This window comes from Pinus tabuliformis, chromosome 5_1, assembly GCF_031772625.1.
Source record: "Pinus tabuliformis cultivar Carrire ecotype Pingquan chromosome 5_1, CPIR1, whole genome shotgun sequence".
In the NCBI taxonomy this organism is placed as follows: domain Eukaryota; kingdom Viridiplantae; phylum Streptophyta; class Pinopsida; order Pinales; family Pinaceae; genus Pinus; species Pinus tabuliformis.
This window is the reverse complement of record NC_142305.1, coordinates 892417007-892479146: the sequence shown is the minus strand read 5'-3', so window position 1 is coordinate 892479146 and position 62140 is coordinate 892417007. Positions and strand designations below refer to the sequence as shown.

Sequence of the window (62140 nt, the reverse complement as noted above, 5' to 3'; positions counted from 1 at the left end):
TTGTATCTGGTTAAGGCTTATCCTTCCATTTATGCCTGCCCGACACTTTTCTTATCCAACATAATCTCAAGGACTCTGTAAAAATTAAACATTTTGTAGAGTCCAAGAACAGAGCAGCAACTGAATGTCTTTAATATAAAATTTCAGGCACATTTATCTCATACACCTTCACTTTTGAACTTTGAAAATGGTGGAGGCTCTCTCACAAGTTTTTGAGTTTCCAGACTATTTGATTGAAGAGATGTTGACATGTGTACCAACAGAATATATTTGGAAACTGGGCACCCTCCACGAGGAATGGAACAAAATTCCATGGTTGATCGCAGGTGATGTGGACAACAATCGGGATTGTTGGGCATACTCCACCCACTCAGGAAAATCGGAGAGCACCCGTCTATCCCTTCCCTTCATGAAATTTTATCAAGAAGATGCAAAGCAAATTCCTACTCCCTTTAGTTACCTGGCATCAACCACAGGCTTGTTCTTGTTTCAAAGAAATGTCAGCCGCTCCAAATATAGTTTTAAATTTTGGAGAAGGCATTTATCTTAGCAAGTGCAGATTCTGAAATATTTGAGAACTTTCAATTACACCATCAAATTTTCAAAAATTCTCTTTTTCAAATTTGGATTTTGAAATATTTTAGAAATCCAAAGTATATCATCAAATTTTCAAAAATTCTTTTTTCTTGATACAAATTCTGAAATATGTCGAAAATGTTCAGTACACCATAGGAGTTAAACTTCCTCCAAATAGTTCTCTGAACATCATGGCTGGCTAAGACTTGGTTTCCATAGGAGCTGCAATAATGCTACAATAATTTTCCCCATAGGAGTTGTCCAAAGTGGAATTTGGCCCTAGTTGTCAATTTTAACAGGTATTTACATGGTTGAAACAATTTCAAGATGCATAGATGTTTGGCCTATCTAACTTAATAATGGGCATTTTTAGAAAAACATTTGAAATTTTGGTTACAAATCATGTTAAGATTATGAATTAAAAATAGTTGTACAATGTTTTTCCGAGTTCTGGTGCAACAATAAATCAACTCTCAAATTTGTTTTAGTAATATGTTTTATTTCTGGTTTTAGTTCCATTTGAGGAATCCACCAATAGTAAATTTTGAATCAAAGTGCTTCATCCAAATAGTAATATTTCTTCATGTTTTTTGGAGCTTTGAATTGAAATTTCATACTTTGCTTCCTTGCTATTTTTTTTATAATAACCAATATGCTTGTGGAAGTTTACTTACTTTTTCATTTATTTATGCGTGGTCAAGTGTCGAGAAGGTTGTACATTTTCTGAAATTCGTGATGAAATTGTGGATGATGAAATCATTGGATACCCTTTTGATTTTATCCTGGATGGAACAGGTTTAAATCTAAAGAAAGATAAAAAATGGAAAGTTTGTACAACACTTGTAGGCATCAAGAGCAAACTAGGCACATTTGATGTGGAAGAACAATGTTCAAATGTAGTGAAAACAATACCAATCTTTGAAAACATTGAAGTGAATGTGGAGGGACCTATGCATAAACAACCAAGAGTTGAAAATATGTCTTTGTCAGTGGAACAAGCCATATTTGTTGATCCTAGTGTATTGGCATCTTGGGAAAAAAAAGTTAAAAGTTTAATGAAAGAGTTTGTCAATGAGAAAATTACTCTTAAAGTATATTCAGAAAAGGGAGAATCTAAAATAAAGATCCATTGTGAAATTTGTGGCATTGATTATGGAACACGTGATGTATCCTTGGCAGCACGAACAACACGCAACTTCAAAAACCATCATATGAAAACAGGGGCCGATCAACAATGCCTATCAATTCCAAGTGGTAGTGAAATTTCTTCATGTAACGAAGTACAACAGACAGTGATGGTTGGAGATCAATTTCATATTGATCAAGCAATCAAACTTCTAGATGATTTCAACAAGACACAAGAGCCTAATTTGTTCAAGGTGGTGGAAGCAACACTTGCAGACTATAAGGGCATGAAAAAAGTGAGAGTGGAATGTACACGATGCAATAAATGGTTATGTCTAGTGCCGGCAAGTGGTAATATTGTTAGTTCTCTAAATGAACACATGAAATCAAGGAAGCACACCGCTACTAATACAAATGAGGGTTCACATGAGGAGATTGGGTTGAGGAGTGGCACAGTTGGGAGATCCAAAAAGCCTACCAATAATAAGTCCCAACAAAGTTTGACTAGGTTCTTGGTCCCATTGTCACCATTAGTATTACATAGGGGTTCTATAAGTGTAGATCCTTCTACTTCATGTATGTTAATTAACAACTTATACTAAACTTGAATATGAATTTTTATATTATTTTATTTATCTTACTTCAAATTTATTTGTTTGTTGTCATCTTATTACAACTCAATTATCTCCCTTGTTACTACAATGTTGGGGGTATTGGTATCCTTATATTGATAGAAATGGGGAGAGATTGGAAACAAAGGTCCTAATGGATGATCAAAGGGGTGGAAAATTATGGGCCATAGAGAAGCATACCAAGATCATGTTATGTTATGAGGGTATTGAATGTCGTATTGATGGTACATATAGGCATATTCATTGCCAGAGGGCTTCTGAAATAGGGATCCCATTTGATTCATTAACATGCAAATTTTGTAAGTTGGTTCCAGAATGTGATGACTTCAGGATGCGATTATATTGTGAATCAATGTGCACCAATAAAAGAAGTGAACGAGATATAGGAAAAGGTAGAAGACTCGACTATTTGACTCACAATGAATTGAAGAATGCTGCAAGGGTTACAAATGCTAACCATAGATCAACAATGCGATCTCTTTGGTGGGAGAGGACAAAGGTTGCTACACTCTCTATTAGAATGAGATCCCTAAAGGAAAAGTTGTTTGAATCAACAGAAAGGAAGGATGTCTTTAGGTTTTGCAAGGATGTGTGTGAGGCACATAAGCAAGGAAAATTACAAGGTAAAGATGCAGTTTGGGAATTTGTCAAGGATATTTTTCATAACTTGATGCATGCAAAAGCAGGGAGAAGGTATAGTACATCCACAAAATCCCTTTATGAGATGATCAAGTTATGGGGAGGCCCTAGATTACATAGCTTTATTAGCTTGAATCTAGATGGTCCTTCAATATCTACGAATTTAAGGCAAGTTAGAAAGTCATTAGCATATATCCCAGGGGAGCACGAGCATATTTTTGAGGTGGTCGGAAAAGTTTATGCTTCTTATAAAGCCAAGCATGGTATAGATGGCCCAATTCCTGTGTTGCTCACTGAAGATGAAATAGTGGTGAAAAAATATGTTAGGTGGGTAGCAAAAAGTGATACGCTGGTGGGGTTTTGTGGTACAAAAGAAGAACATCAATTCCAATCACATTTCTTGGTGAGAGTTGGTGACGGAGCTGTAGGCTATGAGATTATAATAGATTCTTTAAGAACAATGTTATTGGCCATCATGCACGTGTTATTATTGCAAAACCTTTACATGAAAGTATTCCTCGTTTGGTTGTGGTTGTTCATCCAACATGCAATAGGTTCAATGCAAATTTTGTTTATCAACAATGGGAAAAGGTAGAATCTATGTGGAAGAAACATGTGGAAAATAATTTGGGACCTATTGTTGGTCATTCCTCGGATGGGGATAGCAGAAGAAGACAACTTATGTTGAAGGATTATTCTTCAACATCAGGTCTTTGATATCAAATTCCTTGGGAAGGGTGGAGGCTAATCGGGTTGTACAATGGTTGCAATGTAACAAGATTGCATGACCAAGATTACATCCACAATGGCAAAAAGCTAGTGAATCCTTTGTTTAGCGGTCGACGAGAATTGGTTTTAGGAAATGATTACATAAGTTTTGGTCATGTCAGAATGGTTTATCACACTTTTAAAGTGGATGATCACAAGCTTAAGGGTGAAGATATAGAGAGGATGGATCGACAAAATTGGGGATCCGCACAACGCATTGCTTCAAGGCATGTTCAGAGGTGTTTGAAAGAGTTGAGAAGTACACCAAGTGGAAAGTTAGAGAGGACACTAGCTACAGATAATTATCTAATGATTGTTGCTGACTACATTGACATCTTTATGTCTCATAGTTTGAGCCTTTGGGAAAGGGTGCGAAATGCTTCACGAGTTCATCATTTCTTCACATTATGGTTATGTTGGGTACAAAAACAATCTCATACTAATGTCAACATAAATTTCATCAGTAGAGAAGCATATCAAGATGTGAAAATTTCTTGCCATTTTGCAGTTTTGTTGATGAGATTGTTTCGAGATCATTACTCTAACTTTCCATGTGAACTTCTTTAGTAAAGTTGGTGGGATGGTTGGAGTGGAGAGGGCCTATGATTTCACTGACTTGCTTCATGCTGTTGGAACCCTTAATAGAGTTGCTGAAGAAGAATCAAATCCCCAAGGGCTTCATTTTAATAAATCTCATAAGAAGCAAGAAAGCATTTGGAATAGATTGCACCAAGAAACAATACAAAACATTGATATATTGTTGCAATATGATTCAATATCCACAAACGCTAAAATTGTAGAAGCCCTTAAGATTGGATTGAAGGATGCACAAGACATTTTATCAACTCTTGGAATGCAACCAGAAAATTACACTCAATATTCTTGGTGGGTTAAACCATGGACAGAGGAACAAAATTATCCAACATTCCAAATTGTGGATGAAGTAGTTGATGCTTCTCCACTGAGTTGTTCCAACTCTATATTCCAATATTCATCATCATTGGTACAGAATGAAAGTGAATTTCAAATAATGGAAAGTGAGTGGAGACACGAGTTGGATGAAATTTTAGATTCCATTGATGAAAATGGAAGCAAAACGATAAAGCCAGTTGTGGATCTTGATGGTAAGGATATGTTTAAAGCATGTTTGGTTAGTTAGTTGAATGGAAATCTGACATTATCGAAAGATAGGTTGACAAAAGTGAGAAATGGGGTCTACTTTAGGCGAGATGGGAAGGCTCCACAAAAGGGTGTTTCAATTGGCTTTGGAATTGGATCAGATTGTGGGGTGTTGTTTGAAAGCAACTCAATTCCCCCCACTAAACGTACTGCAAGAAAAGGTGTTCCTCGAAGTACAAAACAAGGTGTTTCTTGTGGAACGTGGTACATTGGAAGGGTTCAAAGAATAAGGAAGAAAGATGGTAATAGGGTGTTTGATTACCATAATGACATTGACCTTTTGGATAGATTAGAAGGCATCGAGCTTCAATTATGTTGGTATAGTAGAATAAAGGGGAAACACATGTATAATTATGATTTGACAGATCATGCATTTGTACAACTTGAATCTGTTATAGCAATCACAAACTTATCATACAATGCTAGGAATGATACATACAAATTAGAAGAATGTGATTACAAAGCTTTTTCAGATTTTGTGAAAAATTTGAACAAGGTAGATTTTCAAAACATTCTACTTTCTCTTTCCTTATGTATTTCCATATGTTGGATCATTTATAAATAATTATTGGTTGTATTTTTGTTGATTTGTTCGTATGAATCTGATGTTAATTTTGTACTTTTTGGTTTTAGGTCTAGTGAATAGTTCAAATGGTGAATGTTCGGGACGTGGTTCGGGATAACTCAACCTTTTTTTGCTACCTACTTTTTGGTGTAAGTTTCTTTCACTAGTCATTCATCCTTTTGTAGTTGTGTTTCATTCAAATGTTAATTTGGTCCCTCTGAAGTTGGTCCATTTAATCATGAAAAACAAGAAGAGGTGGTTCCTTTTTCATGAATATGTTTTGTGGATAAGTATGTGGTTCTTCTCACTAATGTTAACATTTTCCTTGAATTTTTAGATTAATGGTTCGCTTGCTAGAAAGGATATCAAGGATCTAATGGCACAAGCTTTAGTCATGATGGTTTTTGCTCACTCAAGTCAACAAATTTACACCATAGCAACATCTAGCACATGAAGTGCATTTTATTTTGAATGTTTATGTGGTAGTTGGCTTTCCTATTTTTTAAATTGGACATATAAATCAGAGTTTGTAGTTCAAATGTGCCATCAGAGTCTTTTTGGAAGTAATTATGTTTTGGTCATCCGCATGGGGTCTATAACAGTTAAATTGCATTTGGTTATTATTGTCAATTGAGTCCTCAATCATATTTTGGGCATTTCCTTTCAGTTCTTTCACTAAATGACATTAACATTAATTAATATATGTAAAGAATTTTGGACATGTGATGGTAGTTTGTTTTTAAATTATTTGCAACTTTATTGAGATATGTGCTTCTGGTAGATTGTTTGGGTGATGGCACTTTGCTTTCTTATTTTTGCCTACATTGATATACATGTGTTTAATGGACCTTGCAATGTGTGTGTATGATCCAAGGGCTATTTTAAGGTGAATCGTATCTGATTTTTTGCAACTTTTGGATTGAAAAGAATTTGATAGGGTGAATGGTATTCAAATTTTAATTGATTTTATTTTTCCAAAGAAAGAATGGATACGTTTCTATTTCATGGTTTGGAAAAGGAAAATACATAGCAAAGTGCTTATAGCATGACATATCACCTCCAAAAAGGAAAATAAGGCCACTTGGTGGCCACTTTTCACAAACATTCATATAGAATATACCTATGATCTCTCCCGGGAACATAACTAGAAGAAAAAAATATGCATTGTTGAGTGAGGCAGGTTGTCAACGGGAGGTGTTGTAGAGCTAGTTCCCAGTTTTCTATTGCTTATTGGTCTCTCCATTATCCCAGAATCTCCAATATGGTTGGTAAGATTTTAGAATTCTTGAATTTATGTTTAAGGTCAGGATCACGCTCAGTTATGGCTTCCTTATCAATTTTGGAGGGGTTTGATTGTTCAATAGTTACTGAATGATTTGTGTTTGTATTTTCAGCAAACCAAAATTGGAATCGAAAATAGGGTGGCGAAGCCCAACAAGCCCATGGCTAGCAAAGGTATTTTATAGTATTCTGTTGTCCAAAAGGATTAGAATCTAACCTTTGGACTTGTTGTGGCCACACGCACCACCCTATAAATTCTTTTTGTTTTCAAAAGCTGTTTCTATTGGAGATAAATAAATGAATCTAATTTCATTTCCAATTTGAGTCATTCGAATCCGTCATCAAACGAAAAAGCTATGCTTAAAATATCCTCTGTTGTTCTAAGTGTGGAAATCGAAAATGATTTTGTTATGCAGGTTGTTCTAAGTAAAATTAACATATCATATCATGGAATTTTCAAAACATTTTTCTTGGTGATATAACTTTGAATTAGCTCTCATTTGGATTTTGAATCACTCAAATTGGACCAAAAACAAAGGAGTTGTGATTAAAACACTGCTGGTTATTATGGTCGACCACTGCTCCCCCGTAGGTGACATATATTTTTCTTTCTTATTTTTTTTCGTGGATTTGTTTTACAGAGTAACTACTGCTGTTCCCTAAAGAGAATAATATTTTTTCAAGTGTTTTTGCTGTTCCCTCCAGGGAACAACTGCTGTTCCCTAAAGGGAACATCACCTTTTTGGAGTGTTTTTTGTTGTTCCCTCAAGGGAACAACACTTTTTTGAGTCTTTTTTTTGAGTTTTCGCTGTTCCCTCCAGGGAACAACACTTTTAGAGTTTGTTGTGGCCACAACCACCACCCTATTAAAACCTGCTCTGGGGGCAAATTTGAATGGGTCCCTTGAGAAGTTTGATCTTTCGTCTCTTCGAATGATAACCGTAGTTGTCAGATGGAATTATGTCCTCAAAGCTGAACGATTCAATGGTTTATTAATTATGGTTGCAATCCATTTTTAATCATCAGTCCCCAAAAAATCATCGTTCCCTCTTGAGATTTAGAGCCGGAAGGACTCATATAACCCCTAGTTGCAGAGTTTGTCTCTTTATGAAAGTTTTTATGAAGGTAAGGTTTGTTTTAGGTGTTTCTGTCATATCTCTCATAATCATAGCTAATGTTGATCATTCATGCAAGCAAGGACCAAGAGAAGAAAAGCAAGGTCAGCGAGCTGATGCATAAGCATCATGAAGGGCTGCAACGAAAGATGCAAAGGGATCGTGAGGTGGTAATAAAATTCGAGAAAGTAACGCAGCCTTTGAATGATCATCGTAGGAACAACATGCCTAGTCCACATGATACCTCTACCAGCTGGATTTTCGTTGCCATGTGTCGTGGCTTTGGGATAGAATGGGGTAGGATGTCCTAAAATTCTGAGAAGACAGGAAGCAGAACAGATGTTGGTATAAGAGTTCTTATGTCGCTTTGGGGACTCTAGATGACACCTCTACACCACCGATGTTGATATTGCAAAGACATACTCTGCAAGAAAGGGATATGGAACCACCACAATGCATAATATAGGAACACTCTATGTTAAGTGGAGGTCCTCTTGATAGCGCAGATCCATCAAGCTGTTGTTACCTCGAGATACACCTTAAATCATGCCAGATGTTCGATGATGAGCGCAATGTCTTCATTTGCCTTCAGGAAACAATAGGGAATAATGTTCAGTCGATACAGATGCGAAGAGATGGCTTGCAATCATTCTTCTTTCCATTGGCATCCATTCATTTCCTCTAGGAAATAAAATGATCTAGCAAATGTGGCCTCAACGTGTCAATGGTTTCATTGACCGTTCTATGTTTGTATATTTTAATTTGTATATTGAAAAGAACAGGAAGGTGGAAAGTCATGGAAGACCGAGGGTCAGTTGTCTTGCTGCATAAGTATTACCTCTGGATATGGGTAAGGGACTTTTTTTTGGCAGAAGAGGGGTCGATTTTATTATGCTAATAAAGAAGACTGTTTCGGTCAAGAAGAAGCCTTTCGCAGTTTCAGTTTTTATGTTAAGAATGAGAGTATTGTCGCTGGCATGAGGATATATGTTTTGTTTTGTGCACAGTAATGACAAACAGTTTATGACTAGTCTTGGTTATCCGAATATAATTCATTATCATGGTTAATTCATGAGCATACTCCTATTTGAAACCATATTAAACATCAGTTGCAAGTTTGATTTGTAGGAAAATGAATGTGTATTCCTTTACGAATGGTTAGACTGCAATTAAGCTTAAATACAACCTTGTTCATCGATGAACCTAGTAATTGATTCATTGGGACCTGGAATCCATATATGATGTTTAATCTCTTTTAATTAGGCTCTTGCAGGATAGGTTAGAGTAGTTAAGATTAACACAAGTAGGTAGAATCAGTATAGGTAGAGCATGGTGCATATAGGTTAGTTGTTTCTTTTGTTGATTTAATTGAAGTCTTCTTCTAGGAAGCAATCTTTCAACACCCATAACAGTTTACGGGATCCTTTAAAACCCATTGGAACTAGCCACCCAAAATGAAAGCGGATCTAATTGGGGTCTGCGATCGGGTTGGTTCCCTTTGTTGGCATAGCGAAAATTCGTAGTGTCAACAGGACTGTAACACATTCTTCTTGTATGTGTTCAACCACTTATCAATTTATCTTATTTATGGGTACGATGTGACTATGTTACAAGAGATACAATTTGCTTATGTTATAAACAAAATATATTTATATGGTTTATTTTGTAGGATCTATACAAACATTCATGCTTTGAAGCCCAAATTGAAGAGTAAAGTGTCAATTTCAGAGTCTATTTGTTATGAAACCAGCTCAAGAAAAGATAGAAAAGAAAGATCAACGCCTTAGAATTCAGCCTCTTCGAGGGGGCATCCTCCTTTACATTACATGAATGAACAATTCTTGGATGATACAAATGAAAAGACCTCCTTTCTATATATAGGAGTCTAAGGGGTTATAACATAATCAGAGCCGACATAACAATAATAATGTAAGGGCATAATAATAACAATAGTGGGCTTCTATGGGGCACAATAGTAACAATATGGGCACTACATGGGTACATCAATATAATAAGTGGGTTATACTAATAACAATAAGGGGTTACACTAGTAGTATAGGGGCCTAACATGCCCCTCTCCTTCAAAAAGCGTTGTCCTCAACGCTTGAGTAGTTCTTGATGCTTCTGTATAAAATTATTGTCCTCCAATGTGGAATATTCAGCGGGTAAGTTTTTCCACTTGATGAGATACTCTGAAATTGATCGATTTCATAGCTGTCGGGTTCTTGTTTCTGTGACAGCTCCAGGTTCCAATATGATTTTTCCTTCCTCTTCAATTTCTGGCAATATTGCTTGAATTGGGATCTTTTGCAACTTTTGAATAAGTGGCCATACTTCTTCGTCCTTCTTCCATTCATCCCTTGCTTCATTTATCCAATCTGGTTGGATAATATAAATAGCACAAAACAATGCTTCCACATCCTCATCCTTGAAGAGTCTTCCCATTCGGTAAGGTCGCCATTTTTTGAGTGCATGTAGTATTGCCAACATTTCCTTCTCATAAATAGCTTGCTTGAGATGTAGCAGTAAAAATACCCAATCACCTATATCAAAACATTTTGCACTACGATGTTGATCTACCTGTTGTTTCGTTTGATTTTGCACCGAAGTGGCGTTATCCTTTAAAAGTTGGAGAACTTGCTGTTGATGCTCGATGTGATCTTTCTCTACTTGACCCTTCTTCTTTTTGATATGTCCTTCTATCTTTCGAGGAGTGGTAATTTCTTCCAGTCCTTTACAAGATATGGTCGGATTCATTTCTTGATGCTCGATGTGATCTTTCACTTCTTGAACATTTTTCTTCTTGATGTGTCCTTCTATCTTGATAGTTTGAGGAGTGGTAATTTCTTCCATTGAATTACAAGATATTGTTGGATTCATTTCTTCTTTCTCGATGTGATCTTTCACTTCTTGCACCTTTTTCTTCTTGATATGTCCTTCTATCTTGAGAGTTTAAGGAGTGGTAATTCTTGCCAATGCTTTACAAGATATGGTCTGATTCATTTCTTCTTTCTCTGGGGTGGTGTCCTGGCGTATATCCTCTTCTTTTGATGTTTCTTGATCCTTTTCTTCCTCCTCTTCATATTCTATGTAAAATAATTTCTTCTCAACACACCTATGACCTTTAGTGCATTTTCTATCACAATTGTAACAAAGCCCTTTTTCTCTTTTTTCTTCCAATTGTTGTGGTGTAACCCTTGTAGGTTGTGGAAGGCTAGGAGAAACAACACTTCCATCTTTATAGTTGTGAGGGGTATGCTTCCTGGTTTCCATAATTTTTCTTTCCATTATGTCACAAAGCCCTTTTACTCTTTCCAATTGTTGTGGTGTTGCTCTAAAGAAGGTGTTGCTCTTTGTATCCTCATAAAGTGCTATCATTTCCTCCGTGAAAATTGACCATGTAACAAGTTTTTTACGAGAACAAAGCCCTTCATACCATAAAAATTGATCTGGTTCTAAATATGAAGATGCAATACATACCTTCTGTAACAGTTGTACACCATGTAGATCAAAATATTGCTCCATCTGAAGTATCCAATTTACCGGATCCTTGCCATCAAACTTCCTCATCTTGCTTTTTCTTGATTTTAGGAGCTCGACATTGAAACGACTGTAACTCTGTATTTTCAGATCTTTAAGTTCTGAAATTCTGAACTATAGTAGCCCTCTGTGTCCTCTTTGCAATGCCACCAGTCTGATCCAAATTTGATTCTCTAAGAAAGAGTTATGCACAATCTCCCAAGATGACCTGATTATAGAACTTTTTAGAAGAGCGAAATTGTATGAAGTGCCACATGTCACTGTTTCAACCTTTGTATCTGAAAACTTCCTACAAGAAACTACAGTCCGTCCTCTTTCTGTACCTTCTTACGAAATTTCAATCCGATCCCCAGAGAGAAAGTTATGATGATTTTCCCCAGGTCACCTGTTTTGAATGTAATTCAGGAGTCTGCAAAAAGACCAACTTCCTCAGATCATATCTCCGAAAATATCGTGCGAAAAGCTCTGAAATTCGGACCCAAGGTTCAGCGACAATTCTTCTCAAATGGGTTTTGTTTTGCGACTTCGGAAATGTCACAGAAAAAAGTTATAGCGAAAATGCCACGATGACCTGTTTGGAGCAGCGAAACCCTAGAATCCAAAGCTCTGATACAAAATGTTATGAAACCAGCTCAAGAAAAGATAGAAAAGAAAGATCAACGCCTTAGAATTCAGCCTCTTCGAGGGGGCATCCTCCTTTACATTACATGAATGAACAATTCTTGGATGATACAAATGAAAAGACCTCCTTTCTATATATAGGAGTCTAAGGGGTTATAACATAATCAGAGCCGACATAACAATAATAATGTAAGGGCATAATAATAACAATAGTGGGCTTCTATGGGGCACAATACTAACAATATGGGCACTACATGGGTACATCAATATAATAAGTGGGTTATACTAATAACAATAAGGGGTTACACTAGTAGTATAGGGGCCTAACATAGCGAAAATTCGTAGTGTCAACAGGACTGTAACACATTCTTCTTGTATGTGTTCAACCACTTATCAATTTATCTTATTTATGGGTACGATGTGATTATGTTACAAGAGATACAATTTGCTTATGTTATAAACAAAATATATTTATATGGTTTATTTTGTAGGATCTATACAAACATTCATGCTTTGAAGCCCAAATTGAAGAGTAAAGTGTCAATTTCAGAGTCTATTGCTTTAAATGAAGGCCAAAGAAATACCCTCGTGACCTCTCCTACTCCACTTCTACCACTCCAAACAAATATGAGAATAATATTCAAGATCCAAGCATAATTGTCGCTTCAACAGAAACTATAGGAGTTGGTGCATCAACATTTCACAAGAAGAAGAATCTAGCTTCTACTAGAGTGCACATTGATAAGAAAAATCTAGATTCAATTTAGGAGGGCATGGTAGATTCTGAATTGTATGATATGTACTTTTCAACTATAACAGATGAATATTCTAACACCAGGCTTTGTAATGTGTCTTAACAGTGGTATTAGGTTTTTCACAATAGTCATAGGTTTTCTCTAGTGCTTTTACAAAGCTTTTTCTGACCAGTGCTTAACAAGCTGACTTGGCTCTAGGTCTATGGAGTTGTTTCATAGATTCAATTTATTCTAGCATGATGATATGCAGGTGTTTGTTGTAGCATGGTTTCTTTTGGACTATAGAGGCCATCTACAACCTCTTTGTTGATGCATTTCTAGTTCAAAGATGGATTGCAGTCAGTGTTATTTTGGTTATATGCACCTTTACTTGTTATATATATGAGAAACTTTGCATATTTGTGTATAACAATTTAGATTCATATTGATGTACATGAATATTTACATTTTTTTTTTGAAAAAAATGAATATTTATGTAATTTTTGGTTCACTAGTCTTTTAGTTTGGTTTTTCTCCGATTATCAATTTTGGGGTCAACTGGTTTGATGACTGGTCCAATTATGATAACATTGGTTCATTGTCCATTGATCATTTTCAATTTTAACTTTTGAGTCTTGATTTTTGATACTAATGACCTTAGACCAAGTCTTTGACTCATCACCTTTTACTATTTCTAAGTTTGAGTAATTTCAATTTACTAGTCTAATATTTATGCTTTAGTATCTACTATTGAATCATTTATGATGTGTGAATCAATATATTTCGTTATTGAATTTAAATTTGAATCATGTTTATAACACACACACACATATCCTGACATCCCCCTATCCCCTTGAATCTTGGAAACTAGGTGGAACATTAGTTGTAATTGCTTGATATTTGTTCACTGAATGAATGCTACCTCTTGGGTATGACTCTATAGTATTGATTTTAGTGTCATGGTTGAGTGTATTGGTTGATGGGAGATGTTGTTGATGATGCCACTTTGAGTTTAGAGAACCAAACCTTTATGACAAGATTCATATGTGGAATCCTGAGTTTTATAAGAAGGCTAAATAATTAGTCTTCATAGAACATCTGAAAATGAAATCTAAAATGTTCACCAATGCACTCATGTTCCTGTAAGTTTGGTCTAGGGGTCAACCCTGACTCTTGAGCATTGCAGGAGTGTTACATTACTCCTTAAGCTCACCCAAGAATTCTATCAATCTTCCTCAGACTTCATTCTTGAGTTAAGCATAGATCTGGGCAAAAGAGCTATGGCAATGTATTGTGGATTGGCTGGAATAGTGAAATCTTTGATCTCTACCTTATGGAATCCTCATACCCTATCTAATGAGAATCTTGAAGGTTTTTGTTCTACTTTGGAGTCTTGGAGTGCAGAATTTAGATATGACCATTTATAGACTTATGGGCCAACTCCTCAATGTTTATACTTGCTTGGATGAGGAATTATTATTATGAATTATCTTCAACAAAATAGACCTTGGAAATCTGAAATTGGCAGGCCATATTTGGGTTAGCTTGAAAATATGGAATCAGCGTGCCTAATTAAGATTGGTAGTATATATATGTGTGTATTTATGTATGTATTCAATTTGGGATGAAAATCCAAGTCCAATCCTTTTTGGGACAACATGTATGTTCACCTCTCATGTATATATAGGTATTTTTATCTGACAAAATACAGACACATGCAGCCTAGAAAACTGTAGTTGATGGGCCATGAGTTGGAGCGTAGGTTGGTCATGGAAGATTGGATGTGTCCTCATCCAAGGCTTGCAAGCATAATTATTTATGTATCCTTAAGCTAAGGGAGAGCATCCATTACAACGATAATGTAATGGGTGTTATCACCAAGAAATTCATGGATGAAATGACAAATTTGTACACAGGTTTGAGGACTTGTAAGTATTTATTTGGTCTTACTGTGGTCTTGCTACAGGTTGGCTATGCATGTACTTACATAGCTAAATAGGCCATCATATCATGGAACTTCTCACTCAAAAAGGAATAAGAGTCACACCAGACCTCTTTCTCCTCGTCAGAGTATCTAATAGAGACTATTCTGTGATGGTTTCAGAGGCTTTTCGTGGGCTTTTCTTTTGGTGAAAATTGGGCATCATCGTGGCATCACCTAGACCTGGAAATGAATTTGCAATGTGGGAGTCTACTTCCAATGCTCTTATGCCTAAAGAAAGTGTTAGCCATCTAAGCCAGCGGATTCAAAAACTAGATACAAGCTGTAATGGCGAAGATTGTCTCTTGCCTCAGAAAAGTACTCATGGTGAAGTTATCACTTGCCTAGGTATAGTTTTGCATATGCATAAATTATGTAGTTAGATTATATTCCTAGAGGTTTCAATTCAGAATTAGCAACATTAAGAGATGCATTGTGACCTGATAAGCAGCTACAGTAGCATGGTAAGCTAAGCAGCCACTGGTTGTTGAAGAAATTCAAGTAGATCGACCACAGGCTATGGAAGTTCGTATCAAAATCACCCACACATCCCTCTGTCATACTAACATTACATTCTGGAATGGCGGTGTAATCAGTAATGTGGTTTCAAGCTTGTTATGCTATATATTTTCCATGGAGGTTGTGGAGCTTGTTATGCTTGTTATTGGTACTCATTGCTGGCCATAACTATTTTACTTCAAACGGATTATGTATGTTTGCAGGATGAAAACATGCAAACTTTTCCTCGCATACTTGGACACGAGGGTGCTGGGTAAACCTTTGTTAGTTACAGTTAATATGAGTTTGATTATATGTTTTTCGAACAAATTACGAAATAAGAGCATACAATTTATGATTGCAAGATAGTAGAGAGCGTGGGAGAAGGCGCGATAGATATTAAGGTTGGAGACCATGTAATTCCCTTGTTCACAAGAGAGTGTGGAGATTGTGTGTTCTGTAAATCTAAGAAGACTAATCTGTGTGATAAATTCAAAATCGATCTCACAAGAAAAGTGATGAGAAACGATGGAAAGATGCGTTTCTCAATCAAGAGATTGCCCATTTACCATTTCATATCCACTTCTACATTTAGCGAATACATAGTTGTTGACTATGCTTGTGTTGCCAAAATCAATCCAAAGGCTCCACTAGACAAAGCATGCTTGTTTGGTTGTGGAATAGCCATTGGTATATTTATTGTGACTTTTTTTATGCATCTAAGCCTCAATATTGGAGCTACAATATTCAACTTACAATTAGAATGAGCAATATCTCTTTTGATTGTTCAGGTGTTGGAGCTGTTTTCAACACAGCTGACATCCAAAGTGGATCAACTGTGGCCATTTTTGGCCTCGGTACCGTTGGCCTTGCTGTCAGTAATATCGTCCTGACACTAGTTCAGTTTTATGTGATATTCTCTACAAACGATTTCAGATTTCATGATATTCTCTAAAGTGTACTCATGATGTTTTCATGGGCACTCTGTAGGTCACAGCAGGTGCAAGAATGAGAGGTGCCTCCAAGATAATTGGTATTGACACAAATTCAAGCAAGTTCATCAAAGGTAAAATGGATTCTCCTATGAAGATTATACAACCATACATTTTCTGAGTCCTAATTATGTAGAACCAACTAAACTGAATATCATCATAACCGAGACCAGGGAATTAAGTAGAAACTCACCAATTAACTTCATTTCCAATGCAGCAAAAGCCTTGGGCGTGATTGAATGCATTAATCCAAAAGACCATGAAAATCGCATTCAAGAGCTAAGTTAAATGTTTTTTTGCTTAATAAAATGTTCACAGATTTATCTTTGGTTCACGATAAGGAGAAATTTATATTTATGTCAGGTAATAGCAGAGAAGACACAAGGAGGTGTGGATTATAGCTTCGAATGCATTGGAAATACAGGTGTTTTGTATCAGTCTTTCTTGGCTACTCGGGAGGTAAAACAACTAGTGTTTTTCCCTTTTTAAATAGTGATGTAGATTGATGGAGAATCATTATCAGCTGCAACTATTACATTAGGAACAATTATTCCATAAATATCATTAACATACAGTTAAAATAAATATCAGTAATGGACAGTTACAAAAAATTGAAACTTTAATTTTATATAATTAGAAAACAAATTGTTAACCAAACCATTCGAACTAAAATCTCTTAGAATCTCTCTCAATTCTATATAATTGAAAAATAAATGGTTTCCCAAACCACTCTCACTAATTTGAAAACCGTTCTCTTTACCAAGTCATCTCATTCAAAGTTTCATCATCCTTCTCTTTATTGACATCCTGGATTAACTGCTAAAAAACCCCTGAGATTATATCTATGTTTTCCTGTTCTAGAGTCACAACTTTCAACACCTTGAATTTTAGGCTAGGCATCCCAACTTTAAGATATTTAAGAACCCATCTCAATCCCTCATCTCCCACATCTGCATCATAATTTTTTTGTGTCAGTATCTGAGTCTTCAGTAGCTTTAGGTGATACTGAAAAGGAAGCATCTGTAGATTGTCCATTCCACTGCAAGTAGACATGAAGTAGACCACCTGCTCCTTGTATTTCTGATCACTGTCTTTTGTTATGAAAATTTCAAACAAAGGAACGCCTGGAGCTCCTGTAGCCAGATGCCTTGCATTGTAACCCTTGGCAACAAATCTCTCATGTTGAGAATCAATATGGACGGTTCTGCCATATGGATCATTTGCACCCTCTGCCAAACTAGCCCACCATCCAATGTCATGTTTAATCATTCCTTGTAAACCTAGAGTACAATGATCATGTGATGGCACCAATATAGGATCTGAAGTGCATGAATAGTTCCCTGAAACAGAATTAGCCCAATTTGAAGAAGTGGAATATTTCTCAATAATGTGTAATGCCTGGATTTAGCCTCCTATTTCCTCTGAATACGGATGAAATCTTCCTTTCACCATATAATTTCTTTGCAACACCTCGAATCTGGTTCAGAAGCCCAAAATTGTGGAAACAACAGAGCCCACCCAATGCAAGAGTTTGATTGGGTTGCAGTTAACAGGATAAACTAAACCATGAGAGGTAGAAAGAAGTGGTGGTTTCTTTGATGATCTATGTTGTGATTTGGAGTGTGGCCGAGAACTAGTAGACTTGGGAGATAATTGGAGATTTGAAAACCATCATAATAATAATCCTGTATAAAATCTTGAGAGCAACTGCAACCTTAAACACCAATTTTTTTCCCCATATAAATAATTTTTAACAAAAATCTATATGTGATAACAGGTCTGAGGTAAGGTTTTAGGGCCACAGGTGCAACATTGCATGGAGGACTATTTGAAGGCCGAGAGGCCTATTGTAGGGCCTTCTCTTCAAGTTGCAGGTGCACAGAGACTAGCGCAGGTGGAGAAAAGGGTGTTAACCCTTGAACAAAGTTTGGAGCTCTTGCTGTAGCAAAACCGTGGGTTGTAGGGTGCCTTGTGTAGGTTTCCAAAGACTAAAACAATGAGTGGGAAGGCTATAGGGGTCTATTTTACAGCTACAACATAATTAAATTAGAGTTGTCAGAATATATTAGCTCAGAATTATGTTTTCAACATTTGCTTGAATTAGAGGCAACTAAGTTGGACTAAATCTTGCGTTTTATAGGCAACTAAGTTAGACTAGAGTTGATCAAAACCTTTTTAGCATGGAATTTTTTTTCAAACTTCTGTTTGTATTAGATACAACAAAGTTTGATCAAACACTGCATATTTCTGTTGTCTTAGAGTAAGTTCAGAGGTTTGAAAGAAAATTGTGTGCCTTCTCTTCAACTGATTCTGCCATAGCTATTTATTGCAACTTATTGTGACATATTGGTAAAATGATCATTATTTTAAAATAATTTGTGTTTTTAGAATTGATAGCTGCTGCGAAATTATCTTTGGACATGTTAGTAGTTAAAAAATTTCATGTAGCAAAATCAGGGATAACTGGTTTATCTTTGAAGATTCTATAATATATGTCATGGAAGGTGATGTGAGTCCTATTGGTCCTGCCCAACTTGAGCTTCCAAGGTAATAAGAAGATTCTTGCACTTGTGCTTTTATAAGTCCTCAAACCTTGTTGGCCTTTTATAACCTCTAGTTTGCAAGTTTTCCATAGAAGCTTTGGGATATTTGTAATCATGGTTGTATATAGAAAAAATGGTTGTTCTCTATTCTAATCTTGACACTGAGAAAACAATATTAATTGAAGTGCTATATAATAATATTAACTGAAGTGTTTATATAAACAACTAGCTTAATCCCTTGGGAAAGAATAGTGAAAGGATCATTTTCAATTTTTGGCGAAGCTTTTCTCCTATTATTTCCTCCTTGAACATTTAAGTTCATCTTGTGAGCACCTTTATTCATGTAATCGTTATATAAAATCTTGGAAGTCTGATCCCATTCTTCTCAACTGGTTTTAGAATTTGAAAGTCCCATATCATGCTTTTCAACTGATTTTGGAATTATAGATGTTTTCTCTAGTCGAAATGTCTACATGGATGTTTTGTGGTGGGTCTTTTTTGTAAATTTGATCTTGCATAGGTTGCTTGGTTATAGGGTGATAAGGATCTTGGTTCTTGGTGTTCAAGAAACTACTTTAAAATTGTTTAGCTTAAATTTTCAAGTGATTCTCTGATTATAGAAATTCTAGGGTCATTCCTATTTCAAGGAAGTGATATTAGTCCTTAATATTGTTTCTAGGGTCGTTTCTATTTCCTATATGATGTTAGTTCCAATGTAATCGCTCATTATTTAAAATAGACCTTAAGGAGAAATCCATTATATCTAGCTTGAGTGGGCCTGATGGTTAAGAGCATGCGTTTCCTCCTAAGAGGTCACAGGTTCAAAACCAGAGGGGGTAGAGTATGTATGCCTTTATTGACTTAGTGGTCAAATCACTGTGTGGAGGTGGGTCCCTTGTTGCACAAGTAAGGGGGTCTCATACACCAATGTCGTGTCTGGCTTGGTTGTGACCTTAAAATTGGATAATCAAAATATCTTCTAGAAATTTTAGAATTGTATTTCAAAGGTATGAGAGTGCAAGGAAGCCTTATCTTTAGTGAGGTGCATGATAAGGTAATGCTTGCCTTCAACATGTAGAAAATCTTGTAAGCATTTGGAGGTTTAATTTAGAATACATCATTGTTTTGAGCTATCCAAATGGAGCAGATCACCTCTACAACCAAAATATTGTCTTATGTTCTAGTTGTAGTCCATTCATTTAATTCCTATGTGTTATCTCCAATCCATTGTTGCATTTTACATAGTCTATGAGTGATAGCCCTTATCTCATTGGTGAGATGACAGTGAATCAAAAGGTTATTTCATGCTTTCGTGTTATTCCCTTAAGAGCGCATGTGTTGGGACTTTTCCATCCTCTTCTTATAAGCATGTCTAGGTTGGGATTGCACCCTTGATTTGAGATTTGGGGCCCCAACCTAGGTTGTAGATAGTTTTCTTGCATCTAGAGGGTCTAGACTTGTGCTTGAACACCTTATTTGGTACAAACCTATTCATGAAGATTCATTAATTGGTTTTTCATCATCATATAGATCAATTTATATGTTATTTTATATACATGCACATAATCAATCTTCCTAAAACACGGTTTATCTTTGTGTGTCTTAGACCATTAAATGCCACAAATCATAGTTAGATGTGCTTGAGTGTGGGTTAAGTAATTGCATTGTGGGAGAACTAATATGCATTTACAATGTATATCAAAAGAAGAAAGGTGCATTGCAAAATGCATGGGGGTCATAAGAGAGGCATCATGTCACTATACAAAGGATATAAAAATAAAAGGGTATAAAAAATGTGAACAAAACAATGGATACATACAATATTTAGTGAAAATAGGGGTTTTTTAAATTGGGAAGGTGTATGATCCGGATTTAAGCAGGAATGCAATAGATTACAGAGATAACCATAAATATAGAGATGCAATAACCATAAAAACAGAGATGCAACAGAAATAATACTTCATTTCCTTAATGGAGAACACTGAAATATGCTTACAAATAGAAATAACCCAGCTAGGGCGATGGTAGCTTATCTCTGAGAAGAGATGTGTCGGCTACATGCCTCTGAACTGTTTCAAACTGTCTTTACAATGAGGCTCGAAGGCCTATTTATTATTGAGAAACAATGGAAAACCCTTAACATTCCAAAACCTAACCCTAGAAGATGAAACGCCAAACTATGGGCCCCGTTTGGGTAAATTGGTACATCAACTTCCCGGGGTCGTAACTTTGGCATACGATCCCCGTTTGACGCGCATGATAGCCCATTGGAAAGATCTCTCTGAGGACTACGACGGAAAAGACGATTTCTTACCAAAAAATTCACAGAGTTAGATTTCCCAAAAAACGTCGTTTAGGGCCTCAAAACGGCTCCGGAAGTTTAGGACCCGAAAAACTGCTAAAAATAGTAAACTGCGCTATAATTAAGGAAACTGAAAAACTGAAAGAGACAGTTGTGGGGCTCCAAATGGGATAGGTGGGTGGCCACCAACATCCACCTGGATCATTCCTCCCCCCTTAGGAAGCAATGGTCCCCATTGCGTTGAGTTCCTCTTTGAGATGAGGAAGCTTCTGCTGAGCTAGGTCTCCAGTGAGCTGTTCTGCAATCTCTGATGTGTCCAGAAAGGGTGGGAAGCATGGTAGGCGATGGTCCACATTGAACAATCGGTGCAAGCGAAGGAATGGAGGAATGTTGTGCTTCAAAGCATTGTTTCCCACAGCCTTGTTATTGGTGTAAGGACCATGTCGAAGCGGTCTGAGTTTCTGATGGGTTCTGGTAAGGTGTTCTCTCTGCAGATGTAACCAAACTTTTTCGCCCACCTGAAACTTGTGTGGTACCCCTCTGGGTAAGGAGAAATTGTTCTTGTGTTCTGTCATGACTGTATCCCTATGTTGCTGCTATTGCGTGGAGGAACCCTTTGCGGGGGTCATGGATGTAGCAATGATCCTCCCCTTACTTTGGGAGCGAACCAGATAGAAAAAAAATTTCCTAGTCTGTGAGATGAGCTTGCTGCCTTTCTTAGCAGTGATCAAAGAGGTGGTGGTATGTGGAGCTACCTCTGGTATCCTGTATAATGAATTATCCAAAGAAATAATGACAGCGTGAGGCCTTGATTCATACACAGCATGTCGCCTCCACAAGTATGGCTGGCCTAATAGTACATCACAAACATCTAGAGGTGTAACATCACACAATACCTCATATGTGAAGGGCTTGATGCCATAGGGAAGGCGACATTGCTGGTGAACTTTGAGATCTCGTCCTTCGTGAAGCCACCCGATACCATACGGTTGTGGGTGTGGCGTAGTTGGTAGGCCCAACCGCTTCACGACCTCTGTTGAAACGAGGTCCTTTTGGCTGCCACTATCGACAATGAATTGCAGCGGCGAACCCTTCACCCACATCTGTGAGTGGAAAAGACGTTCCCCTCCTCTGGCTCTTCGGGCTCATTCTTCTGGATCTTGGCAGTGGCAACAGTGGCGCTAGGATCCGCATCAATGATTTGCTTCCCTTTGCCATCCCCCTTCTCGGGTTCCGGCTCAGAGTCAGAACATGCATCTGATTCGGAAGCCTTCAACTCGGCCACCAGCGACTGCTTGGTTCGACACTCACTTGTGTTATGAGTGGGACTCTTGTGGAACTCACACCACTTTCCTGTGTCCTTCTTCGGCTTCGTGGTGTTGTTCTTTTCTTGTAGCTTAGAGGGGTTGTCTTGGGTCACCCCGCCTTGGCTTTGTCCTTTGGGCTTCGGATTTGCAGATCCAAAGTCTCGCTTCTTCTGTTTGAACTTTTGCTCGATTTTGACAACGTATCGGCATGCTGTGCCGAGTGAGGAGATGTTCAAGAACTCCATCTCTTCCTGGATGTATCTGTGTAGGAAGCCGCGGTATTTGAGTACTAGATGCAGCTCAGAATCTTTGATACCCAACTGTGTGCGAAGGGTATGAAAAATATTTGTGAACTCTGGTACATCTTGGTCTCATCCCTGCCGCAGTGTGGTCCATTTGATGTATTTGTCCTCATAGCTTTTGACAGGGTAGTACTGCTCCTTGATGGCATCCCGGAAGTCATTCCAAGTGGGGGAGGCTGAAAACAGTGAGCCTGTACTTTCATCCTTTTGCTCGCAGTATGTTTCCCACTAGTCCTTGACGTGGGGGGCTGCTTTGAGAAGAGCGAAAACAATATTTTCCCGACTTGAAAATTCATGAACAGAAAAATACCCATCTAGCAGATTTAACCATTTATCTATGGCATCTGCATCTATTTGACCCTCGAAGATGGGGATTTCAAAATTAACTTGTACCTTAAACGGTGTGGCATTTCCAGAGTAGCTATTGGAAGCCGATGCGTCGCCTCTGGGTAGCCACTGAAGGATCTGCGCAAAGCTATCCAACATCGCGTTCCTTTGCCGCTCGAGGGCTTCTTCGAGCAAGATTCTGATAGGATCTCCTGCCCCCTCGTCTTTCTTCTCATCCGCCATGGGAGGTCATCGAGATTTGCGAGGCTGGTCTTGCAAAGGTTCGACCAATTCAAGCCCTAACTCCTTATATCCCGACCTCGTTGGGGACATGCAAAGAAAAACAGAGAAAAAGCAGACCGCTCTAATACCACTGATCCGGATTTAAGCAGGAACGCAATAGATTACAGAGATAACCATAAATACAGAGATGCGATAACCATAAAAACAGAGATGCAGCGGAAATAATACTTCATTTCCTTAATGGAGAACATTGAAATATGCTTACAAATAGAAATAACCCAGCTAGGGCGATGGTAGCTTATCTCTGAGAAGAGATGTGTCGCTACATGCCTCTGAACTGTTTCGAACTGTCTTTACAATGAGGCTCGAAGGCCTATTTATTATTGAGAAACAATGGAAAACCCTTAACATTCCAAAACCTAACCCTAGAAGATGAAACACCAAACTATGGGCCCCGTTTGGGTAAATTGGTACATCAACTTTCCGGGGTCGTAACTTTGGCATACGATCTCCGTTTGACGCACATGATAGCCCGTTGGAAAGATCTCCCCGAGGACTACTACGACGGAAAAGACAAATTTTTACCTAAAAAATCGTGGAGGTAGATTTCCCAAAAAACGTCGTTTAGGGCCTCAAAACGGCTCCGGAAGTTTAGGACCTGAAAAACTGCTAAAAATAGTAAACTGTGCTATAATTAAGGAAACTGAAAAACTGAAAGAGACAGTTGTGGGGGTCCAAATGGGATAGGTGGGTGGCCACCAACATCCACCTGGATCAGTGTATTGGATTAATATTGGTAGGGGGTTAAATAATGTGATTTTTAGAGGTATTTTCCAATATGTAGTCAAATTAAGGGTATTGTTTAGTATGCCATGAACGCACGTGCTATGTCAGTGGTTCAGTGAGTGAAGCCCCGTGGGTCTTCATAATTATCTTTGTATTTATGTCATTGTATATTTTATGTAAAAAACAAAAAGAAGAAAAATAAAAATTTATTTTTCAAGCATGGGTTTCATGCTCAAGAAATTATTATTTTATTAGATAAGCATGTTCTTCATGCTTCTATGATTTGTTGAGTCAAAGAGTAAAAGTCTTATATGGACCTATTGTAAGGAAAAATGATTTTTTTTTTTTTTAAAATATGTAATTTGGATCAAAAACCTCTCGAGATGCCAAGTCGACCTACCTGTCAAAGTCGGCTCTGCCCCAAAGGACATGTCTATTTGCACCCCTCTGGACAGTGTAAATAGAAGATGATTTGAGCTCATTTGGACATAGACAATTCACTTGATTGGTTCTGAAATTTCACAGAGGGAGGAGAGTCGAAGCCTGAGATTGAAGAAGTTTCTCTTGAAGTCTGATTTGTGGAAGTTCTGCCTTATCATATCTTTTATTGAAGATTTGTTGGTGGTCTCTTGCTGATGGATTTGCTGTGTAGAAAGGAGGGTTTGACTTGGCCTCTAGAGATTGAAGTTTCTCTGTGGTCATGGGTTTTGGACATCTCATTTTGATTTGATTCTATAAGAAGAGATTTATTTTGGGTTTTCCCCTTGGAGCCTATATGTTGTGTTTCTTGTGTACTGTGATCTTCATGTTTTTACATTTGATAATTGTTTGATGAAGAAGAATGTAATTAAATTAATAAAAAGTCAACAAATTTCACAAGCAATTATCAAAAAAAGAGAAAACTAATAAAATATGCAAACCTCCCGATTTCTCAACATGGTATGGTATCAGAGAAAGGTGGTTTGAAGTTGGAGGTATGAAGATCACATTCGATTGAAGTCCTTGAAGGATCTGCCTGTGGTTTTACGTGATGAATTTCTATGGCTCATTTCAATAGCTCGTCTTATTCTATGGCGAAGTTCGCACTGTATCTCTGCAATGACTGAGGCAAATCGCTATATCTCTGTGGCGACTATGGTAGCATGCTATCTCTATGTCTATGGCTCTCACACATCTCTGTGGTTTAGTGGTTTCGATCAACTATGAGGCTCTCACTCTTGCATGACTAAGATGACTCGTATAGTCTGTTCTAAGATTCGTTTTTGAAGGCTGGCTCTTACAGTGGCTTGTCCTATTTTATGGATTTAATTTTGTCTCTATGGGCTTCTCTATGAACTGATGGTCATATCACAATAATCACACTTTAAATTGGCTCGTATCATTGGCATGTCTTTGTGCATCGAATTATCTTTGACTCGCTCTCAACATCGCTCCTTGTAATGGTTGTTCTGTTTGCATTAACCTTCAACTATGGCTCGAGCAATTATATTACAGTGTAACTCACAGTCTGTTCTATGGCTCATGATTTGCTCTATCAAATCTGTGACTTGCTTATAATCTATGTCATCATGGAGGATCGCACTTTTTATGGAGCTCGTGGTTCGATCATATATATTTTCTCTAACAATTTGCTTATACAGAGGCTTGTTATATTTATGGCCCGTTCAATACATAATTGTCATAAGGACTCAGAGATTCACATTTGAGGTGGTTCACACCATTTTTCAGAAATTCGATTTTTAAGACAATGTAACATCTCTACAGCTACATCAATATATCCCTGTGCATCATAGCATCCCTACAGTGGTAGTGGCATCACATGTTTATGCACAATGGTCTTGTTCTATGACATCAACATTATATGATCTGTAGCTCGCATTCATGACAATGATTAATTGCAGAACTTTGATCTCGCACTTGAAAATTCACCCACTCTCTCGCAGGATCTGACACTATGACTCAGATTTTTATTTTGAAGTTCACAATTGTTTTTGTGGATCAGACTAAGTCTTTATCCATGTGGTGGTTTTAAAGTTGCTCATTCTGTTATGTGTATATGTGATATATGGGTTAAGTAGCATCGATGACACACTCAACATTTTTCTTAGAACACATTCGACATGTGTTAGTATTATTGTAGGCTGATCCTCTGTGGTTTGCATCTCAGAGACTTGTTTGATGGCTCGCACTATGTCCGCATACACATCTCAATGATGACGAGTATAATAGTAACTTAAATTATTCTCTGCATAAATAGTACTATAGTGGAATTGCATAAAATGACATCGTAAGGCTCTCGATCTTGCAAACCTTGAAGAGTTTGACATTTCAATAGTGGCTTGATATATCTATCTATCTATATATATCTATATATATACATATATATATATATATATACATATATATATATATATATATATATATATATATATATGCACACAACACTCTCGATGGCACCCTGATGTGTGACAAGTTACCCTATCTCAAAATAATACTATGAGGCAACAATCTAAATAACATACAGTAATGATCGATGGACATAACGGCACTCATGCTATTTAGATCTCCTTCCTATACTTAATAAAAGGAAGAGTGACAACAACAAAACTGCCTTGAAGTTTGTACACGAAGAAAGTTTGGAAATTATTAAACCATGGTAATTCAAAATCCAAAGATCAATAAAGTTCATCTTTGCATAACAATCATTACATGGAACATAGACCAAGCTAGCAGCTCAACAAAGGCTCTGTAGTTGGAAAGGTAAGGCACTTGTAATGAAGATATACATTTGCTGAAGAATGATTGGACTTTACACTTGAACAAAAACCAAATCTCGACAAAGAAGAGGTAAAGTAAAGTCGCAAAGGTATGTGCAATTTCTATGTGCATTTCATGTTATTGGTCAAGTTCTTCTAGGGTTTTGTAGTTGTCCTTTTGCATTTTTTTGAAAATATTGAGAATCTAGGGTTTGTAGGCCTTGAAACTTGTGAAGTCCTAAAGACTCTTGGTATTTAGGGTTTTTGTCCCCTATTTCAGATTGAATAAACCTTAGGACCGAAAAACCCTAACCCTAATTAATTGTTCCCTCTAAAAAAACCATAGTTATTTGGAAATGGTATCTAGGGTTTGCAAGGCTAAATGTTCTTGGATACAAAACCCTAGTTTTGAAAGACAAAACCCTAGGACTGAGTGTCTCCACTAAAAATAAAACCCTAATAAGCATTAGATCAAGGAATATCTAGGGTTCGTAACTGGAAACTTAGATTTACACTCTTGAGAAATCATGAAAACCTTAGATTGACAATATTGACATCATGCTCTTGTCTTGGTATATTTTGTTTGGTTGTATTTGTTATTAATTTCAGGCACATAATGAAGGTTGTCAAAATTGTGGAAGCAAGATGAGAAGGATGGAAGAACAAAGTAAAGCAAGACTTGTCCCTGATTGGAAATCCAAGATAAAAATAGTCTTAGAAAGACATACCTAGTGAACATCCGGATGGGATGTTCCTTGAGAGGCTGAGGTGTCCATATGTATGCTTCCCAACATTGTTCTCTAATCATGTGGAGAGTTAGAGCTTAAGTCCTTATTATGTTGCTATTCGACAATATTGGTTATGATGTTGATGCTTGAAGATGGCTTATCAATCCGACTCTTCTTATGAGAATATTTTAATTTGAGAAGTATCCTTGTACTCGCTATGGAATTATGAATACCTCCCTAGTTAAGATGGAGTGTCAGAAAATTTAACAAGGTTTGGATTTCATAATTATCTTTGTACTTATATCTTTGTATATTTTACGTAAAAAACAAAAGGGAGAAAAATACAAATTTATTATTTAAGCATCGGTTTTATGCTCAAGAAAATTATTATTTTATTAGATAGGCATGTTCTTCATGCTTCTAGGATTTGTTGAGTCAAACAATCAAATTCCTTTTTAGACCTATTATAAAGAAAAAGTTTTTTTTTTTTTTTTTTTAATATGTAATTGGTGTTAAAAACCCCTCTAGATGCCAAGTCGGCCTACTTGTCAAAGTCGGCCTTGCCCCAAAGGACATGTCTATTCACACCCCTCTGGATAGTATATATAGAAAGATGAATTGAGCTCATTTGGACACACACAATTCACTTGATTGGTTCTAAAATTTCCCAGAAGAAGGAGGGCCGAAGTCTATGATTGAAGAAGAAGTTTCTCTTGAAGTATAATCTGTGGAAGTTCTACCTTATCACATCTCTTGTTGAATATTTGTTGCTGGTCTCTTGTTGATGGATTTGCTGTGTAGAAAGGAGGAGGGTTTGACTTGGCATATAGAGGTTGAAGTTTTTCTATGGTCATGGGTATTAGACATCTCACTTTGATCTGATTCTATAAGAAGAGATTTTCTTCTCGGTTTTCCCCTTAGAGGGGTTTTTCCCTAGCTTGGACCCTATATCTTGTGTTTCTTGTGTACTGTGATCTTCATGTTTTTACATTTGATAATTTTTTGATGAATAAGAACATAATTAAATTAATAATAAGCCAATAAATTTCACAAGAAATTATCAAAGAAAGAGAAATCTAACTTAATATGAAAACCTCCCGATTTCTCAACATTGTCACCCATGCCTTGCCATATGCACTTTGTTTACGTCTATGATGGAACTCCCTCCATGCAAGTCATTGTGCAAACTTCTCCATGCTCTGTCTCTCTCTTGTCCTCTGTTGCAGTGCGGATGATCCTTAGTTTTGCAATACAACTCACATCTCTTCCACCCAAGTTGTGCGTTTGCACTCCAACCAAAACCTCTCTCTCTCTCTCTATATATATATTATGTGCAATGCAAATCATTAGGCCCTTTGGGAAAATGCATGGCATTTCACATCTCTTCACCTACTTGGTTGACCCTACCTACTCATTGTGCCTATCTCTCACATCAATGTGCCCGATCAACCCATAACATATCTCATATCTACACGGTGGTAAACCCCAAATTTTGGTTTGTTATGCGATGTGTTGTGTCTATTGAACTTGCAATGGCGTGCAACTCACTCCACACTCTTGTCTATGGGCATGCCCATACATATACGATGAAGTGCCTCCCAAACCACATTAGATGCTCAGGTAGGGGAACCCCAAATTTGTATGGGCAACCCAAACCCATGCCACTCAACATGCTGATGCACTCATTTATAAAGACAAACGTTGTGATACACCCATGTGATTGTGCAACCAAATGTTGTTTCAATGTCACATGACCTTGTCACAACTTTGAGGGCGTTACATCCCTCCCACTTAAAAATGTTACCATCCTCGACAAGTCACTAATTGAAGTCTCTACAGAAACTTGTCATTAAGTCTCCAAAATTTACCAGATCCGACATCTCCATCCTCCACATGAAACCTCAAATTATCATGGTATCAATTTGATCAATCACATGTCGTAACCATCCACGTTGTCATCTACACAAACTGAGCATATGACCTTAGAAGGACATCTCCCTCCTATTTTATCCATAATGTACTAACTTGCGACTATCATCATACTAATTGTTGTCACTCCTAGAGACAATCTCTGGGTTGATAAGCGACCAGTGTCTAGGACATCCGAATTAGTGTTGTCAAATTTGTCTTAAGGACTTGTAGCACCATAGTTTTTGCATGTAATTCAAATAAATTTGATTCAGAACCATCCATAAAGATACAATGCATGAACCGACAAACACATAAGAATGAAAAGGAATATAATCATCAATCTATGGTGGCCAATGCAGATTTAGAGCTTGCAACAAATCAATTGTTAAGACATATGTCAATGTAGAAGAAAGTAGAGGAGAAATCCACCATACAGAGCTTAAACTTTAAGAATTCAAGATATCTATATTTAGAGAGAAATGAGAGAAAGGAAATATTTATGGGATGCTAAGATACATGGAGCATTTTTAAAGACTTGATTTACATATTCAGCATTCGATACTGCAATCTGCAACTGTTTTTCTTTCTCAGCCAGTCTTGCATTTGCAGAATCTAAGTCTCTTTGTACCCTCTTCAACTCTCTTTCCGAGAGCCGCACTTAAGTCAAGGCTTTGGTGAGCTTCTTAGTAGGGTTTTGTGGATCTTCGTGTATTGCCACCACACACACATGATAATTAATTTTCTCTTGCAGTTCGACCACTGTCTATTTAAGAACCAGTATCTCATCACTTCTGTCTACCAACTCTTTCATCAGTTTTTCCTTTTCCATCTCGACCTGAGCCAACTCTTTAGACTGGATGTGTTCACTGCCTGACATCTTTAACCTGTGTCTTAATCCCTAGATCTATTTATGAGATTGTTGAAGAATAGTTTCCACTACTGTCTTGTCTTCTAGGTTCACCCCCAACTTGATTATCAACTCCTTGTAGCTTTCATTCTGAAGATGCAAGGATCTAGAATTGGCCTTCTCCATTTTCACCTTATTTGAGACCTTTTCTAATAATGTCTCAGCTTTGCTAATGGTCATGACGTTTTTTCCGAGATCATTGTACAACATCTCCCCCACCTGCTTATGAAGGTTTATTTTATCTGGTAAAGGGATGCTTGCTAAGTTCAGAGAGACATCCAAGGTTTTAAACTGAGGCCCTGAAGGTAATGATTGTGTTGATGGGTGTTGTAATGAAATCCTCATCTGATCACATTCTAGGTCCATAGCATCCAACAACCATGTGTGGTGAGATGTTGATTTGGAAGCCATCATTCGTTGCATTCTTTCCCTGACCTTTTTATTGTTCTCCTCAATGGCCTTTCCAATAGGACAACTAGATCTGGTGGAAACAACACTATCCTCAGGGTTTGGGATGGTTACTTTCGTAGTGGATGGAGATATTGTTGGAGGTGGATCCTCTAAGGTAATATAAAAACCTGGCTGATATGGTTCTGTTTCCATTAGATGTATCACAATCTCTTCTTCTTCTTCCGAGCCTTGACTCCTAGCCTTTTTACTTATGTGAGCTTCTTCCATCTCAGTATCCCCAGCTTGGTCAACGGTCCTCTTTGACGCTTTGCCCGTGATTACTGGGGATTCGATCTCTGTTTCTGTATTCAATTTCAAATTTGTAATTTGAAATTGATGCTTTTATCTTTTCTCTCCTTCAGGAAATGATGCCTTGGGGATCATAGTGCCAAGTGTCTCCCTTTTCAAAATCCATGGATTCAAGTAAAGCATCAACTATTCTAAAAGCTTGTCTTGTGTTCACCACAAAAGGACCCATAGGCTGTCCCATTTTAAAAATGTAACCTTTCTTTGCAGGCACGAAGTGAAGTAGGTCTACATCGAGGATTTGTCGAATAAGTTCAAGGGCAAAGATTCTCATAGGCATGAACTTTGGAAAATGATACAAACAAAGCTCACACCTGTAAACCCTAAGCTCTGTGTAATCCTCATAGAGGTACCAATATCCTACCATAGCATCTTTTCTAAGTTGGAGGAGCTCTTTTTGTTGAGGGAAAATTATGGGTGGTGAGGCCCCATGGATAATCATGTACGCAATGGCCATGAAGGTCAAGATGAATTGAGAGTACCCACCAAGGCTGGGTCTTCTTCTTACAGATATATTCCAGTCAAAGATAAAATTCCGTTGTTTGTTAGGAGATATTACATTAAGGCCCAAACATTTGAACTCTTTGATGTGGGTATACATAAACAGGTAGAACATAAGGGAGTAGTAGCGAAAGTAAGCAGTGGTGGGGAAGTAATGAAGCTAGAAGCATATGGCTGTAGATAGATAGAGCGGAATGTCAAGAAGACAACTAGGTTGCTTCATTTTATGTAGACATCCCAAGATGGACTTATTGATCCTGTGGGAGTTGTCTTCCCCAAAAAAACATGCTATTGCAAACATAATAGGTTGAACAGGCTCCCTGAAGAGGGTAATTGGGAAAGACTCATCCGGGGGTAGGGATTTGACTTTTGGGGCAAAGATTTGGTCCAAGAAGGGTTGTTTCTCATGAAGAGGAAGAGTAGAAAAGTGGTGGGCTATGGTAGCATCGATACTGCATTGCAGGAGAGAAATGGAAAATTAGGGCCTTTTGAATCAATTTGGGGGTTATCTCTAGTATTTTGGTTCTTGAAGGGGAGATGAAGTAATTATTTTCATCTAGGTATGTCGCAGTGAGCCATGATATAAATTCTGGGAAGTGATGGATTGAGGGCATGATTTGGAAATATAAGCCAGAGTCGACATCTCGAAAGATGTCTTCTCCCCTCACATGGCCAAAAAATAGAGCAAAACAAAGGTCGGAAAGCTAATAAGAGAAAGCTGGGTTTGCAATTTGGCTCTCGGAATCCATTAGGGGCTTGAGGTTATAAGAAGAATTAACCTCACAGGTTTTAGGGGTTTCAGGCACCGTTTGTTTCATTTTATCGAGCAAACAAAACATGAAACATACGTGGTTGGGTGACGAGTTACCTAAAGCTCATAGGAGCAAATGAAAGCGACGTTGGGAGGAGGTTCTTAGGTGGTCTAGGTTCTTTGAGTAGGAGGTCTTGAACAGGTGACCAGACTGGGATATTATCACTGGGGAACTGTAGAGTAGCTTTCAAGAAAAGGGAATTTGGGGAAAAGCTACTTTATAGCAAGGAGGGGACATGTGGCGAAGTGATGACGTCAGGGGTAAGAGGATGGGGATGTGGTGGCTGAGGATTGACAAGGAAAGGAGAATTTGGAGAGTGGAAGTGGGGGGATAAAAAATCACCTTTACCTTTACCATTGCGATTACTAGTCATAAGGGACCAATGGGGGTAGCCCACTTGACGGGTGGCCCCCATTGTACTTCAGCGGGTAGGCCCATAGGCGGACGAGCTCTTCTCCTCATCCTCGGAATTAATTCGGGTCGTCGGATTGAAAACTAAATTTTCAACGTCGACGCAGTCCCGTATGTTAATCCTCATGCAAGTTTCGTTTGCGGAACTAGTTTCAGATTGCCATTGGTCCGCAAGGAATGCCGATCACTGTGGAAGAAGCAAGGCCTTTACCTATATGGTCGCTCGGTTTCTTTGGCTGCAGTTTTGGCCTTGACCCTCGAAATCATAACCTACCTTTCTATAAATTATTTTTAATCATGCATTGGTCCCGAAACTTTTCATTTGAGTACGGTTCCTCCTTTGAATTTGATTCACATAGCCCTATTCCCAACTTTGGAAAAATATTAAGGCTAGGGATAACATTGGCTCCAACAAGGGACGATGTATTGGCTAACAATGCATCAAGAACATGCAACTTGACATCTTTCTCCTTGGGCATGGAGTCTTATTATCGAAAACTTTGTATAACAACAAGAAGAAACAACAAAAACTTGAAACAACACATATTATTTACATATAACACACCGATATTTATAATGAATTAGGGGTGATACCTTTTGTGCTGGAAATAAAGTTTGAGGAACTGCCCATTTACTAGAAGTTCTAGTGATTCACCTTCTAGTGATATGATAAAATTTTGGGCTTGTAATCTTAATGCTCTATACTTATATTTTTCCATCTTCACTGGGCACCTTAAGAATAGTAGATAATGAATGACATCTTTATACCAGGCAGATGTTTCATATTTGATATGAATCTTTTGGATCGATGTCTTGATCATCGGCTGTTGGGTCCCTTATTCGTCTTCTTCTGCTAATAAGTTAATCCCCAAGGCCTGAAAATTAGACTCTGATAAGATTTTGGCTAACCCTTGTCCTTTAATGAGTTTAGTGGGCTTGATATCCATGTCACACTCTTGGATTTTGACAATCCACTTACCTCTTTTTCCATCACTATCCCCTTGCACCAGGATGTCTTTAACAACCGATGTTGGAACATAAGCTACAATGTTAGAGTGTAGGACATAAAATCTGAAGGCCTTCAAAGCTTTGACCAAGGCATAAGCATGTTTTTCCAAGATATTATATTTCAATTCAGCCTCCCGCAACACTTGGCTGAAGAAGGCTATAGGTTGCTCGTGACCTTCACTATTATTTTGCAATAACACAGCGGCTACAGTATGAGGGGAGGCGAAAGAAAAGATGTAAAATGGTGTTGAATAATCCAGGCTGACTAACACAGGAGCCTATGCAAAAGCTCTTTTGATCCTAGAGAAGGATTCCTGAGAATCTGGGTTCCACTTCACTTCATTCTCCTTCTTCAACATCTCCGTGATATCTTTCACTATCTTTGCATAGTTGGGTATAAATCTTCTCAAGAAGTTAATCCTTCCCAAGAACACTTGGACCTCTTTTTTATTTCTAGCTAGGGAAATGTGGTTGATGGATTCAACATGCTTGGGATCATTCTTCACCCCCTCTTGTACTACTATATGCCCCAACAACTTACCTTCATTTAGAGCAAACTGAGATTTCTTTGAATTTAGAGACAACCCATATTTCCTGAATTTCTCAAAAGTGAGTTTCAAATGCAAAATATGCTCCTCATTTGTTTTAGAAAAAAATATGATATAATCCAAGTAGACCACTATTAATTTTTATTTTTCCCCGACGGACGCTATATCCATGGCCCTTTGGAAAGTTGCTCTTGCATTTATAAGGCCAAATGAAATTCTTGCATACATGAAGGTTCCTAAGGGCATAGTGAATGCAATTTTCTTTTGGTCATCGGGATGCACTGCCACTTGATTATACCTTGAATATCCATCCATAATGGACATCCAAGCTGAGCTAACTACCTTCTGTAATATATAATCCATTTTTTGCAATGGGTAGTTGTCTTTTAATGAAGATTTGTTGAGGTTTCTGAAATCCACACACAACCTTATCTTTCCATTCTTTTTCTTGACAGGAACGAGGTTTTCCACCCACTAAGATTATCTTAAGGGTACAATGATCTTGGCTTGAAGTAACTTCCTTACTTCCTTCTCAATGGATGGGAGTAAAAGAGGATTGATCTGTCTGATTTTATGCTTACAAGGCTTCGTTTCATTTTTAAAGGGAATCTTATCTTGAATAAAATTTGTATCAAATGTCTTTAAATCATCATATGACCAAGAAAATACATGTTTATAGGTTCTAAATAGATTTAAGTACCTTTGTTTATATTGATGGGGGATCCTTTTTACAACTTGATCATCTGGGGTTCATTCTCCGAGCCAATGTTGCAATCCTCCACCTATTTATTGACTCCCTATTTAGCAGATTTTGAGGCCACATTGTTGGATTTGAATAGTCTCTCCAAAGGAACTAGACCACAGGGAATAGTGTTTCCCTTTAGCTGCAGAACTCTATGCCCTGTGATTATTTTTTCCCAAGCAGTAGATTATTCCCCTGTCACTTTTTCTTCTTCCTGGTCGATCATAGAATTGGAGAATTTCCCGTTGACTTCCATAAAGCGCTTGATTTGTTCATCATCTTCAAACACCTATGTTGGGTCCCCATAATACTAGTGATTACCCCATTACTATTGTAGTTATACCCCTTATTAATATTGTTGTGCCCCTATTGCCCCCATATTGTTATTACTGTGCCCCATAGAATCCCTCTATTGTTATTTTTGTGGCTTTATATTATTATTGTTAGGTCAGCTGGATTATATTGTGACTCCTTAGACTCCTATATATAGAAAGGAGGTTTTTTCATTTGAATCATCCAAGAATTGTTCATTTATGTAATGTAAAGGAGGTTTCCCCCTCGAAGAGGCTGAATTCTAAGGCGTTGATCTATCTTTTCTTGAGCTGGTTTCATAACATTTGGTTTCAGAGCTTTGGATTTTAGGGTTTCGCTGCGCCAAACAGGTCATCGTGGAATTTTCACTATAACGTTTTTTCTGCGACGTTTCAGGAGTTGCAAAAAAAACCCATTTGAGAAGAAATCGCGCTGAACCTCGGGTCCAAATTTCAGAGCTTTTAACGCTATATTTGCGGAGATATGATCTGAGGAATTTGGTATTTTTGCAGACTCCTAAATTACATTCCAAACAGGTGACCTGGGGAAAATCATCATAACTTTCTTTCTGAGCATCATATTGAAATTTTACAAGAAGGTACAAAAATAGGACGGACTGTAGTTTTCTTGTATATATTTTTCATAGTCAAAGGTCGAAACAGTGACACGTGGCACTTCATACAAGTTCGCTCTACTGAACTAGTCTACAATCAGGTCACTGCGGGAGATTGTGCATAACTCTTTCTTGGAGAATCCAATTTGGATCAGACTAGTGGCATTGGAAAGAGGACATAGAAGGCTACTGCAGATCACAATTTTAGAACTGGATGATTCGAAATTACAGAGATACATCAGATTCAATATCAGGCTTCTACAAAGTGAAAAAAAGTGTGTAGTTTTTTTTTTAAATTTTTGCGTAAGCTTGGTTTGAAGGAATTCAAAGGGCATAGTAAAGCATTATTATCGGTAATTGATGCCCCAAGGAAAGAAAATGCAAACACCTAGTAAGAAACCTGAAAGCTCTAGCATGACTTATGAAGAAGAGGAAGAAATGCAACATGATATAGCAAAATTACGAGACCAAGTGCAACAAGTGTCACTTGCACAAAAAGGAACAGAATCTAAGATGGATGGTTTAAAGAAAGATGTAGAAGCTAAGATGGATGGTTTAAAGAAAGGCATAGAAGCTAAGATGGACGATTTGAAGATAGATTTGAAGACAGAAATGGAAGAATTGAAGAAGTTGCTACAAGAAAGGGTCACTAATGGTGAAAGGGTAGTAAAGGAAACTCATGATGAGAACAAAAGAAATGTTAATCATGATTCCATAGACTCTAATGTTGGATCGAAGACCCACCATATTCCAAAAATCGATATGAGGAAGTTTGATGGCAAGGATCCCGCAACATGGATATTACAGATGGAGCAATTCTTCGATCTCAATAATGTGCAAAACACACAAAAGGTACGTATGGCAACTTTATATTTGGAACCAAATCAGTTTGTATGGTATCAATGGCTTTGCTCTCGTAAACAATTTATCACTTGGGCAATTTTTACGGAAGAATTGATAGCACATTATGAGGATACAAAAAGCAACACTTTTTTTAGCCAATTGATAAGTCTCAAACAAAAGGGTTCAATAATGGAGCACATTGAGGAGTTCCAAAAATTGAACATAAGGGTAAAAGATATTCCAGAGGAGCATAGGATTGATGTGTTCATAGGGTCTTTAAAGGATAATATCCAACATGATGTTCGCCTTTGGGAACCTGATTCATTAGAGAAGGCATTTAGGTTAGCAAGAAAAATGGAAAGCAAAATTATGGCAACCAGGAAGCATACCACTCACAACTATAAAGACAGAAGTGTTGTTGCCCCTAGTCTTCCACAACCTATAAGGTTGACACCACAACAATTGGAAGAAAAAAGAGAAAAAGGGCTTTGTTACAGTTGTGATAGCAAATACACTAAAGGTCATAAGTGTGCTGAGAAGAAATTATTCTACATAGATTGTGAAGAGGAAGAAGAAAAGGAGCAAGAAAGGTCAAAAGAAGAGGATATACTCCAGGAACAAAGCCTAGATGAAGAACAAATAAATCCGACCATATCTTGTAATGCATTGGCGGGAATTACCACTCCTCAAACCATCAAGATAGAAGGACAAATCAAGAAGAAAAAGGTAATAGTGTTGATTGATTCAGGAAGCACCCACAATTTTATTCATTGTAAGGTAGCAAAAGAATTGAATTGCTTCCTATATCCAGCACCAGAGTGTCAAGTGATGATTGCAAATGGAGGAACAATAAATTGCTCTGGAAAGTGCCATAATATCAAGCTATCCATGGGAGAATATGTATTGACTAGCCCAATGCTTTCCATTCCAATGGGAGGTGCTGATGTTGTACTAGGAGTCCAATGGCTACAATCCTTGGGTACAATAGCTTTTAATTTTCAAGAACTTTTCATCAAATTTTCTACGGAAGGAAAGGAAGTTGAATTAAGGGGTATTGCAGGGAAACCAGGAAAGATAATCAGCTCTAATGGTATGACAAAGCTTCTAAAAAAGGAGCAAAGAGGTGTAATTGCACAATTATGTTCGCTAGATGTTTCCACATCGGAATCATCTATTTCTCCAGATCTCCAAAAAGTCCTGGACAATCATTCCAAGGTATTTGAGACTCCCAAAGGTCTCCCACCTATGCGTGATCATGATCATGCTATTCATCTGATTCCAGGAAGTGTTCCTCCAAACATCAGGCCATACAGATATCCCTATGTCCAAAAGAGTGAAATTGAACGTATGGTTGCAGAAATGCTAGAGGCTGGTATAATTCAACCGAGTCAAAGTTCTTTCTCTGCTCCAGTAGTATTGGTGCACAAGAAGGATGGATCATGGCGCATGTGTCTGGATTATAGGGAGCTCAACAAGCTCACTATTAAAGATAAGTTCCCCATTCCTGTCATTGATGAATTACTGGATGAATTGCATGGATCAATTTACTTCACCAAGTTGGATCTTCGTTCAGGATATCATCAAATCAGAATGAAGATTGAAGACATTCCGAAAACAACATTTAGAACTCATGAGGGTCATTATGAATTTTTGGTCATGCCTTTTGGCCTTACCAATGCACCTTCAACATTTCAAGGTTTGATGAATTCAATTTTCAAACCATTCCTTAGAAAATTTGTGTTAGTATTTTTTGATGATATACTAATCTACAACAAGTCTTGGAAGGATCATGTTGAACATGTTGACAGGGTGCTACAACTATTGGAGGAGAAACAATTATATGCAAAAAGATCCAAATGTTTCTTTGGAGTCCAGGAGGTGGAATATCTGGGTCATATTGTATCTCATGAAGGAGTTAAGGTAGACCCTAGCAAAATTAAAGCCATTAAGGAATGGAAAATCCCCACATCCATAAAGCATCTGCGAGGATTTTTCGGGTTGACAGGGTATTATCGCAAGTTTGTTAAGAATTATGGGAGAATAGCAGCACCTCTAACAACATTATTGAAGAAAGATGCATTTTCATGGACTCCGGAAGCAACAAAGGCCTTTGAACATCTTAAAGAGGCAATGTGCCAAGCACTGGTCTTAGCTACACCGGACTTCACAAAAACCTTTATTGTGGAATGTGATGCTTCAGGAAATGGAATTGGTGCTGTTCTAATGCAAGATGAAAGACCCATTGCTTTTGAAAGTCGTCCAATCAAGGGAAAGTTTTTAAGCAAAGCTATTTATGAGAAGGAAATGTTGGCAATACTCCATGCACTTAAGAAATGGCGACCCTACCTAATGGGAAGACACTTCAAGGTAAAAACGGATCATGATAGCCTTAAATACTTTTTAGAACAAAGATTATCCTTTGAAGAGCAACAAAAGTGGGTCACAAAGATGTTGGGTTATGACTTTGAAATCATCTACAAAAAAGGGAAGCAAAATGTGGTGGCAGATGCACTCTCAAGAAAGGATGAGGATGTGGAAGCATTGTTGTTCGCCATTTCTATTATCCAACCAGATTGGATAAAGGAAGCAAGGGAGGAATGGAAGAATGACGAAGAAGTGTGGGCACTTATTCGAAAGTTACAACAAGATTCCAGTACGTCTGATACATTTAGCTGGCAAAATGATTCGTTATGGTACAAAGATCGCTTATACCTCTGTAAGAATTCCCAGCGAAAACAAAAGATTCTTATGGAATTGCACACTTCTCCCTTAGGAGGGCACTCAGGATTTTTAAAAACTTACCACAGGGTTAAGAAGGAATTTTTTTGGGATGGCCTTAAATCAGATATTCAAAAGTTTGTGGCGGAATGTTTGGTTTGCCAACAAAATAAAGTTGAAACAATTAAGACACCGGGTCTATTACAACATTTATCCATTCCAAGCCAACTTTGGGAGGAGGTTTCAATGGATTTTATCACAGGTTTACCCAAGTCTGAGGGAAAGAGTGTCATCATGGTGGTAGTTGACAGACTTACCAAGTATGCACACTTTTGTGCATTATCACATCCATTTAAAGCCAGTACAGTTTCTACTGCATTTATGGAAACAATTCAAAAGCTACATGGAAACCCAAAGATTATTGTAAGTGACAGAGATCCCATTTTCACTGGAAATTTTTGGACATAATTATTTTCTTGTCTTGGTACTCAGTTAGCTCATAGCTCATCTTATCATCCTCAATCTGATGGGAAAACTGAGATAGTAAACAAATGTTTGGAAGGATATCTTCGTTGCTTTGTATCTGATAAACAGACACAATGGGTCAAATGGTTGCCTCTGGCTGAATGGTGGTATAACACTTCCTTCCATACAACAACAAAAATGACCCCATTTATGGCACTTTATGGGTATCAACCACCATCCATCACATCATATTTAAGAGAAAATTCTAAGGTTCAGGCAGTGGAACATCACATTGAACATCAACAACAAGTCCTCCAACTCTTAAAGGATAACCTCGTGTTGGCACAGAATAGAATGAAACAACAGGCAGATCAACATCGCAGTGAAAGAAGTTTTGATGTAGGTGATTGGGTATTCCTATGGCTACAACCATATAAGCAAATGTCCCTCAAGCAAGCTAAGAAGGATAATAAATTATCACCAAAGTATTATGGTCCGTACAAGGTGTTGCAAAAGATTGGTACTATGGCATACAAATTGGAGCTTCCTGCAACTTCTCGATTGCACCCAGTTTTCCATGTTTCATGTTTAAAGAAGGTTATAGGCGACAAGCTCCCAGTTCAAACAATATTGCAAGAACTTGATGAGGAAGGAAAAATTATATTGGAACCGGAAGCAGTCACAGAAACAAGAACTCGACAGCTATGAAATCGATCAATTTCAGAGTATCTTATCAAGTGGAAGAACTTATCCGCTGAAGATTCCACATGGGAGGATGGGAATTTTATGCAGAAGTATCCAGAACTACTCAAGCGTTGAGGACAACACTTTTTTGAAGGAGAGGGGCATGTTGGGTCCCCATAATACTAGTGATTACCCCATTACTATTGTATTTATACCCCTTATTAATATTGTTGTGCCCCTATTGCCCCCATATTGTTATTACTGTGCCCCATAGAATCCCTCTATTGTTATTTTTGTGGCTTTATATTATTATTGTTAGGTCGGCTGGATTATATTGTGACTCCTTAGACTCCTATATATAGAAAGGAGGTTTTGTCATTTGAATCATCCAAGAATTGTTCATTTATGTAATGTAAAGGAGGTTGCCCCCTCGAAGAGGCTGAATTCTAAGGCGTTGATCTATCTTTTCTTGAGCTGGTTTCATAACAACCTACCAGTGTCTCACATTATCAGGCACTAAGGGTCTGTACCTAACTTCAACTTCATATCTGAGAAGTGGATTTTGTGGTGGCTTAAAATAACTGACAACTATAGCTAATGAGTTGACCATTTGATTTCCTTCCCTGGGTAAGAATTTGACATTAAAAGCGAGGAAGAAATTGTCCATTAAATCCAAAGCCTCATTTTTGTATGCCCTTAGCCTGGGGTGCTTAGTTTGGAATTGGTTCTTGATTTGCTTTACCACCAGTTCCGAGTCTCCAAACATAGTCAGGAATTCAATGTTCAAATTTCTCGCTGCTTACAAACCTAGCAATAATGCCTCATACTTTGCCACATTATTGGTTGCCTCAAATTCCAATTTGAACGAGAGAGGGATCAAGCTACCCTCTCGAGATATTAACAACATCCTTGCTCGATTACCTTCCTTAGAATTAGCACCATCAAAATATACCTTCCAGAATTTGCTACAACCTCTGAGCTGCTGATCTAATTAGGTTGCAGAAAGTACCTATGTTTCTTAAAAAATAAAATCATCTTCTTCTAGTAGTAAGAAGGAGATATCCCTTTATTTCCCATACAGAGGAGCATTATTTAGGAAATCAACTTTCGTAATTGTTTTAACAAACCTATATTCACTATACAACCATCATTCTTCTCCACCAAAGATAGGGATGGTAGCATAGGTCAAATCCATCTTGATGGAACCTTAAATATTTGATCCCCAAGACCTGGACAAAATCATAATGAACCTTGCAAGGGTATCAACAACTACAATATCGATTACTACACTTTTTACTGGGATCTGGGCCAAATTCACCACTAAGTCCTTTATCATTCCCAAACACTTTACCCTCTTAGTGTCAAAAGAGTAAATATCTTTGTATGGTCTGGTTATCTGCAGACCTAGTTTCTTGATTATTGATAGTGGCATCAAGTTATGAGAAGCGTCTAAGTCCAACATGTAGTTATGGAGTAGGAGGTCATGTACGACTAAAGTAACGTAAAAATGAGTTGTGGAGGGATATTGTTCTTCAACATGGGGTCCAAAGACAACCATTGGCCTTTATTATTGGAGATTTAAACTATCATACGAATGGACTGAAGCAGATGGAAGCATGAAATGGGAAACTTGGGCCTTATAGGTGGGTTGTTTCAAGAGCTCAGCTAACGAGACTGAAATTTTGACTTTCTCAAGCTCTTTTTGAATATTGAAGATAACAAGGCCTTTTTTTGTAGTGCTAAACTCTATTGACACTTTTTCCTTTTCACAGATGGGCCTAGAGGGGGGAGGTGACTTCTCTTCTTTGACGACTTCGGGCTTTTGGAAGTTTTTATCTGAGGACTCCTTTTTTTGAATAATTGGATCTAAAGGCCTCTTTCCCTTGTTAGCTAGCCTAGGAGATTCTTGGGAGGAAGCATCTTCGTTTTGGTCTTGTCCCCTCGATCTCTTTCTAGATGACCAAAGATCATATTCCGATGCAGATGAGCCTGCACGAAATCAACAAAATGCTTGTAGTAATCATCAATCTCACCATCGTTTAGTGTTGCATCGAGATCATCCCCCTCTTCTTCATATGTTCTAACTTCTTGTTCTTCATCAGAGAAAGAGGAATACGGGTTCCCCTAAACTTCTTTGGTATCTTGTATCTGCTCCTTTGGATCATCTTCTATATATAATGGAGGATGGACATGGTCTTTCTGTTATTTTCTCTTCTTTTGCAATATACGTAGGGGAGGCCTTATGTATTAGGGATTGAAAACTTGATTAACAACCTAGGAGTTATGTCGTGGAAGGTTTTTATTTTCTAGCTCCAATTTTATCAGTTTATTTGATAAGTTCTTTATTAACTTATCCATTTCCTCCATTTTCTGTTCTTGGGATTATCTTCCATGACCTAAGGAAGTTTCTTCCTCTTTCCCCTTTTTCCTCTCCCTAGGGTCTGTTCTATTTCTTGACTTCCCAGTTGATGTAAAATTTTCTTCTACCTCGAGAGCATCAATTTGAATCTGGTCCAAGCTATGGGACTTCCTCTCTCAGAGTGTGAAACCGAACTCTGATTCAAAGGCTCTAGCAAAAACTCCTTTGAAAATGGCCTATGGAGGTTTTATCTCGGCAGGTAGACTGTTATACAATTTATTAAATCTTTTTATAAACCCAGAGATGTCCTCATCATGTTTCTTTTTCATAGCATTGAACTCAGTAAGAATATATCCATGATCTCTCTTTTCTCCCCACTTCTGCATAAAAGAGTTTTCCATCTCTTCCCAAGTAGTAATGGAAGCATCCGACAAGGATTTGAACCATTTCTTGACTTCCCCATCCAAAGATTGGATGAAGAGCCTCAACACCACATTTAGGTGTTCGACATTTAAATTTTCTGTGAAGGCATAAAAAGCTTCTATGTGTCTCTGTGCTGATGTGTTGTCTTCTCCATTAAACCTAGGAAAGAGTTTGAGGTAATCCTGTGCATGACACTTAAAGGTTGAGGCAAGTCTAAGGGAGCATATTTCTTTAATAGGAATCCTGGTACAACCATCTGGAGAAGAGGTGGTGGTGCTAGGTTTATTAGTGGTCTTTGAGCTATGACCAATTGTAAGACAACTAACTAACAATGAATTGAGAAATTGTTCACACTGTGCGTAGGACTGCTCTTGAGGATATCTTTACCCTCCTCAAATTTAGGGAGGAGAGGGAATGAGAAAGAAGGAGTGTTGACTGAAACTTGTTCTTCCTTGAATTCTAGGGAGGCGGTACTCAGTAGCTGACCACTTTCTGAAGGATATACCAGAAATCTAGGAGAAAAATTGGAGTAATGAATTATGGCGTTCTGTGAGTTGGACGAGGATGTTTAAGGAAACAAAGAGACAATAACATCAGTATTGGGGGTTTTTCCTTCCAAATCCTTCTAGATATTAGTCTTTCTGGATCATATACAGATGGCGTTCTTTGTTGAGAGGTATCTGAGCGGGTATGGGGCCTCTTAAAATCCAGGGTGATGAACTTATGATTTAACTGTGGAGTCGTCAAGGTGATGAATCTACAACCCACACATCTTTTCTCACCTTATCAAAGAGTGTATGAATGTCATACCTAGGGGAAAAATTCTCTAATCTGTCCCCGAAAACGGCACCAGAGGATGTTGTCACTCCTGGAGACAATCTCTAGGTTGATAGGAGACCAGTGCCTAGGACATCCAAATTAGTGCTATAAAATTTGTCTTAAGGACTTATAGCACCATATTTTTTGCATGTAATGCAAATAAAGTTGATTTAGAACCATCCATAAAGATACAATGCATGAACCGATACACACATAAGAATGCACATGAATATAATCATCAACCTGTGGTGGCCAATCCAGATTGAGACCTTGCAACAAATCAGTTGTTAAGACATATGTAATTGTAGAAGAAAGTAGAGGAGAAATCCACCATACAGAGCTTAAAATTTAAGAATTCCATATATCTAGATTTAGAGAGAAATGAGAGAAAGGAAATATTTATGGGATGCTAAGATACATGGAGCGTTTTTAAAGACTTGATTTACATATTCATGGAGGTATTATCCATCAATAACTTGATCTAAATGAATCTGCATCTTATGAGAAATACATTTGGCAGCTACTTGACATGAAATCTGAGAAGAACATTCAACATATATGAAAAACACAAAGGGAGATGAACATGTTGCAATTCTATAAGTTGGAATCACCAAAAATATCTCATTAGTTTCCTGAGAAACATACATGCATCAAGATTCATAACATTGTCTTCATGAAACCATAAAAGAGTTATTTCCAAAAATTTTGAACCCTGCTTTCCTCTTTCAAAACTGTTCATATATGCCTTTTGAGAAAGAGAGAGGTCGTTACAAAATATTATTTTCTTGATTTAGTTCATGATGACTAAGCACCTCAAAACTTCAACGTGTCTGACTACACAACTGTAATTAAAGAAATGTAACCATTTAACAGAACAAAATAAAACATAAAATGCGAATAACATAAAAGATGTAAATGCGATGTCAAGATTAACATGATTGGAAAGATTTTTCAAGGATAGTGGGATGAAGAAACACGTTGTGGAGTGTGTTGTGCCTGTGGATTGACGACTCAGATAGTTGGTGGATTAAAAAACTCCTCACATTGTTTCCATAATGGTAGAGGTGGGTGAGGAGCGAAGCTGAACCGTTGATAATTGACCTTTAAATCAATTATACCAGAGTAATCCAACCTACGATGAAAGAGACTTCTAACCATCCCAATTAATAGGAATTCCTTCTTCAAGACATTCACTACTATTTTACCTTTGATAGTGGTTGTTTTCTCATGGGACAAACCTACCTTACTTTTAGCTTCTACAAGCCTCTGATTGTATTGTTCCTGAGAGAGAAACTCCCCATGAAGTCCCCAACAGTTAGGCAACCCAACTTGCACTACTTTGTCGAATTCAACATTAAAGGAGGCCACTTCCTTTTGCACTACCCGAGGCATTGTTCAACTCTAACCATGGATTCCTCTTTCAAAACAACTTTATGTATATCCATTACAACACTAACCATGTTTTCCATGTTGATGGGTCTTAACTCCTCAGTTGGCCTCTCGTTTACAAAGTGAATGAATCTCTTGGAAATTTGGGAATTCTTTTCGCCTTCTTCTTTAGCATTCATGATGGACTACTCGTAATCCCTACTTGCAACTTTTTTCTCATGCATTAATGTCACATGCTCCCAACTGAGATTCATTTCCTCGATGATATCATCCCATACCAATTGTCTGGCTTCCAGAAGAGACATATTCCCCTTCAACTTTGTCTTAAGCTCGGTAATCTCTTGTGTTGCAGACTGCAGGTTCTTGTTGGCAAGTTCAACATTCGTTACCGCAATCTGCAATTGTTTTTCTTTCTGAGCTAGTCTTGCATTTGTAGAATCTAAGTCTCTTTGTACCCTCTTCAACTCACTTTCCAAGAGCTGCACTTCAGTCAAGGCTTTGGTGAGCTGCTCAGTAGGGTTTTGTGGATCTTTGGGTACTGCCACCACACACACATGAGAATTAATTTTCACCTTTAGTTCGACCACTGTCTGTTTAACGACCAATATCTCATCATTTCTATCTAGCAACTGTTTCATCAGTTTTTCCTTTTCCATCTCAACTTGATCCAACTCTTTAAACTTGACGTGTTCAGTGCTCGACATCTTTAACCTGTGTCTTAATCCCTAGATCTCTTTTTGCGATTGTTGAAGAATAGTTTTCACTATTGTCTTGTCTTTGAGGTTCACCACCAGCTTGATCATCAAATCCTTGTATCTTTCATTTTGAATATGCAAGGCTCTGGGATTGGCCTTCTCCATTTTCACCATCTTTGATACATTTTCTAATAATGTCTCAGCTTTGCTAATGGTCATGACGTTTTTGCCGAGATCGTTGTACAACATCTCCCCCACCTGCTTATGAAGGTTTATTTTATCTGGTAAAGGGACACTTGCTAAGTTCAGAGAGACATCCAAGGTTTTAAACTGAGGCCATGAAGGTAATGACTGTGCTGATGGGGGTTGTAATGAAATCCTCATCTTATCACATTCCAGGTCCATAGTAGCCAGCAACCATATGTGGTGAGATGCTGATTTGGAAGCCATCATTCATTTGCTTAATCATAAGGAGCACGAGACTCTTGCTGGAATTGACTTGTCATTTCATTTTCCCTACGCTTGCCAAAGACAGATTAAGCTTTCTGCGATGGGATCTTACAATGTACTCCACTTTGTCTTTGAAAAAATGATATTTGTTCTCAAATCAATGGAAAACAACCTTCCTATCATACAAATACGGGCTTCCCAACACAATTTTCGAAATGTCCAGTGGCATTATGTATAATTCGACTTCATCATCTTGAAATTGGCAGTGATTGCAAACCTAAAAATGCATTTTCGTGTGACCTGCAAATTTGCATCCTTGGTTATCCAACCCAATGGATACGGTTTATGATGAGGCACAATTTCCATATTTAATTTCTTGACCAAATCTGTAGAGATTAAATTTTCTTGAGATCAACTGTCAAACAACGTATCGATTTTGCGTGTTTCAAAATAACTCAGATGTGGAACAACTCGATTCGATTTTTCTCATTTGAAACATTGTTGGAGTTATTTGTTGCGCTGGTGCTTTCCACAATTGCCTCTTTGCTTGCTTTTTCCATGACTTTTCCCTTGGTAACTGTGGCTACGATTTTTGTTTCATCTCCTGAGTCTGAACCCAAGTCTTGTTGTACATTAGAGTTGGTCTTGTGTTTCCCTTTATTGTAAATTTCTTTGGTCGTAATTCTCAATGAAGCTTCCAACAATGTGCTTCATCATGTCCCTCTTTGGAACAACCCTTGCACACAGGTTTCTCCCCTTCTTTCTTAACATAAGCATTTTTCTTCTTCTTTCCTTTAAAATTCTTTCCTTTTTCACCACTCTGGAATGGATTATTCTTACCTTCTTCACGTACATTTTTCCTTCTTTTTTCGAGTTGTGTAGCTTGAACACAGACCTCATCAAGATTTGTGGGATTAAACATAAGAATGGTGTGTCGAAGATAGCTATGCAAGCCTCCTATAAATTTTAGCAAAGTATCTTGTGACTGCAAGTCTACTATCTGAAATTTTTCCAATTCATGATAGATTTTTTCATATGGGCTAAAGGGTAGAATTGTCTTTTTATAGCAGTGATGAAATCAAACCAAGAAATAGAGATCTTACCATGTTTTTTGATCTCGTCTTGGTCCTTGATTCCCACCAAATGAGTGTTGCACCCTCCATTCCCAATGAAGACAACTGAATTTTGATATCATCCTCTTGAAGGTTTTGAATCCTACAATACACCTCCAACTAACGAAACCAGTTATCCAAATTCACTGCATTAACTTCTTCATTTTACATAGGTGACTCGAATTTAACATCAAGCTTTAGAAAAGGTGATTACTAGCTCCTTTTGCAACCTGATAATGAGTATGAGTAAGGGTTGTTTTAGTGGAAGATTGTGAAGATTCTTTTGAAGTAGAAGATGAAGAAGATGGTGGAGAGGGTGGAGGTTTGTATCCATTCCCATTACCTCTTTTTCCATTGCCTCCTCCTGAAGAGCCTTCTCCTTTGGTAGGTTTAAAATTTCTCCTTACATTTTGTTGTTCCTCTCTTCATAGAGGACCTTCACCATCCCAGTCATATCAAAGAAAGCCTTTCTGAAGGTCTTGTCATCTTCTGTCATGATAGGTTATCCTTCATGAGACATGGCCTCTGGAGTCTCAATTGCAACTTCTACAACTTGAGGATGTACTGGTGTAGAAGACTTTGGAAACCTTTCTCTTCTTCCCCCTGAGCCAATTACAAGGCTTTCAACCAACTTCCCTTCTCCTATTTTGAGTTTCAACCTTGTTAGCATGACACAAAACTAGCATACAATACTCCTTTGCACAAGCAAATCTAGTAAGAAAAACCAATGCTCTGATACCAACTTGATTTGAAATGGAGTAGATTAGTCATGTTGTGCTAATTCCCCAATCAGAATCGAACCCAAGATGCTTATCATTTTCTTATCAAGTGCTTAAGGATTCACCATATTTTCTTAATTAATTGATTCCCATGAGAGTTTCTTATGTAAATGTTATGAACAATTTCACATAAAACAAATGCTGAACATCAAAAAAATAATAGAAAAGAACATCAAATTCCACATACAACACAGAGATTTGATGATGATTTCACCCCTCCTCGGCTATGTCTCCTTGGTCTAGCTTCCAATGCTTGAGCCTCTCTATTATGTTCAAAATTACAACAAAAGTGTGTTTACAATGCTTAAATGCCTCTATAACCTGTCTCAATGAGTTCAACATGCTAAACAATGACTATATAGCCTCTTTTTGCATCCAATTTGGATAATAACTGAAGAAGTTATGAATTATCCTAGTTCTCTCATTATTCGTTCCACAAAATGCTCCAAAACTGGCATAATTATACAAATTAGCCCCAAAATCCGCTAACTGGGCAAGAATTTCTCCACGCAGCGGGTTATATTCTGTCAGTCGTATTGAAAATTGCAATCAGAAAGGTCTGGTGGGCTGAAGGTCTTGTTAACAAGGTGGAATGCTGTGATTTTGATATCGGTGAAGCTGACGGTATATTAAACTGCGATTCACAAACACCTCGCGTCTAGGGTCTTATCACATTTCGCAATTCGGCGGAGAACCAACGATAGTTATAAAGCGGGACTTGTTCTTCCTACGAGTTGTGATTGTAATCTGCGATTTATTGCATCGCAACCTAGTACCTTCCGGGGGCTGATATTGACCTGTTCTACCCTTGCGAATCTGCGGTTTCTATTTGCGATGGCCTTATCACATCGCAACCCTGAACTTATCGTGACCGATTTGTAACACCTTTTTCCACCTTACGACTTGCGATTTGTGACGGCCAATGGCAGACTTCCACTTGGCGCCTCCTCATTCGTTGAAGGACTTGCCACATCATCTAATCCTACCATGTGGGCAAGTCAAAGTTGAACTTTGACTTTCTCTAACTTCTGCATACAAGCCCAGGTTTGAGTGTTGTTCGCACCATTGGATTCAGAATGACGAGCTCTTCGATCTAAAGCTGAGTTTGAAAAGGTTATGAAACTTTGATTTTTGAGCATAAACTTGAGCACTTTATCACTTCCAGTCAAGATGTGGGATACTTCAGGTCAAATTATTTTACTTACTTCCTCTAACATCAACATTTCTTTTGGATGGTCTATCCTCATATTTCAATAGAGTTTTGATTCATGCTTTTCATATCAAATTTCATGTGTTTATATATCCCTCAATTAAATTTTTATGTTGATACCTATTCTTTAACAATTTTGAAAAATATTTCACTGCTCTAAATATATTATTATGTGACAGGATGATCCGCGTGGAAAAAAACCTGCACAAACATAAGTAAACAAATAACAATTTCAATTTAAATTTAATATGAAAATTTGGTTTTTTTTTTATATAATCAAAATAATAACATTTATTTTGTTGAAATATTTAGTACAAGAACCATGTCAATGATGTTCTTGATGAGGAAGACTTGTGGTCATCCCCTGATCGGAATCTAGATTAGGGGCAAAAATTTACTCAAAAATAAAAGTGCTTAAAATCACTCAAAACTTGAACGACCGTGTCTGTCTCGGTGATACGATCCCAACGCAACTCGTTTCACTCAAAACAGAGTTCTTATGAGGAAGATATCATGTTCTGATCGTTTGGTCAAACAAGCAAATTTTGGTACAGGCTAACTAGGATGCTGACTAGGCATCTGTACAACCCAGTGAACGAAAATAATATTCCAGGGAATATTCCCACAAGTGGAACAATTAGATCGTGACACTTGGTGGCATGTTATTGTTCAAGGGGCATTGAGGTGGACCAATGAGAGGGTGACACATGGCAAGCCCAGAGGTTGCCATGTGCCCTCTCAAAGATCAATTAAAATTTTATGGGCAGGCCAGGGAGTCGAACTTGTGACCTTGCCCACACAAACGCAACACTCTACCACTACACCACAACATTGCTTCTTAACATATGATGAGCACATTATGTATTTAAATATTAATGCATTGGAGGTTGGGGGTTAACCACTAGTGGTAACCACTAGCATTCACTCCATGTGACCACGTTTGTAAACCAGCATTTTATGTTAACCGCTGACAGGTTGGGAGTTAACACTAACCCCTAGCATTTAACCTTTCCGCACGTGACTAAAATTGTTAATCGCTAGCATTAATTGTCAACCGTCGGCTGAGCTTTATTGGGATAGCTAACTGTCCTACAAATTCACCCGAAAATTGGGGAATTTGTCGCTCCGTTAGCGGAAAATGGGGCGAAATTGTAGGATCATGCTGGATTTGGTGCAATTTGTGGAGCGAATAGTGGAGAAACTGAAGAGGTCATAACTTTGGCTATTTTTGACCAATTTTGGCTCAGAAAGAGTCATTCCTAGATGATTTGGATTCTCTGAACACAATGGAACATGTTGCAGAGGTAGAAAGGCACTTCTATACGTGTTTTTTCTACGTTGAATTTTAAGGAAGCTTAGGGCCACTAGGAGAGGAGGTCAAGCCTAGATCAGCTGAAGTCTAATTGCAGAGCTTGGAGAGTCATTTTTGGGGTTTTTGTGTCTTATGAATCCAATGGATTAGGTTGCAAAGCCATTGGAGCATTGCAGATGCATGTAATCAGATAATTGACCATTAATGCAAAGAGGGCCTAGCCATTGAAGCAAGTTCAAGGAGATGTAGCCTAGGAGGGGTGAACTCCTTTACCATCTTCTTTTGTTATGAGTTGATATGTTTTACTTCTATATTATGTACTTGTTGTACATGTGTTTAAACAACTAATTAACCTCATAAATTGCTCATAAAAAAAACACATAGCTTGATACATAATCCTTCACATTTTGGTTAATTTGAGATGATCCTAAACACATGTTTTTAATATTGATGAGGGAGCTTGCATAACATTAACAAGTTTTCCCAACATTTCAGATCATCCCCTAACCTTGAGGTGACAATAAGAAAGTAAGTGAGGAAAACGAACAATCAAATTATGGAGTTGATTCACAATAGGGATGGAAATCCTATGACCGAGGCTAGGATTAATAAATTGAAAAAATACATTCAGCCATGCAAGGTAATAACTGTATTTAAAAGTAAGATTTTCTTTTTCTTTTTTTCTTTATTTTATGTCATAAGTTTAATTCTAAAAGTTGTTTGTTAACTTTTACATTATTTAATAGAAAATGTATTTTATTTCTTATGTAGAGTTATTTGGAGGAACTTTTCACCCCGCAGTAGTCAGTTGATCCTTAGCGCGGTGTTGGTACTAATGGAATTGATGAGACAAGACATGAGTGCTTAGCCATCACTAGCACCTGGCACATATCTGTGAGGCAACTATTCACTATTCTACCTTTGAGTGACAATGCTCCTAGCACTAATAATGTGTCTCCACCATTGGTTGTGACCAATGAGCACATGACCCCTGAGCCAAACATGCAAGCAGGTTCTAGATCAGGTGGTGACAAAGCTGACCCTAACACTAATGAAAATATGGGTTCATTTATGTTTCCTAGAGGATCATGTGTTAAGAGCACGAGGAAAATTGACTACACAATTTTAGTGAATGAGAAAGGAATTTCAATAAAAACATTAAATATTCTTGGTAATTTTTTATGTTTTAACTGTTTCATGTTTTCTATATAAAACATAAGTAATCTATATTATTATTTTCAAACTAATGATCATATATTTTTGCATGTAGGTAACAACTTGTTTTATACAAAAATGGATGACAAAGCATTAGATACTTTCGGTCCCACCATACACGGAAGGTGTAATTGCCAAAATTTCAACATTAAAAGGGAACTTTTGGACTACCTTGAAGATCTATTTGGGGTAGATACATTCAATAAAACCAAGGTGACCACCATAGTTGGAAAATAGTTAAAATATATACAAGGCCATTATAGGAAAAGATTGATAGAAAGCCCTAGGTATGGGCACCCTCCCATGATTCTTGATATTGAATGGAAGGACCTCATCGAGGATGATAATGAGAAGGAATTGAGAAAAGAAGGGAAATCACCACCTGTTCAAACAAGGTACAAATTACATCTTGAATTCAACATGTTTAAGTTTCTTTAGTTTTGAATAAAATTGTAGTATATAACATACTTGAAAATTTTCATAGGCTCCCCAACACTTTGAAGGAAACCAAGGCAAGGCTTGAGAACCATGTGAAACAAAAACTAGGCTAGGGTGGCTATTTGAAGCTATAGGAATGAATTGTTTGTACCCAAAATTTCTTAATAACATTATCTGTTATATCACCTTGCAACATTCTAGTAATTGAACTAGCACATATCAATACTCTAATGCAATGCAGGGTGATGTATTCAAAACTGAAGCCATGAATGAAGAATTGAGATTGGTTTCAAGTTGGGATTTAAAAGCGTATTCTAACGCCGAAAAAGCATGGGGATAACCCCAAGATCCAATGTAAAGGATAGGGTAAAAAAAACCAATCCACATTTTCCTTTCATTACTTATAAAATACAATCATGTTTGATATAAATCTATTGTGTTGCTTTGCTTTAATTAGCAGGGGAGTAGTACAAATATAGACGATTGCATGACTACTGAGATTCAATCCTCTAATATTGCACACCAAACAAAACAATTTGGTTCTCCCGAGGAGCCCCATGATAGTGGGGTGCAACCCCAAGACATTGCATCGACAAATGAGGTCCATGACGGTAATAGGGTTGTATATTAATCATATACTTAATAATTTCGTACTTATAAATTATGTACTTCTATTTTTTTTACTTATTCATTTACAATTGTCTACTTATAAATTTTGTGGTTTGATTGGCAGAGCATGCTGTACAGGAGGATCCTCAACCAAAAGAGGACCACGAGGCAATCATTGCAATGGTGTCGACTAGTGCACAAGGTAAATAATTACATTGAAAAGGTATTTTTTATTATTAAAAAACTACTTCAATGATATTCAATAACTAACCATATAAATTTAATATTTTTTGTAGGCAATGCTCCCCCACAACATCCTCGACTCTATGAGAACATCACGACCAAGGTTGCAATCTGTCATAGGAATAAATTACAAGCACATCAGAATAGCCCTGACTAGAAGATGAAAATCTAGAAATGGATGACAAAATTTTGAATTTTATGGGTTGTAATAAGAAGAGGAAAAACTTAAATTGATGATGTACATTGTTATAATGTTGTATAATACATATTGTTGTAAAATATTTTTGATGTAAAAAAAGACATATTGTTGTAAAATATTTCTGATTTAAAAAAAGACATATTGATGTAATAAAAATTTTGAATGAGTTTTTGCATACTTATTTGTAGTTATGTTAGAAAAATATGAAATATACTTACTTAGAAGTTGCCAAAGGATGAATGTCAACAAATATGTTTCTTTATAATTTTTTGTTTTGATAGTGTGTATGAATGAATCTTAATGTGTTCCTATCAATTTTTTTTTATAGTAGATAGATTGGGTACTGGGGAATGGAGAGTGATGTGAGGGTTTGGAAATTTGTATTAACCTCCTTCACCATGGTTGAGAAGAGGCTAGCGTGGAATATTGGCTTTGGTGAAAATGTCAAAATTGGTACATACCCATGGGTTGGAAGTGGAGATAATTATCTTCTTCCATGGGAGCTTGTTGAATTCCTTAATGATAATGTGAGGCTTACTCGAAACTAGGTGGTTGTTCTGTATAAAACAACTATATGGGCTTAGGGATGGGTATATGCTAATCAATTAAATATGTTGATTTCTAGGTTAGGTCAGTGGCAGGATTATACAAATTCTCTCAACATTTCTCATGTAAGACTAGGGGATAGGGCCAAAACCTTGAGTTGGTGCGCTCCCCTCATGGGAATACATGCCAAAGATGGGTTTTTTTGCATATCATTGCGGACAAAGAACTAGAAGCTTTAGCTTCGTGGTGGAAGAAATTATGGAAGTTGAGTTGTTTGGAAAAATATAGATTCATTCTATGGTGCATACTAGAAAATAATATCACCATTTGTTATAACTTAAAGAAGAGATGAGTAATAGGGCCTCGCTGGTGTACACTCTATAAAAATGTAGAGGAGACATTGGACCATCTTTTCTTAGTATGCCCTTTGGCCACTACTGTATGGAATATTGTATGAAATTCATTGATATTAGATTCTATGTGGTAAGGTATCTCAAGTAATGATGCTTGGAGATCTTGGTGGGATCATGGAACCCTAAAATAACTCAAAAATATCCCTCTTGCCATTAGGTGGGGCATTTGGATTGCACGAAATAATGACATTTTCCAAGAAAAAAACAAAAACTCCTAAAAGGATGGTAGCTCAAGTCCTAGCCACTTATGATTTAATCTCTAGAGTTGTCTCTATTCACATGCCACATAATATAACTATTGAAGAAGTGGACTGCTCCCATGCTTAGGCTTATTTTAATGGGGTATCCCTTGCAGGAGGAGAATGTGGGGGGAATGGGGGGGGGGGGGGAGTGTTCAATATTTGAAAGAAAATAATTTCTATAAAATACAAAGCTGGCTAGGAAGGGGTACCAATAATTACTCAGAATTATTCAATCTTAATATTTAGCTTTTATTTGCTACTGAAAAAGGATGGAGGCAACTACAAATTTTCGGGATTCTTTTGTTATTATAAATTGGTTTAGTGAGGTCAGAAGATGTCACATGTACACATTGATACCTATTCTAGAAGAGATCATGTAGTTGAAACATGTTTTTTATCATATTTCCTGTTGTCACATCTATAGGGAAAGGAACACCATCAACGATAACTTTCCAAAGTAGTCGTATAACATAATTTGGGCACGTCGAATATCATGGAGAAAATAGATGATACATATTATGAGTACTACCACTAGCATTTCATAGAAGGCTTGCAGAAGGACTTTGTTCATGATCAAGGACAACATCCAAGATATTTTTTCCTAACTAGCAAGAAGTTTCTTATTTTTTAATATGTATTTATGACATGTAAATGATGAACTTACCGAACAAGACTTTGGGAAATTTCTATAGGCTTTCTATTTTTCTTTTTGTATGGATGGGTATTCTTTAAAACAACCCTTATTTGAATGCACCTTTGTGCATATATCAAATTTAATCTTCAAAACTTTTAACGAAAATTATGATTTTTCTTCGAAAAAAATCTTTTAAATTTTCATATGAATGAAATTAATTTAAAAATTTAGAATATATTAAAGGTTTCCAAAGTATAAAAGTGAATATATAATGGTTTAGATTATTTCTTATTTTTGTATACAAAGGAGATTTTGAGAATCTAATACAATGGAGATGTGTTATTCTTTTTCTGTTCAACATCAAGTTGTATGTGTGTGTGTGTGTGTTTGTGTTATAGACAAGTGACACCAAATTGGTGTAGGAAACCCCATTATTTGTAGTATAAGGGACTCTCTCAGATTTCACTGTTTATAAGTGTACATACTCTAGCCCTTCTATATTTGAACTTGTAAAATCATATGCTAGAGCACATACTCTTAACAATAATTAATTAAAAGTAAATAAAATCCTTACTCTTTTGATATATGCTTTGGAAGGAGATGTGTAATAACGTGGAGTTACATGTGGAATTTAAAAATAGTTTTAAAACAAAAATAAAATATTTCGAAGTCTACCTTAAATAAAATACTAGTTTATCTGTATATATACAAGACAAAGTAAATCAAAATAAATATATATTAAATTTAAATTTACTAAGTCTGGATAAAGCCCAAAAATATTTAGGCATAAATATGTATTTGAGTGAAAAATTTAAAAAAAGGTTTGCACATCAAGATGTATGATCCATATTTGTATTTGATAAATCCAAAATTAAGTTAAATTTATGAGAAGTTTTAATATATATATGTTCATTGATAGCAACCTACTTGATAAAGATGTCAACATTGTGATAATAGGATGTTTATGTAGAGTGATACAAATGCTATAGGTGATATGGACAAAGGAATGTCAGTTTAGAGACAGATGGATGATAAAGGTAAATTTTGAGAAAGTATACGCGGGCGTTGAGAATCAAGGTCACGTACATATATAGGTATTGTGAAGAAAAGTTGCATACAAAATCTGCACCATGGTAATTTGGATACCAGGGGTCTTTACCAAGGTATTGGCCCATAGTAATGGGAGTGACAACAGTTATTTGATCCTGTCTAAGAATACTAATGACATTACCAAGGGATTTTTCTAAGGTATTGACTAAGGCTAAATATATATAAGGGGATAGAGATCAAGGTGTTAGGCGTGCAATTTATGGGTTATACAAGAATAATCTGATCTGAAATAGGTGTGCACTATGAAGCATGTATGGCTTAGATCTGATAGATATGAAATAAATAAATATTGATTGATCAATTTATGTTTTGATATATCTATGATGATGCTATGAATCTACATATAATGATGTGTGACTCTAATAGTATGTATATTGAGATTTGAGTTTAACAGATATTGGGTTATGTAGCGAAAGTATAATTTAGTGATTTCAGATCTATATGTTGGTTTGCCTCGAATGATTGCATACATACACCGATTTTCCTCTGCTGGGTTGCGTATAAATTCTGTGAATTCATACTATATGTTGAGATCTGTACATGGGTTTTATGCATGGTAGTTGCATACATATGTTGATATGTTTTGTGGAATTCGCGTATATATACTAGGGTTTTCTTGTTGATGACACTTGATCAATTTTGTTCTGTGTGTTTTTGTTTGTTGATGGTGTCCCTATCATGATAATCTGTGTTTGACAATATTGATTGGGTTGAATTAGTTATGGAATTGATCGTTGATTAGTGATGATGCTACAATGTGGCAATCTATAATTGGTTTAATGATCTGTGATTGATTTAGTACATGATTCAGTGGTTGATTCATTAATACGATGATTTAGATTCAGTTGTTATTGATTTGATATCTATACATAGGTATGATACAGAGGAAGCATGTACATACATGGGGTCTTCTTCATTAGTAGCATATACATTCTATTGTATGTCTGATCAAAGTTTGCAAGAACAACACTTCGTTTCTATGATGATTAAGAGTATATGGTTTGGTATATTGATGAATTGTTGTGCATTGGTATGATCTAATGGTTTATATCTGCTATGGATCGGTTTGATCTTGTTGCAATGATTGATTGAGATTCAACGATTGGTTTGATGGTAATACATTGATTCAGTTGGTTCAATGATTGGTTTTAGAATTGTTATTTGGTTGAAGTGGGTCCAGTATGAAATATTATGAAACGTGGTCCACGAAGGGTGTTGAGGGTTAGAGCCTTTAGTGAGGGAGTCAGAGCTTCCTTCCAGTATTAGATGGTAAATTTGCATAGGGGGTAGGTGCTCCCTTCCAGTAGGAGCCAGTAATTGAGATTAGGGGGTTGGAGCTCCCTTCCAGTGGGTGTTAGAGAATGAGTGGAGGTAGTAGCCTCCTATAGGTGGATGCTTGCGTGCTAGTAAGACTTTGTGCCAGTACAAGATTGTAAAATGTTTTTCTTAATAATAAAATAAGAAAACAAAGATGATGACAATAGTGGTTTTCTCCCACATTGAGTTTCCACCAAAAATCTTGGTGTTCATGTGTGTTTATATGTTTCTTATGTGTTGATGATCTATCTATTATTTATTGCTCATGGTTTCTGATTAATGAATGAATAATGAAGTAATGATACACTGGTTAAAGATGAAAATATGATGAAATATATGAAAAGTTAGTTAACTGGATATATGATGTTTTCTTTCATAAAATTCGCGTACATACACTGGTTTCATGAATTAAAGTCGTGTATATAAATTAGAATATGAAATGAAAAGGTTTAAAGTGAATTAAAATATTGATTCACACCCCTCCCCCATCTTAGTATTTTTCCCAACAATTGGAATCATAGTAGGTCCCTTAGAAGAAACTTGATTTCTTAAAAGGAGATCCATCAAGATGAATAGTCAAGAAGAACATTTTCTATTAAGCCACCTTTGTTTAATGGAACTAACTGTGTATTTTGGAAAGTCAAAATGGGAGAATTTTTGCAGGCACGTGGAGTTGATGTATGGGTAATTGTTGAAGGTGGATATCAATACCCAACCTCCATCCCCACAAATGATGTAGGGAAGAAATTTTATGAGACCAAATCAAGGGAAATCAATGCTATCTTTGGAATCTTGGTTGAATATGAATTTGTGATATTCATGCAGTTGAATACTACAAAGGCTTATTAAGAAGGTTTTCGGCGATAATCACATCAAAAATCATTTGTCGACGTGTTTCGAACCAACAACAAGATGAAGAATCAGATCATGGCAACAAGTTAAATAGAGAGATCGATCATTCAATGGCTATAAAAACAGCTACTAGTTATTATTTTTATAATATTCCTATGATAAAACAAATCTTTGGGTAGTTTATTTAGTTTTAAAATAATAAAGAGGATATCAGATTATTTAGGTTTTAGGTTATGAGTTTAAGTTCATTAATAATTTAGTTAAATATAAACAAATTTATTTGTTACAAATAAAAATAATAATGAATTGATTTAACAAACTAACTATTTAATTAATTAATTAACTAATTAATATTCCTTTCCTTGTCTCTTGGTCCAGTCAAATGTAGTTGTTGCCCAGTCCTTTGTAGCTGTTTCCTTGGTCAATAGTAGTTGTTTTTTATAGCTGTTGAATGCTTGATCTCTCTATTTAACTTGTTTCCATGATCTGATTCTTCATCTCGTCCTGACGATGAACCACACTTGTTGGTTCAAAATGCGTCGACAAATGAATTTTGAAGTGATTATCGCCGAAAACCTTCTTAATAAACTTGATATGGATCACATAAGCCTAAATTCAATAACTACAAAGGCTATATGGGATACAATTGTCCAAATCTATGAAGGTGAAACTAAGGTAAACGGTGCTAAACTTCAAACATATAGAATTCAGTATGAGACCCTTAAAATGCATGATGATGAAAGTATTACAATATTTTTCCTTATATTATATGAGATTGTTAACTCAATGAAAAATCTTGGTAATGAAATAAAGGATGCTACTATTGTTGAAAATATTTTGAGATCACTAACTCCAAAGTTCAATTCCAAAGTCTCTGCCATTGAAGAAATGCATGATTTGAAGAGTCTCAGTATTGATAAACTCCATGGGATCCTAACATCTTTTGAGATGAGAAAAGCGGGTCCATTAGATATTAGAGAAGCAACTTTCAAATCCACATATAAAGGGAAAGAAAAGGAAATGCCTAAAGATACAAGCTACATTTCAGATGAGGAAGAAGTGAATTTCGTAAGAAATTTGCAAGTAGGAACTAGTAAATTCAAAGGTAAGCTTCCCTTTAAATGTTTTTCTTGTGGAAGAGTAGGTCACCATGCATCCAAATGTCCATATAAAGAAAAACATGATAAGAAAGAGAATAGAATGGATGTTGGCAAGAAAATTTCCAAAAGAAGTTTTCTGACAAGAAAAGATTTATTCTAATGAATATAATCAAAGCACATCTAATGATCAATAAATCCAGATTTAGATTCTAACAATTGTTATCAAGTACTTATGGTATTTGAAGAACAATGTGTAGATGAATTTGATGATGTCTTTATGGATGCTTGGGAAGAAAGTGATAATGAATATTCTTTCAATAACGAGGGTGATGAATTAGATCAAGAATATCTGTTACTTATGGCTCTTGAAGATAAATCAATTAATGAATTATATAGTTGTAAAGAAAATTATTTATTGGAAACATTAAATGAAATTTATAGACTCAACAATGCAAGAAAATAAATGGAAAAAAAAAAAGTAGCATGGTCAAGGAAATAAACATGTTAAGAATGCATTTGGAAGCAACCAATAGAAGAACATAAGTCTTAGCAAAGCAACTTCAAGAAAAGGAAAACCATTGTGAAAAATTAGACTATGAAGTTGTGACTCTAAGAGAAGATTATGAGAAAATCAACAAATGGGTAAAGGCATCTGAATCTCTCGGGAAGATTATCAATGAAAAACACTCTCCTCTAATCAAGAAAAACATTGGATACAATCACATGGCTTCAGATACACAATGTGGTGACAAAATACAACATAATGTTGGAAAATATCCCAGATCAAACTTAAGACCAATTTCTAGGCATAAAGGATGGCTTCACAGATATTGTTTTTATTGTAACTCATTTGGGCATAAGGCCACTTTTTGCAAGTGAAGCATTTGGGGTGGAGGCACAAGATGGGATAAGTTCCAATACATGATTAGAAATTGCAAGTAGATTTAGAGAAAGAAGGAACATCAGTTAGAGACGTAGGGAAGAAATCTCGTACTGCAGTCCATTGCTCTTAAAAACATACTTCTAACAGTGACTGCAAAAGTGAATGTTAGGTACATAACCTCATGAAGAGTAGGTGATGATTATCAGGTCTACAGGATCATTGGTGTATAATCTCAGAGGGAATTGTGCATGTATATCTTGGTTCCCTATGTTGTTTTGATATTCATTTGGTGATGCTTATATTACAGACATTGCATTGACGAAGTAGCAGTGAACAAGAATATGTATGATATGTTCAAGGGGAGCTATTGCTATGAAAAGTTTAACATTTTACTTTATGTATGCATATCTCATGAAGGAAATTCATGTATATACGTGAGTTTTTAATCTAGAAAGTCGTGGATGTTTCTCTGAGATGGATAAAAGTGGCACAGATTTAGGGGGAGCATCTCATATGCTTCCATCAGATTATTATTGGCTTTCTGGTTCTGATATTAGTTTATTGCAGACTATTGGTGATATGATGCTTAGGAATGATGAAGTTATGAGTTGTTGCAAGTATTATGCTATTGTTGCTGATGAAATGGTTCTTTGATGCACTGGTTGATTGATAAGTTCGATATGATCAGAGTTGATGGTGAATAGTTGGCACAGGTTCAGGGGGAGCATCTGTTATGCTTCCAATAGTGCATTGTTGGCATTATGGTTCCTTGTTGCATGATGGTGTTTTTGGCTTGCTCACTCTTTGCTGAAGTTGATGAGAAGATATATGTTGATCATTAGTTATCAATAAGGCATGGATTGGATATGATGAACTTATGGTTGATGTTTATATGTTACTTGAGTTGCACTTGATAAAGGGATGTGTAGGATATGGTCGTTGTTGGCATTGGTTGATGATGATGAGTTTATGATTCACTCACTGCTTGTTGACATTGATATGCTATTGTCATTATGTCAT

General features: G+C 36.9%; 1 protein-coding gene across 1 annotated transcript; it reads left to right on the top strand.

Annotated features, from left to right (window-relative positions):
- Positions 1–1553: 1553 nt before the first annotated feature.
- Positions 1554–16735, top strand: LOC149167673 (alcohol dehydrogenase-like). Its single transcript, XM_089430556.1, has 7 exons — positions 1554–1997; positions 15234–15423; positions 15597–15944; positions 16046–16128; positions 16245–16320; positions 16464–16477; positions 16610–16735. Exons 1-7 carry the CDS (start codon positions 1554–1556, stop codon positions 16733–16735), a joined length of 1281 nt encoding a protein of 426 aa, XP_089286682.1.
- The last annotated feature ends 45405 nt before the right edge of the window (positions 16736–62140 follow it).

Coding starts and splice junctions, on each gene's coding strand:
- LOC149167673 (XM_089430556.1), top strand. CDS start 1,554: ATGTCTTTGTCAGTGGAACAAGCCATATTTGTTGATCCTAGTGTATTG. Junction 15,424..15,596: donor GCTTGTTATGCTTGTTATTG/GTACTCATTGCT, acceptor TTACGAAATAAG/AGCATACAATTTATGATTGC. Junction 15,945..16,045: donor TGGTTGTGGAATAGCCATTG/GTATATTTATTG, acceptor TTGATTGTTCAG/GTGTTGGAGCTGTTTTCAAC.